This window comes from Sceloporus occidentalis, unplaced genomic scaffold, assembly GCF_023333645.1.
Source record: "Sceloporus occidentalis isolate IW3139 unplaced genomic scaffold, rSceOcc1.0.p SCAF_9, whole genome shotgun sequence".
In the NCBI taxonomy this organism is placed as follows: Eukaryota; Metazoa; Chordata; class Lepidosauria; order Squamata; family Phrynosomatidae; genus Sceloporus; species Sceloporus occidentalis.
The window spans coordinates 5497826-5569914 of record NW_028316989.1 but is presented as its reverse complement, the minus strand read 5'-3'; the positions used below and the strand labels follow the sequence as shown (position 1 = coordinate 5569914).

General features: G+C 40.2%; 1 protein-coding gene across 1 annotated transcript; it reads left to right on the top strand.

The window, feature by feature from the left end:
- The first annotated feature begins 38813 nt into the window (after nt 1–38813).
- ADRA1A (adrenoceptor alpha 1A) lies at nt 38814–61961 on the top strand. Its single transcript, XM_089537556.1, has 3 exons — nt 38814–38930; nt 42372–44101; nt 59674–61961. The coding sequence occupies exons 2-3, from the start codon at nt 43213–43215 to the stop codon at nt 60192–60194; spliced, it is 1410 nt and encodes a 469-aa protein (XP_089393682.1). The 5' UTR covers nt 38814–38930; nt 42372–43212; the 3' UTR covers nt 60195–61961.
- The last annotated feature ends 10128 nt before the right edge of the window (nt 61962–72089 follow it).

Genomic DNA, 72089 nt, shown 5'->3' with positions numbered 1-72089 from the left:
ATTAGTGTTTTATTGATCACATGTATTGTTGTATCATTTTTATTGATGTAATCCCACCTCGATCCTTGGGAGAGGCAGGAAATATAAATAAACTTTATTATTATTATTATTATTATTATTATTATTATTGCTAAATGTTCAGCTGTAAACCTGCCATTGAACTTTCTTCCTTGAATTTCTTCAATAACCATCCCAAGTCTTTGCTATTTCCACAGTGTTCACAGAACTCTTCACCATCGTTACATTTCAAGTAGTGAAATGAGCTGATTTTCGTTCTATCCGTTTTCTCTACTGTCCAGCTCTCACAACCATACATAGAAATGGGAAATACAATTGTATGGACCGTCCTAAGTTTAATATTCAGTTATATATATATTACACTTCAGGATCTTGCCTAGTTCCTTCATAGCTGCCCTTCCAAATCCAAGTCTTCTTCTTTGGAGAATGGTGGAGTCTCCTTCTTTGGAGGTTTTTAAACAGAGGCTGGATGGCCATCTGTCGAAGGTGCTTTGATTTTGAGTTCCTGCATGGCAAAATGGGGTTGGACTGGATGGTCCTTGAGGTCTCTTCCAACTCTATGGTTCTAATATTCTTCTGATTTCTTGACTGCAATCTCCGTTATGATGATGATGATGATGATGATTATTAACATTGATTTATAGATCACTTTAAAGTTTGCACAGCACTTTATATAGTAAGAGTCAAATAAAATAAGAATTAAAAAAAATCTAAAACAACAACATTACATGATTAAAATATATCTAAAATAATGCTAACTAATATACAATAAAGAAGCAGATTAATGTTCTGAGCAAATATCCATACAAGGGCTTTATGGAAACACAAGCATGTGCAGGCCCTTTAACACAACTCTGCATGCCACTTTAGTGCTGCTTACACACCAAAACAAAACAAAACAAAACAGAGAGCATCTGTTTCTGTTCTCAGATGTATGAGGATTCCTGATTAAGGAAACTGTTTAAAATGTTTTTAAAAAGCCAGAGTAGGATCCAATGGTGACTCAAACAAGGGCTGCAAAGGTCGGTGAAAGAAGGGAATGTCTGACGCTGCCTAACTGACAGCCTAAATTGTCTTCCTCGGCTTAATGAGGACTGTTTATCCATTCTGCGTATGCCGACATGCTCATCAAGCACAGTTGTCAAGCAACATATATTTAATTTGCTTTTCTAAATGCGGAGGGGCACCTTCCTCCCTTGCTCTCATGTCTATAGCTGAGCAAACAGACCTTGGTTGGATACTCTGATGATTTATAAAATGATGCTGGCGGAAAGCAGATTTAAGAAGTTTCACTAGAATGAAGTTTCAGCTGGTCTTTGGTTAACCCATTCTTACTCACCATAGTAGTAGAATTCATAGATATAGCAGTGTTAGTCTGTAAAATCAATATGCAGAGGGATCTTGTAGTAGCTTTGAGACTAACAGAAATAAATAAGTTGGCAGCATGAGATTTCATAGCTAATTATGCTGACAACTTCTTTCTTTCAGTTACTCTCAAAGGTGTTACAATATCTCCCTACATACTTGCTCACCAAAATCATTCTTCTCCCAACCTCCTACTTTCTATTGCCTTCATTTCCAGAATGGCAAAAGTATCCCATCACTCTGAATGACTTTTCACAGACTATTAACTCCTTTTCACAGGGACATTCCTATCACAGAATATTAACTGCTTCGAAAAATACACATAAATCTGGAGGTATGATGTAGAGCAACGGACAGGTGTGCGTTTTAAAAAGATTTCTAAAGGCTCATAATGCTGAAGGAAGGAAAAAATTCTCTGCTGTCTAAATAAATAAATATTATTATTATATTATTATTAATATTATGCACACTGACACTAAAGTATAACCTGTTCCCTACTAGAAAATAAACCTGTCATGTCGCAACTGGTTTCCTGATCTCTGTGGATCTTACATCTCAAAAGACATGTATAGGGTTGCATGCGTGCAACTACACTCCGCTTCACATTACTTTCATTATCTAAAACTTAATCTTTACTATTATGCCTTAAGGAGCTATAAAATAACTCTGAGTTGCTTTATGGCCCTTTACATCATAATAGTGAAGATCTTTAAGGTATAATTATTTAAGAAATCAGAAATGTTTCAAATACTTATGTAAGGGAAGCAACACAAGTACATGTGTCTTAGCATAATGTCTTTGAGAATCCCTTAAAAATAATGCATTGGGATGATATGTTGTATTCCTTTCCATAAAAATATTGGAAAAGCAACATAAGTTTCCTGCTTATCCAGTCTGTATTCCATTATAAAAGTCCTGTGTGAAAAAAACGCCTTAAACATATGCAAAGAATCCACCTTTCAAGATAGATAAATTGCCTTGATGGTGTTACTTTCCAGCAATGACTTCATAAGGACTTCAATTACAATCCTTCGCATTTTATTTTGTTAAGCAATTGGACTCTTATGCAGCGTGGTTCTGCCAGGAAAAACATAATGTGTTTCCTTGCTCACAAATCATGTTAATAGCATGCGCAAGTGGTTGTAAGAGACTTTGTAGTCATAGGTGGTGTCAGAAAGGAACAGGGAATAGTGGAGGATAGCCACATCATGTATCTTGCCCCCTGCCCTCTTTCTATTGCTGGCCTCCCATGTTCAAGTGAAAGAAAGGGGCTTTGAATTTTCATGATATCCATGATAATAATCAGTATATGAAAAGGGCCCCTCCCTCTTTCCTTTCACCAGTAAGCAAAAATTTTTCTTTTTGAACAGGTTTAATGACACAACCATTTTGGATAGGAAAAATCTGTTCAGCAAAAGGTAAGCTTTGACAAGTGTCTCCCTTTGGGAAGAGAATGGAAGTGTGACAAGAGCATGCAGAGCACCATGGAGAAAGCTGCTACTCTCTTGATCAGTTTCACTTTTCTTTTCTTGTGTGGCAGAATCCTATGTTAACTGATATAGGAAGATGAGCTTAAATGTATTAATTATTACCAAGCCCGATAAAGAGATGCAGGGACACCAACGTTCAATCCATATGAAAGTCCCTAGAAAAATGTTACATTCTGACAGTCACATCTTGAAAGGTAATGAAATGTAATGATATGAATGATGCCTTACATTAAGTGTATTGTTATATAAAGGAGCTAAGAAACAGTCTCAGGCCAGCAATGGCTCCTATGTTGCTTGCAGACATATGCAATAGGGACTGCTTCTAAGACACCATTCTTGCTTTCTTTTCATTATCACAATTGTGGTGATAACTGCATGTTCAAAAGTCACTACATCATGCAATTTGTTGCTTCATTTGACAAAATGCCCCATGGTGATGAACACAGCACTCAGGTTTCAGAATTATATGACAGAAATTACCCTCCCCACTTCTGTACTCAAGCTTTAGTGCACTATATGTGTCATAAAATGGTCATATAAGTAAAATGTAACCTCAACAACTCATACAATATCTTAAGGAATTAACCTGTCCATAATTTCATCAAATTCTGTTATCATTGATCAGAGGGAGGATACTACTACAATAGTGTAATCCTTGTGAATTTCATATAAGCCCCTGGCAGTTGATAGTAGGAACAGACATCTGCATCAGAATTGGCTTTATCCGGCATTTCTCTTCTTGCTTTCATTTTTCAGGAATGACTTACATTTATTCTCTATACTGAGAAAGAATAAGTCCTTGGGAAGAAAAGGCTTTCCAGTTTCCAAATGTGTCATTCTAGTAGTAAATAGACATATCTATGGAATATTTAAAGACAACACTTTCCTTTCTCCATTTGCAGGAAGAAATCCAAAATATAAAGCAAGAGTTATTCAGAGACTTTTATTTCAGGTTCCACACAGACATTGTCAGAGGGAACGGATTGCTGTTCAATCTGCATGATTTTTGGCTTTTTCTGCTCTCTATTGTCCAGGCTTCAGTAAGAAACTCAGTAGGTTGGAAGCCAAATCATGAGCTTTTCCAAGAGCCAGATCATTCTATGAGCAATTGGTACATAAATATAGCTTGCAACTTCCATAAAAAGTAAAAGACTTCTTGCTCAGCTGGAATCAACTGGGGACTATTATGCAGATTTCTGTGCAATAAAATAAAATAGGAATCATAATAACCAGCAACATCTGGAGCATCATTTTAGTCTGAGCCTACAAAACATGAAGCCAAATCACAGTGCAGTTTCTGAAATTTATTTGGAGGAGCACTTTCACCTGACATGGAGGAAAGATTTAAAGTAGTTTAAAGAAGTGGGCCATACTGCATTGGCAGACAAAAGCCGAAAAAATCCTATTGCTTACAGTAAACCAGCCAGAGCCCAAGCCAAAGGCCTTCCAAAGTGGTACAGATAAGGGAGCTAAGGAATTATGACTGCAGTGCTTTCCTGATCACAAGGTGTACTGAGAAGGGCACTTGAAGATACTCTTGAGGTTGTGTTAAAACTGCTTTCCTCAAGGTACCCTGTGACTGGGAGAGTATGCAGTCATCATTCTGCATTATCACAATCTGCAACATCTCTGTGTGTTGATGATGATACAACCCCTTGGAAAGCACAATTATGGAGATTGGGTATACTCCTGGATTGAACTCTGAACCTGGATTCCTAGGTTTCTATGCTGGCCGGGAATGTTACTGTACATTGAACAACTAGGTCAAGTAGCAAAGGGCTTTGTAAGCCCTTTCTTCCTTACAATGGTCCCAACTTAGGTTGTGGATCTGACAAGTAAGTTCCAGATAAGAGGACTCTTACAAGCCAGGAGATCCATAAATCCAGCCAAACATTAGTATGGTATCCCCCCCCCCCCCAGAAATGTATGACCCCTGCCTCCTGCTTTTAATTTGTAGACAGTTGAAGAGGCTATTGGACATCACATATGTCTAAAAAATGAGATGCTTAAGTGCCTCCATTACCATTTGAAGTATTCAGCCACCGCAACACAAAAAAATAATTTAAATATCTGACTGTGGCATTGTCTAGAGAGATATTCAAGAAAAAAGGCTCTGTCCAAACACTGCAACCGATATTCAAAGCAGGGAGTTTTTCTTCCACCATACTAATGTATGACAAGGGATTAAAAGGCTGCAGAGATAAAGTTGCACTCAGCACACGTTTCTTCCTGCACTGATAAGCTGTCCATCATTCAGCTCCTTTAGACAGATGGATGATCCTTGGCAACACCTCTGCATTCCATCTGCATGTACTCTGCCACTCCACTGTTGTACTGCCTAATGAATCAAAGGTAGTATGTGTCTTGTTTTGACTCTCTCTCTCTCATTAAGATTAATGACTCATGATATTTTTATCAACCCTCCCAAATGCCAACATTCTGGAAGACGAACAACATATTTTATATATAGCAGAGCTAGGAAGTTACTAGTTTATAATAATATGTTTCTTGTAAAAAGTTTATTGGTTTTCCCAATGGAAAATGTATTACTAAGGTGCACTAGAGGGTCCCAGATGCCTTATGCATGCATCACTGCAGGGAAAAGACCCAGCATTTGATGAACTTCAATGGTAAGAGGCCAGGGGCTTTTGCAGGTGGCGCACTGTGCTGTGACACAAAATGGGGAGATGCAGGCAACATAAGGCCGGCCTGGCCCCCCATGTGCTCTCTTGCAAGGGAAGGCTGGGGAATGACACCTGGCCCCAGCTGTGCCCCCATTAGGTAACTCCCCACCCTTGTGGTCTTTCAGGATTGTAGCAATATACACCAATTGAAACTGATCCAGTATAATCCTACTCATAGTTGCTGGATGTCCCATCCTCAGCTTCTGCTACAATGACAGCATCTAAGTTGGCTCTTATTCAAAAGATTTTATCTTTGAACTGATCATTAAAAAGCATCCCAGCAAACTGCTGAAGGTTCTAGAACTGGATTCATAATGATGATAGCAGACAACTGGCTATCATTTTGCCTTAGTGTCCTCTTCTGAAATATCAGGTCCTTCACATGGTTTGGCTTCCAAATCGTTCTTGTTTCCCTTCCTCTGGATATGTTCCAGCTTGGTGATATCCTTTTCAAACTCTGGTGCCTAGGACTGAACACAGTACTCTATGTGAGACTCAATCAAAAGCAGAATAAAGTGATACTATTACCTAGTTTTTTGTGGGTTTTTTGGGCTATGTGGCCATGTTCTAGAAGAGTTTATTCCTGATGTTTCACCAACATCTGTGGCTGGCACCTTCTCTGTTTCTCTGAAGATGCCAGCCACAGATGCTGGTGAAATATCAGGAATAAACTCTTCAAGAACATGGCCACATAGCCAAAAACCCACAAAAAACTGTGGACGTCGACCATGAAAGCCTTTGACTTCACATTGATACTATTACCTTTTCTTGATTTGGACACTATGGTCCTGCTGATGGGACCCAGAACTGTATTGGCCTTTTTTTTTTCTGCCACACACCTAATGCATGTTTAGCTTCTGGTTTGCTAGGATCCCAAACCCTGCTGTACTGCTGTCAAGTAGGATGTTATCTATCCTATACATGTGTGTCTGATTTTTCCAACTTAAAATTCTCCTTCTTGCATTTATCCTTATTGAAATTCATTTTGTTTGTATTTGCCCATTCTCTAGGCTTTTGAGGTCATCTTCAATCCTGATCCTTCCTTCTAGCATATTAACCACCTCTCTCTCAATTGGGTGTCATCTGCAAATTTGATAAGGACCCTGGGGCACCGCACTTGTCATTCCATGCAGGAATCATTCATGACTACTCTTTGGCTTTATTTCATCAAGCAGCTACAATAGCACCATTGCCTATCCCATATCTTGTCAGCTTTTCTAGACAAAAATCATGGGAGATCTTGTCTAGGGCCTTATTAAAATCAAGGTACTTTTGTCTTCTTTTTCTTTCCTTTCCTTTCTTTAAAGAGAGAGATAAAACTACTCTGAGATGACATGTTGTTGCAATTCTCATGTTGGCTCTTAAACATCCTAACATCCCTTTGTAAAATGCTCACTGACTGACATTTTAATGATCTGTTCTAGGATCATTCTTGGAATTGACATCAAGCTGGCTGTTCATAGTTGCTCAAGTCTTCTCCCCCAACTTTTTGTTAAAGATAAGGAGAACATTTGCCTTCCTTCAGTCAGCTGGGACCTCTCATGTTTTCCAAGGATGCTCAAAGATTATCAGCAGTGGCCCTGAGATTACAGCAGCAAGTTCCTTCAATACTCTTCAAGGTAGTTGTTCTGTCCTTGGACACTAGTGCGTGAACACACAACATACAAAGAACTGCAGATCCAATTTAAAACATTCAGGATAGAAGAGGGAATGACAAGCTAACAGACTAAAAGTATCAGGATTTTGGTTTTGGTTTTTAAACACCCTACAAATAGGACAGGAGAGAGGAAAGCCTTAAACATTCTGGAATTACCAATGCATCATTAAATAAATATAGGAATGAAAACCATAACCTTTTGATATATTTGTCCAGTCTGGATTTGCTTGGAGACATTTTTTGTAGGCAGAAGATTTGAGCCTTGAGTACTGGCAAGAGAAATGACAAACAAGATCTCCTCCATATAGTCATGCAATATTGGGAATTACTTTCTGTCTCGCTTTATTGCCTTGCTGTCAAAGGCACAGTTCTTCTGTCAACAAGAAAAAAGGCAATAATTCGGGATAAGCTTTCCACTTGCCAAGGGATTTACATAAGGTGCTCAGATGCATGCCTATCTCTCCACAGAAACCACAGAACCCTTTATGTTTGTCACAAGCTGATTGAAAATACAAAGGCATTTCATTGCAGATGAAGGTGTTCCTTATGTCCTGCTATTCATCTCAGAATAGGTGGCAATGAATAGCACATTGGTGGAATGCCTACAACCTGAGTGCTTCCTTCGCTGTGTGAATGATGAATGAGCTTTGAGTTTACAAACAGTGGCACTTAATATGAATTTGGGATGTACATGACTATTTCCAACAGTGGCCAAATGATTCCAGGAAGCCCACATGTAGTGTCTAGAATTTAGATGTTGTACATGGGAATGAAAAGGTACCCAAGCATTCAGAACAACAACAACAAATTGAGCTTTTCTGGTTTGTCCATTGGAAAAGCTCAAGACTCTTGCAAGTGCACAATTCAAGCATTCACAAACAATTCATGGGTACTCAGTGTCTACTCTTGCCATGCCCATTGCCTCCCTTCCCATAACTCAACCTAAAACAAGAAGTTAGGGCCAGGAAAGAATACAGTGATAGCAGATATTTTGGAAATTAGACTATCATAACAATGGTTCTGGGATTACGAATCCTATCATCTATGCCAGAAATGAAGCTATTTGAATAATTTCTGCTGAAAGAAACATCTCAGCAGAAATCACACAAATGTCTACATTCATAACCAGTATAATGGAACAGATAGTGCATAGAGAATATCTCATCTTCTGAGAAATGGTGCATATTTAATTATGTTACATTGCTGCAGGAACATTGGAGGTTGCAGGCACAGTCTTGTCCTTCACCACTTCTGTTACAAAGAAAAGAGTAAAGTTGGTTATAAAATGAGGAGGCGAAGTTATTTCTCATGCTATAATTACTAGTCAATGCATCAGGAGAAGGCAGATAGCAATTCCAGATTATAAGAAAACACACTGTTCTACTACCCAATTTAGCATCGAGTTTCAAAACATTGGGTCAAACTATGCTCCTCCATGAGTGTTTAAAATCAGACTTCTGAATACTTGTCAGACTTGTACAGGTGCATTACAACCATCAGAAATTTATTATTTTTCATTGTCTGCACAAGAATTATATGTGCATCTTTCCTATAAAAGGAATGGATACAACTCACCCCAATCCACAAGCTCCAAAGAGAAAAATATAAGAGCACACATTGAAGACACATGCATGAGAGGAGTTGACAAAAGCCTTCACGCTGAGTCTTGATGGGAAGAAAGAAGCTGTTCAGAGCAAAAATTAGCTCAAATATTTACATAGCATTGTTGGGACTGTAGATCAACATTTATTCCAGCTCTATAAATGTCACCCAGACTCTCTGTGTATATGTGCGAACGGGGGGGGGGGGGGGGTCATTTAGTAGATTAAAGAATGTAGGACATTTTTTTTTTTTTTGGGTGAGCGTTTGCTGTTGATTCTTTTTGTATGCAGATCTGTCATGTCATGTGTGGGTGAAAAAGAGAGATTTAGCAAGCTAAAGAACGTAGGCTTATCAGCCATTTATGCAAGATAAGCATAGTTCTTATGCTTACCTTGCATAAATGGCTGGTGATCTGGCATATTTCCTTTTGGATCCAAATAGGAACTCACCTATAAAAATAAACTTATGGATGTCCAAGGGTGCTCTCATTTAAAAAAAAAATCCTTATCTTTTTTACCTTTGGACCGCTACTTATTCACATGTCTTCTCTCAATTTCCACACCATAAAGACATACCTTTTCCCCAGCCCTATGCTATGGGTTGTCATGAAGACCATTTTCTTTGCTGCACCATCACTGCTTAATAAACAAGTATTAATGACCAACAGATACTCACGTTGATGTTTAGAAAATGGAAACCCATATTTGCATGAAAGCTTGGGAAAAACCCATGGGGACTATTGGGGAGAGAGATTTCTAATATTTCTGATACAGTGGGTCCTTGGTATCTGCTGGGGTTTGGTTCCAGGACCCTCCCATGGATACCAAAATCCATGGATGCTGAAGTCCCATTATATCCAGTGGCACAGTAAAATGGTGTGCCTTATATAAAATGGCAAAGTCTAGGTTTGTTTTGGGAGATTTAAAAAAATATTTTCAATCCATGGATCCAGAATCTATAGCTATGGAGGGCCGACTATTATTTAGAAAGATCCAAATTATTTTATTTGGGGAGAGTAATATACTAGTGGCGGTAAAATCTCTCTAATCCTTCCTTTTAAAAGGGAATAGCCATCGGGAGGTGGCTACTTAGTAACTTGGGGAAAAAATGTCTCTGGAACCGATTCCCGTCTTTCTTTTTTCAAACTGATAGTTGCTCGGAATAGAGGAGATTAATGGTTTACTCTGTGAGCAGAGAAAATGGAAGAGGAGAAAGCTTGCATCTGATTTGCATCTATTAGAAACAAAGAGGTAAACAAGACCACTTGCTTTTGTTTGGCTGAGGATAAAAAATTAAAGGGAAACCTGACAGATTGTGTACATTTGTGTTTTCACATTTGCTGACTCACAGAAAGCGAAACGTGTGCTTTGAATTTCTGATCCTTGACAAATTATAGCTCCTTTTACTCTGACTCGATGTGTCAACACAGAACAAGTACATGATTTCATGCAAACATTTGGAAACATTTGCTCTAGATAATTTTTCTTTGGTTTTATTTCTTCCCTCCCCCCCCCCATTCTCCCTCTAGGAAGATAGTCTTTTAAAATGTGTGCAGCATTGCTGTGTCTTTGCAAAGGGAATTAGAACATGCTGTACATAATCAAAATGTGGGCATCCTTTAAAGCAATGCAAACACCGTTTCATCCAAGCTGAATTTTAAAAGCCAGGGTTAATTTACTGGGCCCAGTATACAGACTCTGAGTGCTTGTGTCTGAGTGCTTGTATCACTATTATTTTACCTGTTTAAAGAGACAATTGCATGCACTTATTTGAGAATAAACCCAATTGGACTAATGAGCTTCAGTCAATATATCTAGGAACAGGATATTAAACCGACTTTTGTAACTTATATATTCTGTAGTTCACCATCACTTTCTGTACTGTGTTCAAGTTTGTGATCCATATATTTAAATCTCTCTCTTACACAGACACACACACACACACACACATACAATGCTACCCATGTGTAACAAAATTTAATTTTAGACCCAATTTTAGACCCATTGCTTTTAGATCTAATGAAATTGTTAGTCACCACTTGAGTCCAATTTATTTCATATTTAAGTGAAATGTTCAAGACTTGAATTCCATTCAACATATATTTGGGACACGTTTCAGTTTAATATTAAATGGAATAGAAAAACGGAACAGAAGATGAGATTTTCAAAAATCCATTTCAACTTAACATGGCAGAGGGATGGAAATGAACAGCTTGGCCATGCAAATACTTGCCAGAAACGGATGGATTGGAGTATATTAGTGAGATGGCAGAATAGGCTTCCTCTAATAAGGCATTTTGTAAAATGGTGTCACATGGCTCCTCCCATTGTTGGATAAAAATGTACTGGGACAGCATAGGAATATGATAATTATATCATCAGTGTAATAGACTGACACAACTACTGCCTTCTGTGCATCTAGAATGAATTTAAGAAGACTGGATGAACTTAGCCATATATGTACACAAAACTCCTCATCCAAAGTAGAAGAGACCATGACAGCCTGGACTGTTTTTCCATAGAGTTGCACTGGAAGATATAGACATTTCCAGAGAGGTGTTCTCTCGGGTTAAAAAAAACAGTGTTTCTTATTTGCAGTTTTTCCACTATCATGTGGATAGCATCCCTACCCCAGTGAATGTGGAGGGCCTACTGTACCCACCAGGGGTGCATTTACACTGTAGAAATAATGCACCCTGGGACCACATTAGCTGCCATTGCTCCATCCTACAAAATCCTGGGGTTTGTAATTTTGTGAGGCACCAGTTCTCTTTGGCATATAAGGCTAAAGACCTTATATAAGTTCAAATTCCAAGATTCCATGGTGGAAGTACAGCACTTTAAGCGGTGCCAAACTGCATTCATTTTGCAATGTAGATGCATCCTTGATCAGCAGCAGGAAAGCTGCAACTTGTGAGCTGCATGGGGCATGCTATGTCACTTTGTCTGCCCACCAGTGGCCCCAGTTGGCTTATCTCCAAATGCCCTCTGGGGGTGGGCATTTTTTGACTCCCCCCTCCCCAAGGCCATTTTAGACCCAGGAGAAGCCTTTTTATTAAAGAAAAAAAGATGTGATGGGTCTGAAAACATGGTAAAAATGTTCCATGTGACTCCTAGAAGACATTTCACATCACTTTAGTTTTTTTCAGGGGGATTCAGTATGTATGAAGGAGTGTAGCCCTCCAAGATCTTCTGGGGCACTAATGTGCCCTTTTAGCCTCCCATAGTTCCCTATCCCTGCATTAGAAACTAGTTTTGTGTGTTAATCTATAACATTTTAGGCTCAGCACACATCTGTGGTCACCACTTTTTCACTTGCTTCATTTTCCACTCCCACTCTTTTCCTGAATCACATTTTGAACTTTGGGTATCCCCACTCCCCTCACTTTCTTGTTCCTTCTCTCACACCTCCATAAGAGCATCTGTGACAATAGTTCTTTTTCCATGATGCATATGAGAAAAAAACTAAACTTCCACTGGTCTCCCCCATGGAGGAATATCAAGCCAAATCCTGGAGGAGGCATTTTATTTACTTACATTACCAAGTGCATCCTATTTTCCTCAAGGCGATGGACCTGTGCTGATTATTCACAACTATTTATGAGCAAAGCTACTTTTATATATCTTATAAAGAAGATTATTTATTTCTCAGCTAAACCCTGTGTGTGGGAGGAGTGAGACTGATAGCTTTTCATCTTCTGCCTTGCTTGTCAAATACTCTGCTTGGAGAGATCTATATTTCCCAACAGAGACAATGATTTTGAGTTTGGTAAAAGGTTAGGAGTGGCCCTATATCCCAGGACTGCTTTTCAACCCTCCTGACACATTGTTTGGCCTTTAGCATCCTTCTCGGAAGATAGGCAGTTGTTCACTTGACTAAATGCTTCAGGAGAAGAGCAAAGTATTAAAGTGCACCAGATTTGTGATAATCCCGGAGTTTATCTGTTAGGAATTGATTGCTAACGGTAATGCCGCATTCTCCTCTTGTTACCGGATTTTCACCTGCTTCATGAAGAAAGTAATCTCATAATCTTCCAGAACATTTGTACATCAATAATAGACCTCACATATGACCTCATTTTAACTCAGCAGGAAGATGTTAAACTCTGGGATTGTACATTCTTTCTGTGAGCTGGTCTACATGCGCGTGTTTTATGCAAATTGTTGCGCATTTTTGCACCTTCGAAACAGCTGCAATTGTCTTCACTTCTTTCCTGCTTATTCGCATGTATGTGTTTTCTGATGGCCACATGCAGCACAATTATTTGGGGGGGAACTGTCAACAAACCCTTCCATCATGTTAGCATTGCACTTTTCTCCAATCACCTACTATTTGGATCCCTTTTGTTGTTGTATGCTGCAATGTTTCCTGAAAACAGGAGCTTAATTCATCTTTCTGAATGGGATGTGCCGCCCCGCGTGCCCCGTGTGCTCCCACACGGCTTTACCGCATACGCTTAAATCCACGTATAACGTGGGTGCACTGTATCTCTGTTTCATTTGTTTGAGGCCCTCCTTTTATTTTTATTTTTTAAAGCATGTTTCCTATCTTGGCTTAACAAAAACCTGATTTCTTGCCATTTTCACCCTTTGGTTTTGGTTCTATCCTTCAAGTAACAGAGAACCAGTTTATTCCTTCTCCATGGAAACCCTTCACTTACTGAAGACAACATTCATGTCTCCTCTTCTCCAGGCTAAACATAGCCAGATCAATTAATCAGTCTTCTCAGGGCTTTGTTGCCAGGCACCTCACCATCCTGGATGCCAACACCTGAATGCCAACATATTAATATGTTCCAGAGTTGTGCCCTTTGCTTTGATGCTACTCAAATATCTACATCAGACTGATCCAAATCTGAGTTCTTGAACTCGGATTCATGGGTTTTGGCACCTTCAACAGATGCTTCTGCCTCTTGCAAGGTCCATATGTTTCCAGAGGTTCTGATAGGAATCCTTGATGAGTAGCACAGGAACAAGTGATAGGAAGAGTATTTCTAGTATGGCATAGCATAAAAACATAATGTCAGTGGGATTCTCTTGTTGTTTTTGTGTTCCTTCAAGTTGTTTCGGATTTATGGTGACCCTAAAGCGAACTTATAATGGAGGAGTTTTTTGGCAAGATTTTTTCAGAAGATGTTTGCCTTTGTGTGAAGTGCCCAATGTTACTCAATGGGTTTCCCACTGAGTGGGGTTTTCAATCTCTGGTCTCCAGATCTGTAATCCAATGCTGAAACCACTATGCTAGGCTGCCTCACCAATGGAACAGAAGACAGTAATGAACCTGGGACTGCAAAGAGGAAGTAGACACAAGTCTACAAAAGCTCATGCTACCAGCTTCTTTCTTTCAATTAATCTCAAAGGTGCTACAAGATCTCTTTACATAATGATTTTTCAGACTAACACAGCTATGTCTTTGAATTCCATATCATCTGTTTCCCAACCTTATTGCAATAGTAGCAATCCTGCAGATGTTTCCCTTTTGTTTGACTGTATATTGACACACCACTGTATCAATAGTGTCTGAGCACACTGGACCACCACCATCAATAACAACAACAACTGATATGCTCTGCTGGAGCTTTAGCTAATCTTATCTTCATGGTTAACAGTAAAGCTCTTGCAGTCAACTGTTTGCAGCCAGATATGAGTGTCATCAGTACTTGCAAGTTGGCAGCTGGACTTCAGTCCCAGTGTTGTCTATAGGAGCAGTTGTGAGTACCCTGCTGCTTATCACAAAAACCTCTTTCTGACTATCTAAAAAGGTGGGTGTTGACAGCACTGTAATATACAAGAATCTCTTTCCATCAAATACAAAGAGAGGTGGGACTCCAGGAAAAACCTCAAGGCAGGTGTTAGCAACAGTCTGCCAATAGGCCACATATGGTATGTGGGAGCATTTTATCTATTTTCAAGAGAAAACAATTGAGATACAGAATACAGAAGTGGGAGCTGGAGCCAAATGGACAGCATGTCATGTTCTTGTTCAGGATTCAAGCCAAGCATCCCATCATGCTTTCTTCCAGGACACTATTTTTCTTCATCATTGTCTGTGCTGTTGTCTTTAGTCCTTAAATATAATACTACAGGAGAAAAAGCAGATATGGTAATTCCTATCACTAGATGTATATATATGACAACTATAACCAATGCAGAGTATGAACAAATTAAGATTAAAGTCATTATACAATGCATACATTTCACTAGTCAAATCTTCTGCAGTGCTTACAGGTGAAATAGGCATGAAAATCAATTTAACTCCATAGGGAATAAAAGTACATTCTCAGAATCCAGCTCTTTAGCCTTGGGTAGAATATAAAATGTGGAAGGTTAGCAAGCAAACTAAATATGACATAGTGACAGTGCTAAGGCTGATGGAGAAGTTTGGTGTGATGAGTTATTTTCATATAACATATAGCTCTCTTGTTAAAACAGTTCCAGTGTTCCTTTTCCAGTTGCAATTTAATGTGCTAGGCAAGACCTATATGGCTTAGGCCATCAGTCTCTCTCATTTAGTTTCTCCTTGCAAGCAATGGCTGAATATGGAAACAGGAATATGTGGACAGTTTCAAGCTGCTGTTAAGGGAAGCTGTGGGAAAGAATGAAAACAAAGATGAGGAAAAAAAGAAGAAAGAGTGAGCAAAGAAGTACAGACCAGAAGAGAAACTGGGGCAATTAGCTGCTGTATTTCTAATATATGATGGGGTTTTGGTCAGAGCCCATCCATGGCAAGCCTTACTCCAATATGCAGACATTATATATGATGACTGTATTGGTTTTATGGGCTTAGCATGACTTCAGTATGATGGAGCCTTTAGGCAGAGAGTGGTGATTAACCACTCATTGAAATGGGATGAGCAGCAGTCACAGCTGTGGCTTCAGATCATGACACCTATGCAGCCTGCTCAAGACGATAGGTCAAATTGTTATAACTTGGCACATAGGGTGTCATCTGTTATCCCTTGCCATGTGGCAGGGCAGATGGTTCAACACCATCTGTTCTGTTGGGAGTTTGACGTTCAACCATGCTGCTCCAGAAATGAATGCTTTATTTGTGGAGCGCCCATGCATTTACGGTATGCACCAAAGGTAAGCAAGGCCACAACTGTGAATGTGAATAATGGAGGGAAAGCAAAGGCTGCTGCTCAAGGGCAGCTTCAGGACTGAGAGCCCAATTTCAAGTAGACTTCCTCAACTGACCTTCTGGCTGAGTGTCTACCTTGACAGGGATGCCTGCTAAACCCTTTCTTGGTGGATTTGCTTTTGGGTTTTGAATTCCTTTTCAGGGTGAGCAGTGCACATTGACGGCTGAGAATGTACAGTGTAAAAGAGTTAGGGTTTACAATTAGTTCTAAGATTGATAGAGAGTTAGCAAAGGGTAGGGTAGTTGGACAATATGGAACTACATTATAGATACTTTAAGAGATTTTGGACTTCAGCTCCCAGGAGCCTCAGCCATGTTGGCCGATAATCTGGGATTCTGTGAGCTAAAGTCCAAAATCCCTTAAAGAGCACAGTTTGGGGATCACTGCTTCAGACTGATTCATAATCTCTCCTACTCAAATGGGAAATCTGTGAATGGCCAATAATGGTTTGCATGGAGTCCTCTCAAAATCTCAGGAACAGTCAAAAGTAATCCCCCATATGTCTTGTTCCAGTGTGCCCTTTACTATGCACTCTAAAGAAAACAAGAGTAGCAAAGCATCTGATAAAATGTTCTGAAAAGTGATGGATCTATTTCATTTTTTCTTAAAAGTCAACCATACATTGTATCTTTCTGTTTGACCTTACAATCCTTCTTGATCACAACAGCAAAGCTGTTCTGTTTACTATTCAGATCACTAGAAGAAATGTCTAGGAAGAAGTATGCAAAATGTCATGTACATCGGAGCATGATAGTGGTTACTGATAAAATGCAACATGAGCGCATGTCAGTCAGTTCTCTGGTGCCATTCCTGTTAAAGTTAAGGCGAACTGATTGTTATGCAAGTGGCACCACAAGCAGCAAGAACACCAGTCCATGTCAGGCAGTGATGCAGTTTTATCACAGCTGTCTTTGGGCCAGTGGTTTTGAAAGACTTTTTTGCAGCAGGAAGAAAATTAATGAAATTCTCTCTCTGGCTTTGCTTCGTGAACAAAGATTCAGGAAGGACTCATCCCATGCATTGTACAAGCGCGATGGTGACTAAAAAGGCCAATCTGGGATAAACAGGTCCGGTTGCAGAAAGCACAGCGGAAGGTCTCCTTGGGTGATGTTTCCGGGTTGCGGTTCTTTCTGCGTTGTCATTTCTCTTCAAGATTCGTTCGCCGTGAGCTTTCAAAAAAGGCTGCAGCATCATGGATAGTGCATCTCCATGCCTATCATTATCATGAAATTACTGATAGCTAAATTCAAGAAGAAGCCTAGTGAAGAATTACAACCCTAAGAGGGATATACCAGTGCCATCATTGTGGGGGTCTACTATACATCTCCATGCCAGACTGAGGACTTGGATGATACCTTTCTAAAACAGATGACCATTTTTTCCCCCAAAAGGAGACAGATAGTAGTGATGAAAGATTTCGACCTCTCTAATATTTGTTGGCAGTCACACACTTGGAAGAATGTAAAAGCCAACCAATTCCTCACTTGCCTTGTAGACAGTTTCATTGTCCAGAACTGAATGACTCTCCTGGAGTCCTAGTCCAAAATTAAAACCACAAGATCACATTGGTTCTCCATATGTATCATTCTATTATTGCTCTCGTTCCCCCTTTTATTCATATTAACTGCATTTATACACATCATTTTCCTCAAAATTCTCTTAACTAATGGAATGATACAAACATCTTTATGAAATAATGTATCGTTCTATTATTTCATCCTGTGAGTCAACAGCAGTTTTGAGAAAGGATGTAAATACTTAATGTGAATATTAATATCTTTAATATGCATATTTATATCAGTAGTTAATATGAATAACAGGCAGGTGGAAGAACCTTGTAAGCCACCATGAACACTTTAGCAGAAAAATACAATAACAACATAATGAAAAGTGTGATTAATTATAATTAATAATGATTACTTATTAATAACTTAAAATCTAGCCATGTGGTAGCTGTAAAACAGCTGCTTCATGAGGCTGCCTTTTCATGTTGTGCAAGAGGGAAGGCTCATGATGTGTTACTTGTGTGTGTAGGCATGGAGCAATTCAACATAAAGACTCCTACCATGTCCAACAGTTCTGAGTTTTCCTAATCCACTCTCATTAGTGCGCATGGAATTTTTTGCTAGTTGTTTTAGGATCTATAGAAATACTCTCCTTCCATTCTGACCATTCTCATTGGGATGGTGTTTGCCTAGGATGTTCAAGTAAGGAATATGGGATAGTTGGTTTAAATGGTGTCATTAAAGATGCTCCCATTGTTTTAAAGATGGTCAAACTGTCAGGTTAATGATGTGAGGGTTCAACATAGGCTCCATCCACACTGCAGAAACAATGTGATTTGACACAGTTTAACTGCCATGGCTCAATGCTATAGGATTCCGGGATTTGGGATTTTGTGAAATATTTAGCCTTCTCTCTCAAAGAGCTCTAGTGTCGCAACCAACTACAAATCCCAGGATTCCAAAACATGGAACCATGACAGTTAAAGTGGTGTCAAACTGACTGAGACATAGATGGAAATGGTGAGCATGCAAGGGCACCTTTAAGGTGGAAAGGGTTTTACTCACCTACGCTTCAGGTTTGATCATAGGCCACCCAACCAGAAAGATAGATAGAAGCATCCCTATTTTCACAGTAAGGTAGCTGACCACTGACAAGCCATTAAGATCGCTTGCCATTGGTGCCATGGGTGGTTTTGATCTGAGAGGCGCAACCTTATCATTATCTTCCACTATTTGTAGCCACATTCTTTAATATTTTTAAATAGTTATTCAAGTATGCCCTAGTTTGTCCCACTCACTTATCTTGTCTCTGTCTTCCTTTCACATGAATATGCAATAAAAGGTTACCATGAAGAGGAGTCTATGTAGACTGGAGACTGGCATGTGATTATGAGCAGCGGCTTTAAATCTGAAAATAATTAAACAATCCAGCTCCTCAAAGGAAGCAAATTGTTTTCAGGTTGCAACACCAGATTGCCACGCCACCATTTTTCAGTATGCTGATGCCCCGAGGAACATTCATGAGGGTGCATTGCATTCAGAATGGAGGAATTGGTTCCTGCTGTCATCGCAGACATAGTGGCGTGACTCTTGTGGGTACTGTTTCCCCAAAATGAAACTTGCATTAGAATAACCTAAGGAATTACAAGTGCAGAGCACACAAACCCGTCACCGCCAATGTACTTTGCAATTATCCTAGAAGGGTAGTCTGTCAAGAGTGAGAAAGTAGATGATTAAGATCAATATAAGTCTATTTTCTTGTTACATTCCCTCCCCCTTTTGGGACATCAGAGTATTTATTGGCTGGAAAGCAGTTTAGATGAATTTCTGTAGGGAAATGTTATCCCCTTTTGCATTTCGTACAATGATATCCTATTACATATTATGCAATTCCTTAATAAAACAATTATGGGTTGGTGCTGTTTATTTTATGGTGCTTTTACAACTTGCTGATACAGAAGGCCAAGCTGACCTGATTCAGAAATGACTTTTTTACATACTCCCCCCATTGTTACTCAAGATCAGATAGGGAAGTTGGTTGGAGATGTCCACAATATGAATTCTTTCATTTGTAATCTCATTCTCTTTAGAAATAATCACAGGGAACACGTCTTTCACATTAACCTATTCCAAAATAGAGACACAGTTCATTCCAAATGTTAAATTTTGGAATTAAGTTGATTTGATAAACTCATCTGGCACAGTAGCAGTTGCAACTCACTCTGCACAACACATCTGATACATTCCTAACTATGCAAAGCACGGATTGCAGCAAACAGCAGAAGATTAGGTGGGTGTCCTGTTTGCAAGTGCGTCAAAATAGGAATGCTTAACATAATTGCAACACCAGACAGGCAAAAAGCAGGCTGCCATACACAGTCACCCTTGAAAATGCTGCAAGAATATTTGCTTTTAAAGCAAAGAGCAATCAATTTAATGCTGTTATGCAACCAAATATTCATTCTTTTCTATTAATGCTATTTATGTGTTTAAATTTTCATAATGATTACATAAGAAACATCAAATTGCTTTTTTCTCTCATTGATCTTCATCAGCAGGAAACGAACTAAGGCCTGTTACAGACTGCCAAAATAAAGCTGCTTCGGGTCCCTTTGGAGGTATGCTATTTAAATGATGCATGGGTCCTAAGAGTCCAGAGGTCACGCCAAAGCCACACTCCATTCCTAAGCACTGGAGTGCAGCTTTGGTGCAGCTTCCGGATTCTTAGGGTGCGTACATCATTTAAACAGCATACCTCCAAAGAGACTCAAAGCAGCTTTATTTTGGCAGTCTGTAACTGGCCTAAATTTCTGAGCAGAGGTATAACTGGGATTCAGCCTCTGTGGTGTTATCTTAAAACTATGGGTTTGCAGGTTGAGTGTACTTGTGGATCCAACCCTGATCTGCATGTCCCTGGAGTATTCTGGCCCCCAAATTCCCCAATGCCCTCTTTTGCTGCAGGTTTTTGGCTCTCCCAGTGAATGACGGGTGGGCGCCTTTCCCCATGGTCCCATTCATTCACCGACATGGCTGTCAAAGTCAGAACAAGATGCCCAACTATGTTATCAATGTTGAGCACTTTGTTCTGACATCAGAATGACTTGTGCCCACAATGGCAACACCAGAAAGTTCACAGGGACCACTACTGAAGGCAGCCACCACTTTCAATGCAAATAGTGCCAAAAAACCCACACCAAAAGGTGAGCTACTTAAATGCAAGTTAGGGGGAGGAAGCCCAAAATTGAATGCAGGCATCGTAAAGACAGTTGAGACCTGGTTTGGGGTTTGGCCCTCCCTCGTGTCAGCGTGATGCCATGTGTCCAGGGGGGATTTGGCTTAAATCTTCCATGCAAACCAGGCCCAGGAGTGCTTTTTCATAGATAAGGCTTGGCACCAGTTGTGCCCATTCCTAGAGACATCAGAACCGCCATGGTGACAGACACCCGAGTTACATCCCATTTGAATTATTGTAACAACCTCTCTTTGTGGCTGCCTTTGAAGTGTATTTGGGAACCTTAGCTGATTCAAAGGGCTTCAGCTAGATTGTTAGCCAGGGCTGGATACAGGGAGAACCCAACACCCTTGTTGCAGCATCTCCACCATATATCCAATTAGGATGCAAATCCAAGCAAAAATCCCTTTGAGTTCTAGCCAGAGTCTGAGCTCTCAATGAGCTTTGAAGATAAAATATATGTTTCTGGTCCTTTTTTTCTTGCAGCCCCTCAAATTCTTTTTTTTTCATTGTGTTTGATTTTGTTGCTGTTGTTATTGTGTGCTGTCAGGTATTTCTGACTTATAGCAACCCTGAGGTAGGTTGCTATAAATAAAAAATGGCTTGAAGGCATGCAACAACAAAAACCATGGGGCTTTCTTGCCAAATTTCTTCAGAGGTGGTTTGCTAGTACTATCCTTTGAGGCTGTGAGAGTATACTTGCTGCACCCAGAGAGTTCCCATTACTGAGTGGGGATTTGAACCCTGGACTCCAGAGACATAGTCCAATGCTCAAACCTGTGCACTGTGCTGGCTTTCATATTTGTACAAATATTTTTTTAGCTGTATCCTATTTTTAATTGCTTGTAAGTGGCTTTGGATCCTACACAAGGGGAAAGGTGGGATATAAATTATAGATAGATAGATAGATAGATAGATAGATAGATAGATAGATAGATAGATGATAGATAGATAGATAGATAGATAGATGTTTTCGACCCTTGAAATTAAGCACAATACAATGTTCCCTAACCTCTCTACTGTTGAGTAACTGCTCAGTTTCTGCTTTAGAGGGGAAAAAAGAATTACATAAAAGCAGAACTTCAGTCCACTCTAAAAATAAATAAGCAGAGAATTAGAGAGAGAGAGAATTAGAGAGATGTTGAATCCAGCCAGATTCTAAAATCTTATGAGAATGTCATTTCTCGTGGTCTATCTTCTATTCCCTTTTCTGATGTGTTTCTGAGATCCTTATTTGTTCTGGATGCTTCAGAGTCTCAGGAAGAAACAAGGTGAATCAGAGAATCCTCAGATACCAGGAAGCACATTTTTGACAGATGACAGACGAAGGCGGCACTAAATGAACCCAAGATTCAGGCTTAGCATTCAGTGTACCAATCTGATGTTATCATTCACAGAACAGCCCCCATATTCTTGGGAAAAAAATATATGGTGTTTTCAATTGGAACCAGGCAGAACAAGTTGAAAAAATGAGGTTAAAGAAAGCTGTGACAAAGACATGTATGCTAAATGGATGCATTCTCTTAGTACTCTTTGTGGATGAAAAGAAAGCTACCCAATGAATTACATTAAACAAACATTTTGGCCGGCTGGTGGAGGCTGGCGCCAAGCTGGCCACTGGATTTTGGTCAGAATTTGGCAGATGCAACTTTTGCAGCCCTGATAGCTGCTCAGTGGAGAAAAGTGGATGGAGGCTGCATTGGGAGAAGCTGGGATTCATAAGCTTTACAGGCTGCAGGTTGTGCACCTCTCCAATAACTTGTGGAGATGCCTTTAAGCCATCATAGCTAGTAATAGACTGAACCTCTCCACAGTTTTCAGAGAGGCTCCCATGTCAAGAATGTTTCAGTATTGAAAGAAGGAAGATGGCGAAACAAAAGGAATCCTGATTGATTTTCACATAAGCTTTCAGGGTTTATTTATTTCCTTGTTTATTTTCTTTCTCTCCAAATGGGACAATCCACTTAGGTGCAGATGTACCTAAAGGACTACAATATTCACTCTATCAATGGCCTGTTACAGACTGCCAAAATAAAGCTGCTTTGAGTCTCTTTGGAGGTATGCTGTTTAAATGATGCATGCATCCTAAGAATCCGGAAGCCGCACCAAAGCAGCACTCCAGTGCTTAGGAATGGAGTGTGGCTTTGGTGCGACCTCCGGACTCTTAGGACCCATGCATCATTTAAATAGCATACCTCCAAAGAGACCCGAAGCAGCTTTATTTTGGCAGTCTGTAAGAGGCCAATGTGTTTTTAATCCTCCTACTCCCTTTATTAACTGAACCTCTATACTTTCTTTTAGTCTTTGAACCTTTTTTCTCTCTCTTTGACTTTCCCTATTGAGTTCTGTTGCACCTTTGACCACAATCTCTATTTGTAGTTGCCCTCTGTAAACTACAAGCCCCAAAATTCCATAGCAGTTAAAGTGGATGGGAAAGAGGGAACTGCGTACTGTTTGCTTTTCACATGGATTACAGACAGGTACTAATGATCTGGATGTTTGTCCACTCACTCATGCTGCATGAATACATTTAGAAATGAACAGTTTTAAAGAAAAGAAAATAGTCATGGCATCTTGCAAGGGGATGGGGAATGAACTATTTTCAAGGAGGTGGCAACCCAACCTTCTCTTCTAGCAGTGCCCATCAAGCACTTGTGAGAGCTGAGTCTCAGGCATAGCAAGGTTTCTATTTAAGCTGCATGGCGAGCCAGATGAGAATACTTCAGATTGCCTTGTATAGAAGTTTTTTAAAAAGAAATTTCAGAAAGGGGGACAATTTCCAATACGTCTCAAGTGGCTAATGGAATGAAGCATGGAGAAGCTGGCAGAAACAAAGGGAACTGGAAATCAAGAGCATCTGTTTGGAATTAATTCCCAAATTGATGCAGTCTACTGGAGTGCTCTTGCCTATACATAATACAAACAACGAGAAACAGAAAAACAGAGCTGTGGGATACTGTGGGAATCAGATGGTCAGTAGGATTTATCTTAACCAAAAAGATAGGACTAGGGCTTGAGCAATCCAAATTCTTTGCCAAGAAACCTATGATGCTCATAGAGCAAACTGGCACCAGTTTGTGTATTCTGCATAATTGATTCCACACAACTGATTCTGCCTAATTCAGTCTGCTATGCTTTTCTTTTTGTATATATTATTCCTAGTCTAGGCAATGGAAAGAACAGTGAGGAAATTGACTTTTTGCTATGGAATTTTGGGGTTTGTAGTTTGGTGAGCTATTTAGCCTTTGCTGTCTGAGGGCTCTAGTGACACAATAAACTACAGATCCCAGGATTCCATAACATGGAGCCATGACAGTTAAAACAGTGTCAAAGTGCATTATTTCTGCAGTGCAGATGCAGCCAGACACACACACTTCTGCCTAGTTCTAGGGTCTTGCAATTCATAGAGAACCTCCCTTCAACTGGCTTTCCAGTTCCTCTGTGTGGGTTATATGTATTCTTTTGATTACTGAAAGAAACTATTGGGTTCACAGTCTGCAGAAGCATTACAAACCTCAAAGTTCCTGCGGTTATCTCTTCCTTCCACTGAGAAGGACAAGACTACACTTCACCTCTGTAGACTTCGTCCCGCTGGATACAATTTATTTTGCAATACGTTTGCAGACTGTAAACAAGCAATTGAGAAGCAGGAAGAAGGAGAAAATCAGGATTCTGTAAAGCCAGCTGAGAATAGAGGGATGCAGAGGGCTTGCCTGGCAGCCTTGGCTAAGATCTGGTATTGTGGACTATGGGATAATGCCCCTTCTTTGGAAAGATTCATCTACTAGTTCATTTTCAAAAAACACAGAATGGAGGCGATAGCAATTTTGGTTTTTGCCTCCCATAGAAAAATGGGTTGGACCAGTCCTCAAGGTAAAATCTCAGAAAATGGTTAAGAGAAGCACTAGGATTAAATTGAAAAGTGTAATTGATTGTGCAGAACATTAAGGAACATTTCTACTTAAGTCTCTGGTGGGAAATTCTCTGAAGCACAACTGATGAACACCAGACACTGTCACAGCCAAGCTCTACACATTTCAAAGTATACGTCCTTTTTATTATTAGTTAATGAGATTTTCCTATTCCTGCTGGTGTTTTAAGAGACGCAATCAAATATTGCTCATTTAGGAAAGCTTATTTCTTTGTTTTGTTCTGTTTTACAGGGAAACATAATGTGTATTAAATGGGGAACACTGGGTGACCAGTTTCTCTGCCTCAGAGGAAGGCAATGGCAAACCCCCCTCTGAAAAATATCTTGCCAAGAAAAGCCCATGATAGATTTGCCTTAGGGTTTCCACAAGTTGGAAATGACTCGAAGGCACACAACAACAACTCTTCACAGTTTTGCATAGAGATGCTTCAATGGCTGGTAGGAATGGACAAATCCATCAGCTCTAGCTTTGGTCAATTTCATATTCTCCAGTGTTACATTCATTGAATTCTGCTTCTACATCTTTCTTTATATATATATTTAGAATTATTAGCAAAGATTGGGATAGATGAGAGGCAGAGATGGAGGAAAGGGAAGACAAAATGAACTGTTATATTATATCCTCATGGTAAAAACAAAATGATAATGGGAAAACTTTAAATAAAAATTATTTTAAAAGCTTTTGGTGCTTTTTTAACAATTTCATACAAAGCTTTTATGCATATTTTCATACACAGTTTGCTTGATATATATCTCATTGCATGCAGTTTTGCCTAACCGATGCATTTTTGAAACCAATTTCTGGCGATATATTTTATTTTTCATTATGTTTTGTTTTGTTTTGTTATGTTTTGGAGGCAACACCACAAAATTCAGAGATGTGTAGATACAAATGTTTAATGGTCCCTTGGTTTGTTTATTCACTCGGGGATTGGAAAATTTGCATTGAAATGCAAAGCACACAACCTTAGAGAGTGGTGTCAATGCAATTCCAGGGGCTCTTGGAGAAGATTGATGATCTGGCTCCATTCCGATCAGACGTGAGGTATGACACAGACAAAACCTTGTTTGCCTTGATGTCTTGGGAGTAGAACTGAAAGAATATTTTTAAAAGCCACTTGTAAGTGTCATGCCATGTTTTTAACACACACACACAAAATGATATTGGAATAAATGGTTTAAGACACGGAACCAACTAAGTGCACAGAAGTTCTGTACCAAAACTGTGTAAGCAGTTTATTTAAAGTTGGAGCTCAGACAGCTGTTTCCATGGGACTTCTCTGCTTAAAGGGGCTTAAGCAAGATATATAGTCCGCAACTAATAGAAAACCATATTTCTCAACAAATGGTAGTAAATTGGCCAGGCTGCGCAACTTTGTCATGCCCCGCTTTGAAATGCAATACATTATGATGCTGCTGACATAGAGTTGTTACCCTGAAGGCAGAAGTGAACAGAATGAGTTTTGTGCTTACCTTTAAATAAAAAAATGATATATAGTACCTTCTCACTTCTCTCACACACACACACATACACACACAATAATGTAGAATATCTATATCTGTTAGAAAGAAGCTGGTAGGATGAGCTTTCATAGACTTCTGATGCATCTGAAGAAGTAAGCTGGTGTCTACAAAAACTCATGTTACCAACTTCTTCCTTTCTGTTGGTCTCAAAGGTGCTACAAGATCCTGTTGTATACTGATTTTTCCAGACTAACACAGCTGTATATTTGAATTCTGTATCTACAAAAGAGAGAGTTAAAAGTATGTAAATGTGAAGTTAAAGTTATTCATGGTAGTTTCATCTTGATCTTTGGCACGTGGGTAACTTTTTTCTCTCTCTTGTGTCCATATCCCATTATATCCCAACCAGGGATCTCAGGTTCCAAAGCAGTTCCAAAAAGATCCCACATGTCCTGCGATATATTTGCCACAGATATATATCCCAATGTGATGCTGAATGACTATTTTTCTGTCATTCAAAGAGCAGTTTCAAACTCAGAATAAAATACTTCATCTTTCATCCTGGGGCAGTAGCTTTATTGGGCCAAGCAAAAGGCATAAAACAGCTGACGTTACAGAGCTTTTTCCCCAAGGCTAAAAGCACTCTTCTGTCATATGGCCTATGGCTTCAAACTCAGTAGATGCAAATACTATTCTCAGAGGGGAGCGCTTTGTAACTTCAGATGCAAAAGCCATCTTGCCTTTCTTTCCACTCAGTTTAGAACCATTTGCATTTGGGGAAGGGGGCTCACTTTTCAGGTACACACACTTCCTACAACATCCAAAACAAAATGTAGACACTTGGACAACCCTATTGCTTTATTTCCCCTATATGTTATTTTATAGAGGTCAGCATAGTATGGTGCAGTGGTTCCCTTACATTGGTCCTCCAGATGGTTTGGACTTCAGCTTCCTGACTCTTGAGCAAGCTGGCTGGGGATTCTGGGAGTTGAAGTTCACAACACTTGGAGGATCAAGGTTTGGGAACTAGTTGTGTAGCAGTTTGACTGTTGGACTAGGACTCTGCGAGTCCAGGGTTCGGATCCCCACCTGCCATAGGAACCCAATGGTAGACCTTGGGCAGGTCATGCTCTCAGTCTCAGATGAAGGTAATGGCAAACCTCCTCTGAACAAATCTTACCAAGAAAACCCCATGCTAGGTTCACCTTAGGGTTGTCATAATTGGGAAATGACTTTAAGGCACACAAGAAGAAAAAGGAAGGTCGTTTTACCATTTGTTTAATGAGGAAGACCGCAATGCTTCAAAAGTTGTTGTAAAGTATTTTATGCCTTTTGGTTAGTTCAACAAAGGTACAGAAATTTGGATTATTGAGTATTGTTGTTGTGTGTGTTTGGTGTTTTGCTTTTTTCTTACCAACTTGGCTGCCACTGAACTATTCAAATTTCATATAATTCACTCTGTTTGACACATCATTTGGGTGTCAAGTACGAGAAGAGCATCTTACGTCTACTGTCAAACCCATCCTGTTGGTTTAAGCAGTGAAATAGCATGGATCAACTCACAGAAGGGTTTCTCTAGAGAAACACTAAAGCTCAGTTGCTTCAAAAGACACAATAAGGACCAGGTGGGCATCCATTCTGGTCCCAGCACTCCATCCTCTCTGGCTGGATTTGGTTGTATAGATGCATGGGGGTATACTATAAGGAAACACCATTAGTGATATCGCACACCATTGTGTCTAATCATAGGGCTTTGGAGTCTATTAAGACTTAGCTTCCAGTCTCCTGGGTTTTTGAAGTTTGAGTCAACAAAGCCTTAACTTTGGCCTGAAAGTGTCAAAGGTTGTTGTGGGTTTTTCTGATAATTGAATCTCTGTCAAAATCTATATCTATAGTCCAAAGCCACTACTCAGACACAACAGAGGGATGGAAGCTTTAATGAATTGTCAGGACAATAGCTGCACATTGTCAGGAGAGAGAAATACAGGCTGGCAAAACCATGAAGATGCAGCTCAAGAATGATGAACTTCACAGCTGCAGGCACACCGAGAGATAATTGCGAACCGCAGAATGAAAGCACAGCCTTTTCTATCAAAGATCTGCAGCAAAAGTCAAGAGAGTATAGTATAGTATAGTATAGACATTTTTTCTTGTACACTTCTAATGAAACCGGAGAGCTAGTTTTGTTGTCAAGCGCGGGAAGGGGGGAAAAAGGCCCCTAGTTTCAGCCCAGTATTAAGCAGGAGAGAGTTGAATCACATTCTGCAATTATAATCAGAAACTAGCAGAAAGGAAAATTGGTGCTATTGCTTATATGTAGAGAACGGCTCGGTAGATTGTTTCGAAAGTAAGCGGCGTAGGAGTGGCAGCTCTAAAGCTAGTCCACGCTGATTTTGAGACAGAAAGGCCAAGAAATTGTTTGTTTTGATAGCTGTTCAAATTTGAGAAGGGACTCCAACAGTTTGACATGTTTTTGTCAATTCCTCTTGCCCCAGATCGTGTTCCCATTTGTACTGGATTTTCTGAGAAATTGTTTTTCTGCATGGATATATGTATTGTTTTGCACTTAGTTCAACGAATTTATGTGAATTCGAATTGCATTCAAACTGACTGCCCATTGCCTGAAAATAGCTTGCCATTGCCCGAAATTGCGTCTCGTAGTCTATCACGCAATAACATGAAACCCCATGATTGCGTTCAGATTGCCATTGGATTATACTTCCAATTTCCCTTGTCTGATAACAACCAGAGGTAATCTTCATGTTAAGGTGCTCCCAGAATCCTTCGCCTCTATTTCTTTCTTCAAAAAGTCTTCGCATAATACAACTTAAAACTTAAATACTTTTTTTTTAGCTCCAAGAAACTCTGACAAGAAGAATCCTGGACTGAAAATGATTTTCTTTGGTTGTTTATTGTTGTTGTTCAGAACTTATTCTGCACAAAATTCACACATGGTTTATTTTGCACAGTACTGTGAGACATGTTCAGGAGATCAGAAGAAATAGTAGCCTCAGTTCATAAGGACCCAGAAAAGGGCAAGTTAGTATGGTGACAACCAGGTGTTCAAAAGAATTACAGTTGTCTTGTTCCTGCTGAACAAAACATGCTACTAGATATAGTAAGGAAATCTTCAAATATTTAATACCAGTCACTGAGGAGTGTTATTTTAATCGGGACTTCAGTACATAGAGAGGGAAGTCTTTACTCAGCTGAATCCCAATAACTGCCCTGGTGGCGCAGTGGTTAAATGCCTGTACTGCAGCCATTCTCTCAAGACCACAAGGTTGCGAGTTCAAGACCAGCAAAAGGGCCCAAGCTCGACTCAGGCTTGCATCCTTCCGAGGAGGGAGCTAAAATGAGTACCCAGACCGTGGGGGGCAAATTAGCTTACTTGCTAATTAGCTTACTTGCTGTTCACCGCTATGATCTTTGGAATAGCGGTATATAAATAAAACAAATTCTTATTATTATTATTATTATCCTGCAGTTAGCTTTAGGGATGTGAAAATGTTCCCATCTGACTATTTTTAAATGGTTTTCAATGTATTTTATTATAGTTGTTGTATTGTGATTATGTGGATTGTTTTAAGGAAGGAGGGGATAGTGGGCCTTATTTTATTGTGTTGTATGGTTTTATATTGATGTAAGTTGCCTCGATCTTTATTGAAGAGGCGGGACAGAAATATATTATTATTATTATTATTATTATTATTATTATTATTATTATTATTATTAAGCCTTCTCAGAAAGCTCTGGTGCCACCACAAACTACAATTCCTGGAATCCCATAGCATGGAGCCATAGCATGGAGTCATAGCAGTTGAAACAATGTCAAACTGGGTTATATCTGCAGTGTGGATGCAGCCTATGCCTCTAAACTGGAGTTGTGGAATGGACATCACTTGAGTTCTCGCTTTTGCCATCCCTTCTTGGCTCTCTTTTTCATTTCAGTTCTAATTTGCCTCCTCAGAACCACTTGTGTCTACACAAAATGTCTATTCCTATTCCCCTACCACCAGCCGGTCTTTTAATTAAGATTGCACATTGAATACATTTGTCTAGTATTAGTGACCAGAGCATGTCATTTCCAAGCAGGCCTTCTAACTCCGTCACCTCTCTTTTGGAACGATAACTAATGTGTAAGCAGGTTTCCTCTCCAGTGTGCTAAAGTAGAGAAAGGGATTAGGACCCCCGCAGTGGGAGCTCTGTGGGAGGAAGCCGCCTGTGTCTGCTTGCACAGCAGGGTTTCATAATTATAGAGGGGAGCATCGGAAGTTGAGGGCTGGTTAAGCCTTAGGTTTTTCTCTCCTTGTGCATTATCTAGCTGAAAGGATATGCAAAGTACCCTCAGTTAGGTAATTACTTATTTCACCAAGATTAATTATACTTATAATGTTCCCCTGACAAGCAAAGGTATGGAAAAGCAGCTCCAGCAACTGTGGTCATCAATGCAAGGGAGGAACTTAAGGATAGTGGCTTCGAAAATCAAGAACCAGCATGTGAGCAAAATCTTCACCCATGTGTAATAATTTAGGGTCGCTGAACGAGATATGAGCTTTGTTCCTGTCGTACTCTCTTGTGAAAGTCAATGGGCAGCTCAGAACAGTAACGTGGGTAGCAAGGTTTACAGCGTTGTACAGCAAGTACAAAGCAAAAATGAATGTTAGAGAATTAGGAGCCCATGAACAAATAAGCCAGTTTACCTCTTCTGGCTTGAATTCAGGATCCAGGATGCCCCCGGATGTTATCATACCTAAAATGCCACCTATCTATCTGAGATGCTGCCGGATGCATCCTGGGTTGAAGCCTCACTCAGCCAGCCAATTTTTGAAGTCAGAAACGCTCCGCATCCGGGCAGTGGCATCCCATGTAGATAGGTGGCAATTTAGGTATGATAACATCTGGGGGCATCCCTGATCCTGAATTCAAGATGGAAGAGGTAAATCATCTTATTTGTTCATGGGATAAGCTCCTTAGACAGGGAGGGAAATGGCCCTTTTGTGGCATGGTGGCAGTGTAGCTAGGGTTAGGGACTGCACGGACTATACACGGGTGCCGCCATTATGATTTAACGGATGCATAGCGTCCGCACATCATGCTGCACTACTTATATCACAAGTGCACCATTGGCGCCATAGTTTGGTAGCTGCGGCTTCCCTCTGGAGGAAAAATAGGCACTGGCAGGGTGCCGTTTTTCAGCAGTCTGCACTGTGCCTATATATTGTATCCGTTTTAACTCTCTGTAGTTTTAATACTAGCTGAAGTTTTGTATAGTTGTTAAGGGTTATATTTCTCACAATGATGGAAACCTCTGCTTAAGGAACCCAAAGGTTTGGGAAGTGTGCATTGTAGTTCACAGCCAGAAGTCATCAATTATGACCCATCAACTATTTAAAAAAAAGGTTGAGTGCTTGCCTTGCAGCTTAGAGATGGCATTTGCTACAGTATTGAGGCTGTAAGCATAAAACCTAAAGATTGCTTCCCTGTCACTTGTTGCACTTCAAACCTTTGGAAAGAAAAAGGAGAAACAAAAAGACAAGACTGACTGGGCTTTTGGAACCTCATGGGAAATTACTGTGCAAAATGTTTTTGGAGAAGAAAATTCATCCTTCAACTGCTCCTTGTCTGGATTTTGTTACAGCATACTCAGTATTCAGGATGGGATTTGCTTGAATGGTTCAAATAACTCTTCCTTTTTATTTTTATTTTCCATGAAACAAACCATAAAGGCTTTATTAGAGGGAGTCCACTTTAAGATAGTAAAGTTACTTAGGGTGCTAATCTAATTTAGCTGCATTCTGAGGAAGAGCTGAAAGTGGACTGAATGGAAGAGAAGAAATGGAGATGCATTCCTAAGAAGTACCCATTTACACTACAGAGGTGTCATAAGTAGACAAGGAAAGAGGATACTTTATGTTCCTCAAACTTTCTAAACCTCTTATTACTGCATTCTTTGAAGCACTCTTGACTCTTCTGTGCCAAGTGTTATTGCACTTCTAAAATCTTTTCTCATAAAACACATGCACAAGTCGACAAGATTCGTCTTCTCTTATAGAGCTTCCTAAAGGTCCTTGGGCAATTACTTGGTAAGCACATCTGCAATTATGTCTTCTGTTGGGCAATATTCCATCTTAATAACCCCTTGTTCATGAAATGTTTATGAAATGTGACTTTTTTAATATTACAAGAGACTGCATGGTTGGTGTAAGAGTAGGTTACTAAACACCAAAAACAAGGCATCTTGTACAGAAGTTGCAATGCAGAAATTGCAATTACTGTCTTCCACAGATGTATGACAGGCAGACAAGACGCTAGAATAAAAAACATTTCTCTCATTCCAGATGGGGAAGTTGCAGTAGCAAATCTGAACAGTCCAAAGTCAGCACACAGAAAGTCTGTCGCAGCAAGCAAACGGAAAAGAGCTTGGTCAGCTTGTGGAAAGTGAGCCAAGGTCATAACAAATAAACACCTACCAGAGATTCAGGAGAGTCATATGTGGAGGATTCAAAGCCAGTACCTAATAATAGCCCAAGATCAAAATCAGGAAACATCGTGGTAGAAGAGTCTAAGATCTTCAAGAATGCCGACAGCTAATAATATACACATATGAACACACTGAGAATGTGGTTTGTGCAGTGGACTACAATTCTGAGAGACCAAGGTTCGAATCCTGGCTCAGCCATGGAAACCCATTGGGTGACTTTGGGCAAGTTGCACTCTCTCGGCCTCAGAGGAATAGCTAACATCCGAAATCTCCCAATAGCTGACATTTGAAATCTTTCCACAAAGATCCCATGATAGATTCACCTTAGGGTTGTCTTAAGTTGAAAATGACTTCAAGGCACACAACAATGAACATACAACTACAGCTTCTTAGAGATTTCTGCCCTTCCACGTGAAAAGCCATTGACTCCAAAGAAATCATATAATATTGCCTAGCATTTCTAGGTATTAAAGCTCTTTTTTGACATCTTGAGTTGCTGCTGTTCCTTTTGATAAGGTTGACATTTTATTTGGTTGGCTGGGTTTTGCCTGGATTCTTGAGTAGCTGTTGTTTATTTCCAAATAAACAATGATGACAATGAAAAAGTTCACATTTTTCTATACTTGGGCTCAGTCTTCAGAGAGGAGATTGCAGTCAGGAAATCAGAAGACTTGGACTTGAAGGGCAGCTATGAATGAACTAGACAAGATCCTTAAGTTGCACACACACACACACACACACACACACACATATATATATATTCCACTAAAATAAAATGAATATAATTTATTCATTATATTCCAAAAATATGATAAAAATGAAGTGTGAAAATTGAATATTAAAGTTAGAATGGTCCACACCATATTATTCCCCATCTCTATGTATGGATGTGAAAGCTAGGCAAGGAAAAGATCTGTTAGCAATAAAATAAACTCATTTGAGACATGGTGCTAGAGAAGAGTTTTGCAAATACCATGGATCCTAAAAAGACAAATGGATGAATCCTAGAGAAGATTAGGCCCAAACTTTCTCTAGAAGCCAAGATGACTAAACTGAGGTTGTCATACTTTGGTCATCTTATGAGAAGAAAGGTCTCACTAGAAAGGACAATAATGCTTAGTAAAGTGGAGGGCAATAGGAAAAGAGGAAGATGACATTCCAGATAGATAGATAGATAGATAGATAGATAGATAGATAGATAGATAGATAGATTCAATCAGAGAAGCCACTGCCATGAATCTGCAAGACCTGAACAGGGCAGTTGAGAATAAGGTGATTTGAAGGTCTCTCATTTATGGAGTCGCCATAGCTCAAAGTTAACTTTAAAGCAGTGAACAAAATTTAAAGTGTGTGACCATCGTCAATGGAATACTTATCTCCGTTTCTCCACTCTTTTCTTTCATTCTCTGCATCTGCCTGGACAATAATTCAGAATGTCATTTGAACTGTGAGGTGTTTTTACACAAGGAGAGGAACGTGCAGATGAGAGGCTAATAATAATTTCTTCCAACGTCTTTCTTATGCCATTTGTCATTATCCATCATGGTTAGGTTAGCTTCATTCTGCACATGGGTGAACAAGGACAGTGGAAGGAGAGACACTCAAGGTCATCCAGCAATGTGCCAACCGAACAAAAGTTTCGAAAATGCACGATCTGGCTTTTGTTAGATGGAAAGCAAAAGTCACACTCTTCTGAAGTGAGGCTGAGTGTATCAGCCTAAAGTTTGGAAAGGGCGGGGATGTTGTTCTATTACAACTCCCAAAACGCTCCTCCCAACCAATGGCCATGCTGGTCGGGGATCCTGGGAAGTGGAGTACAAGAAGGTAATGTTTCTAAGTCATATTGCACACAACCATAACAAACCTATGGATCTCTTTCACTTGAGATATAGGCAAGGAACCAATGGCATACTTCCACTACACCTGACCTTTTGCCAGTAACAGTGACCTTCCAACATTCTGTACCTCCTTGTTGTCAAAGAAACTTTCTGGAGCAGGTTGCAGTGAGTATGCTGGCTATGTGCCATAATAAATCATTCATTCATTCATTCATTCATTCAGGTTGCAGTAAGAGTGGAAGGAGATGAAAGCCCAGTTCTGCTGACACTGGATACAGAAAAATGTCTTGTATTGATGGGATGGAAAACAGAAGAAGCAGAAGATAGAGCTAGCTGCCAGTCTCTCCAGTGATTTTATAGAGTGTGTCCACTTCAAATCTGACCCAATTGTGAAACATTAAGCTTGAGAAATAATTCAGTAACATCCATCATAAGAACCTGTGATAAGTACTAATAACCAAACTAATTTAATTAATTGTATTGTTGTTAATCAACTTGTTCATTGAGCAAGCAGTGCTGGACCAAGCCTTGAGATTTACAGAAAATGAAATTAAGGCTATCACAGTTGTCCTTGGCAGAGTATACCTGGCCCCTTCAATCTTATTTTATGTTATTGTGTTATTTATATCCTGGCTTTTTCCTTATAGATGTCCCAAGGTAGCTTTTATCCTTTTGAAGATGTCTTCTTCCAACCGAGAATTTTTCCCATCCAGAACACAAAGCACATAATCTGATTGTTATTTGGAAATGGTGGGAACCCAAAGCATCTTGGAACTGTTAAGTTGCACAAGAATGTGTCTCATTGCATCTCTATTTTCTTTCTACTTCCATCAGTACATACATTTCACTGACTCTTCAAAGTGTCTTGCTTGTTTCAGCTTAATAAGGAGTGATTTATTTCAATTAGAGGGCAGTGATCCACTGTAAGTAGAGCAATAAGTATAGAGCTACAAAATATCAGCCAGTGAATCAATTCTTATTGTGAACGTTGTGAGAGTCTCTGATTATATGCAAAATGTTTTTCTTCACCACTGAATCATTTGTGCCTCCCCACTCCCAGTCAAGAAGTAAAGATCATTGGAAGAACACAAATTTTGTATGCAAGACAGACATAGAAGTCCCAAATGTATTCTGTCACATCTGCATTTTAATAATGACTGATGCAACAAGTCCACTCTTCTCTGCACCCATCTTATCTTAACTCTAAAAGGGAGTGGGTAAGGAGAAGGAGAAAGTGGGTAAAAATGGGAATGAGAATGAGAAGAGGGAGAGAGAGAAAGAGAAGCCAACAAAATATAAGGAGGGAGGGAGGGAGAAAAAGAAAGAAGGAAGACTTGGAGTGGTGACAGAAAATAATGTCATTAGTTATCAAAGAGGATGATAGCACTGTGTGAGTAATATACAATATAATTGCAAATGGGTTCATTGAAATTCACTCAAATGATATTACTGTCGGCCCTCAGCATCCACAGATTCCTTATCTACGGATTCAATCATCCATGGCTTGAAAAGATAGATAGATAGATAGATAGATAGATAGATAGATAGATAGATAGAAGATAGATAGAGATATAGATTTCAAAAAAAACCAAACCTTGATTTTGCCATTTTATATAAAGGACACCATTTTACTACACCATTTTATTTAATAGGATTTGAGCATCAGTGCATCTTGGTATCCATGGGAGGTCCTGGAACCAAATCCCAGTGGATACCAAGGGCCCACTGTATGATGCATTGTTGCTATTGTTAACTGCTGTCAAGTGGACTTCAACTGATGGTGACGTTATGGATGAGAGACCTCCAAGTCACCTTGTTTTCAACAGTCAAAAGTTCAGGTATTTCAAACCCAGAATCTACCTTCCTGATTGAGTCTATCCACCTGTAGTGTGGTCTTCCTCTTTTCCTATTGCCTTCTGCTAAGGCCAAGCATTATTGTCTTTTTAGTGCCTTCTCATGATATGTGCAAAGTAATCTCAGCTTTCAGGGAGAGATCAGGGTTGATTTGCCCTAGGACCTATTTATTTTTCTTTTGGGCAGTCCATGGTTTCTGTAGAACTTGGCTCCAGCACCACATTTCATGTAAAATCATTCTTCTCTTATCAGGTTTTTTTCTTCACTGTCCAGCTTTCACAACCATACATAGATTCTATGCAAGGTTGCGAAAGGTGGACAATGAAGAAAGCTGCCAGGAAGAAAAGCAACTCCTTTGAAACGTGGGACTGGAGGAAAGTTCTTCAGATACCATGGAGTGCCAATCAATGAGTCTTACCAAAAAACAAGCCGAAATGCCAAATGACTAAACTGAGCCTTTTATGCTTTTGTACGACACGAATAATTTGAAAAGATGGCAATGCTTAGCAAAATGGAAAGCAGAAGAAAAAGAGGATGACCACTTTAAAGATATGTTGATTCATGAAGATGAAATTAGAGCTTTCAATAAATTGGGTTCTTGCAGGTCTCTCACTCCTATGCGTCACCATGAAGCCAATTTGATGGCAAATAACACCTTGAATAGGGAGTGATGGAATACTTCTATGCACACAACCCATAGTATACTCATCACTCACAATGTACTCCAGGAGCGACTCAGGTTGTCTTCAGAGAATGAGCTTTTAGGATGGGCCTGTTACAGATCTGCCAGTTCAATAAAAGCCCACATCCCGAATGGAAGAAGGTACCATCTTATCCTTTGCCTTTGGCCAGATTAATAGCAACCTGCCTGCCGCCATCCAACTCTTTCTCACCTTTAAAACCCATTTCTGGGATCATGGTCTACCTGTAAATTGCTCATGCGTTTGACCTTCACGCAGCCAGGTTATGTGAGCAGTTTTAAAGGTTGGTTTTAGATGTTGATTTTACATGTTTTATAATCCTCACTTTGAGCCTCCCTGAGAAAACTTTGTCCTGAGAGGCAGCATATAAATTCTTAAACAAATAACCAGATGACCGCACCAGAGAAGATCACCCAATTCCGCTCTTGTGTTTAGTTTCCATTTACAGTATCTCTTCCGCTTGGAGAGAGAGAGACGAGAAAGATTCAGTTTTGTCTCCAAAAGAAGAAGAAGCTTTTTAGCAAGCGCTTGGAAGAATTTTGACCCCTAGGTGCTTTTCTTCCCAAATAAACAGATCATGAATGTTAATATTAATAGTGAAATTAGAGCCAGAATTGTGTAGTGGTTTCAGCATTGGACTACAGCTGTGGAGATCAGGGTTCAATTCTTCACTTGTCTATGGAAATTCAATGAGTGACCTTAGGCAAGTCACACTCTCTCAGCCCTAGAAAATAGGTTCACTTTAGGGTGAACTCTCAGCCATAAACTGGAAATGGCTTGAAGGTACACAACAACACCAATATTTATTTGGCTCCGTAAATGCCTTAAATAAATATAAGGAAATAAATTATAAGTTTAATTTGTCCCCTGAAAGCGATTAAAAGGATGGTTTCTTTACCATAGAAGGTCAATGAGGAGGAAATGCCAATTAACAAGGCATCCTGAGAAACTTATTAGCACAGGCAAGAAATGATCTTTCACGTCCTCTGATATTTCACAGATGAAAATGAGGACAGGTGCGGACAAACAATATCATCATCATCATCATCATCATCATCATCATCATCTGTCAGAGAGCTCTGGTGTCTCAGTAAACTACAAATCCCAGGTGCCCATAGCATGGAGCCATGGCAGTTCAAGAAGAGTCAAACTGGGTTATTTCTACAGTGTGGATACAGCTATCATCATCATCATCATCATCTGTCAGAGAGCCCTAGTGCCACAACAAACTACAAATGTGGATGCAGCCATCATCATCATCATCATCATCTGCAAAAGCCATCATAATAATCTGCAAAGGCATCTGAGGAAGCAGACTGAAGTCTAGGAAAGCTCATGCTGCCAACTTCTTTCTCTCAGTTAGCTTCAAAGGTGCTACAAGATCTCTTTGCATCATCATCATCATCATCATCAACATCTGTCAGAAGGTGCCACTGCAAACTACAAATCCCAGGAGCCCCTAGCATGGAGCCAGGGCAGTTCAAACCTGATCAAAAACTGCATTCAATCTGCAGTGGGGATGCAAAGAAAGAGAGAAGAGAGGAGCCAAGGGCAAGAAATGTGGACCACTTATGGGGCAGTGCCCCTCTGTTTCCCGTCAATACGGTACCAAGGTGGAGCATTACGGTAACTCCCAAGCGCAGCTGCATCAACTCAAGAAGGGAAAGTTGCAGCTTTGCTTCGCTGACGGCGCGAAAGGGGATCTCCTTCATCTGGGATCGCAAAGGAGGGGAAGGAGGGGGATCGTGTCACCAAGCTGGCATTCAGCCCTTCTCAGCCATTGGGACATCCAAGAGGGGTGTCATGCTGAGCCATCCAATGCTGCTCAAAAGGAGTGGGTGGCAAAGGATGGCAGGATTAATGTGATTCTAGCAAGCTGCAAGGGCTATGCAGAGAGATGCCTGCTTGCAATGCCTTTTCATCCTCTCTCTGCAACAGGAGGTCTGCAGCCTTCCACCTTCAGGGTAAGATCTGGGAAGAGGGCTTCTCTGCCTTCTTGTTTTCATCTTCTGCCTTCCTTCCTTCCTCCTTTCCTTTATTCTTTCCTCCTTCTCTTCTCTCTTTCTTTCCATCATCCTCTCCTGCTGGTAACAGTGACAGGTTTCGTTGGGGTTTGTGATTTTTCATGCTTTGTTGGACAGTTTCTCCCTTTCCATTCTCTGGTTATAGAGCTAAGGAAGGAGCAATGATCAGAAGGGGGGGAAATAGGAGTTTGGGGAATGTTTTAAAAGAGATTTTATAATAGTGGGAGATTTTATAACATTGGGAGTTATTTTCTTCCCTGGTGATTACAACCCATCCTTTCCTAGGGATTATTCTGGAGTCTATCCCCTATTTTGGGGAGATTAAATCTCCAATTTCTCACTTCTTGCTAAATCTGTCTCTCTCTTATCCAGTCAAAGGGATGTTTAGGGTGGTTGTGTTTTGTTTTTGTACTGACATTTGTCTACGCTCACTCTCCTGATTCGGAACCTGAAATATCATCATTCTCTTTAAATAATAATAACAATAAAGAAAATAATAATAATAAATATCCTAGACTAAGAGGTTAGTTGGCGTTCAACATTGCAATCTTACGTCCTGCTAACTAAGCCCCACTGAGTTCAATGGGACTGCTTTCCAGCTATACATAAACAATGAAGCATTGCTGCCTGAATCTATATAATTTTGAATTTAAATCCATTTTCCGGGAGGAAAAAGTGGAGGGATTTCTCTCTGCTGGGGAGGGAAGAGGGAAATGAGAGTCTTACAGCACCTCAAAGGATTAGAAAATCTAATTTGTTTAATCCAGAGCTCACTTCATTAGATGCGTACACACACACTTGTGGAATAAAATTGTCAATGCTGGGATTTAGAAAGGGCAGGCAATACAATAGAGGTGGAGGGGATTTTTTGCATTTCGAGGCTGGGCTCAAATACGTATATATATATATATATATATATATATGAGAAGTGCAGTGATCCAGCAACTGTGGAATCATAGAGTCGGAAAGGACTGCAACGATGATCCAAAGATCCATGATAACTGGCCAGGGAAGAGTGTCCTGAGCTTTTCTATGCGCATTTTGCTCTCCTGTTGTGAGAAAGAAACCTCTGATCTTGAATAAATACTAAACAAATAGATTCGGGCAATCTTGAAACATGATTGTCATGAATTAGACAAATGGATCGTGGCTAGTTAGAGCAGACACTGTTACTTGACCTCTGTCAGGTTGGTAACTGATTTCGACATAAATCCTATGGGAACTGGTTTCAGCTCATCTATTCTGTTCATATAGTTGTGAGAGCAGCTTTTTGGAAAGCTATGGGTCACCCGTAGCACAATATACAGTCGGAACTTCGTATCCTTTGTATGGTTTTTCCACTTTATATAAAGGGACACTGTTTTACTATGCCATTGTTTTTAATGGGACTGGAACCCAACCTTGTCAGATACCAAGGGCCCACTGTACCTTGCATCAGAAGGAGCCCAGATTCAGCCCCTGAAATCTCCAGCTAAAAGGCCTCCAGTGTAAACCCTGCCATTCCATACAGATAATGTGAGCTTGACTGACTCACTATAAAATCATTTCCGATGTTCTAGTGCTCCCTCGCCGCAGTTTCATTATGGAAGGACAACAGCCTAGTGAAATAGCCTTGTATGTACGTTGGACTTATTTCAGTCTCTGACATCTTAACATGTAGGAAATCAATGGACTGCCAGATGTTGTTGGACTACAGCTCCCATCCTCACTGTCCTGATGAATTGTTGGCTGTACAGATGAGAGCTGGAGTCCAACAACACCTGGAATCCACTAGCACCTTCCCAGTTGAGGAAGCACTGATTTAGATTCAAGAGTGCAAGGATTATAAAGAAACAGAACCTAGAGAAACTGAATCATGTCTGGCTCTAAATGCGGGGAAGAGTGGATTCTACAGTATAGCCTGCTTGCTTGGAACATCTAAAGTTGTGTCTTTGGATACATCAGTCCTCTTTCTTTGAACAGATGTGTGCATCAGGAAGTGTAGACAAATCCGATACTGGCTCAGCTTTGTGTATTCTCTTCAAGGATGGGAGGACAGAATGCAAATTATTTATTTCAGGCTTTTTTCTATGAACCATTCCTTATATCAATTGCTTTAATTTCATGAAAGAATGGCAGTGGGGTACAAGCACTATCACAAGGAATGAATGCAACCACTGGAGATCCAATTCTATAATCATACAAGTGTCCAGCCAAACCAGTATTTTCTCCACTGATTCACAGCTGGGTTGTTAAGACAGGGAATGCCATTACCAGTTTGTTGTTACGTGCCTTCAAGTTATTTCCGAAAGTGAAACTATCATAAGGCTTTCTCAACAAGATTTCTTCAGAGGGGTTTGGCCCTTGCCTTGCTCTGAGGCTGAGAGAGTGTGGCTTGTCCAAGGTCACCCAGTGGGTTTCGATGGCCAAGCAGGGATTTGAACCCTGGTCTTAGTCCAACACTCAACCTATTATGCAATGCTGGATCTCCATTACCTGAACTGAATCTGGGTCCTTCGGCAGGTACTTTTGCTCTGCCGTTTGCAATGTTTAGGAGCTGGTTGTGGTGTCTCAGTATTATATACGCCAAAGGCATTCTTGGCGTGAGTCTGAGCAAATCCTGGAAATGGGATGATTCTGGGTAAAAAGTTACACTCTCTTGCCTTGAGAAATGCAAAACAGCCACTGCAAAAGGAAGCGTGGAAAACCTTGAAGTGTGCTTATGTGTGAGACTTCCATCACAGCTGAATCTCCTTGACATACTTATTGGTTTGAACCCTTGTGACTGGATGATAGGAAGTGGAATCATTGTTACCAAGAGACAGAAAGTGGGATAGAAAATAGAGGAGACAAAAATTGTGTTTCCGGGTGCAAAGTGTGTAGCAAACCATACTGAGCTTTTACTGATGTGATGTCCTTCATATGTTTTGAACAGCAATTCATATCAGTTTCAGACAACATGGCAATGGTTAGGAATGCTAGATGATGTAGTCCAAAACATTGGGCGGGCACCATATTGGAGAAGACAGCTGTAGTGTGGAAAACCTCCAGATTTCTTTTTTCTCGGTGTTGTACAGTCACAGACTCTTCTGCCTTCAACAGATGGAATAGGAACACACTCACACATTTATTCCGAATACTGCTTATGTTGATGCTGCAAGGTAATGATTGGTGAACCCATTAGGCAGCAGTGTTCTTATTCTGGTGCGTTGTGAGCCAGAAAACATTAAGTAACAGTGGTTTCTGTAAGGTTGAGAAATAATGTTGTTTGAGCAAAACATGCTCCGATAAACAGCAGTTAGATAAGTTTTTGTCCCTGGGTTTTAAACGACTTTTGCAAGTCTGTGATAGCAAAGAGCCTTGGGTTTTGAAATGTGTTTCTTCTTTTTTTGTCTTCTTTAGGAAGCAGCCCATTTCTCCAAGGAAGAATGCAGAGATAGAAGCACTATTCTGTTTTGAAGTGATGCCTAAATTTTGGTCCTGAAGAAAAGTGGTGTGGCACTGAGGTTTTTTTACAATTTCAGCAGTTTTGCTTTGCATCTCAAGATCAAACATGGGAAAGAGCCATCCAAAAAAGTAACATTGTTCTGGTCTTCTCTTGTTCTGCTTCTGAATACATTTTTTTCCAAAGCTCAGTATGGAAAGGACATCAAGAAAATGGGAGCAAAGAATACGTCATTATCTTTTATACTCCATTTTTCCAGTCACAGAAGGGTAAATAAATACTATATTTCATATGACGACAGATTTTCTATGATCCCAAATGTTTTTCTTAATAGCAGAGAGGCTTCAGAGGCTTGATGGTTATGCTTTTCTTAAAAAAGAAATAAATGTACATGTAAATGCATATACAAACACACCTCAGAATTAGGAACCAGATTTGGTCTCATTATTTAATATCATTATCATCAAAGATCCAGCAAGATATGGAGGATATCAAAGAGAGTGTCCCAATGAGAGTTTTTAAAAATGCACCGCTATTGTTTATTTGATCAAAATCACATTTATAGCGAATCGGAGCAGATGTTAAGGAAGAAAAGTAGTTTTTAAAAATATGCCTCCCAATCAAAGGTTTCATTTCTGGTTCGGTCTACATAAAGCCAGAATCTTATTTCCAGTTAGTGTTTATCAACATCGTGGAAATAAAGTTCTTCGCGACTACCAAATATTTGCTCTGGGCTCTTTCAAAGAAAGAGCAGAGTAAATCACAGATACGTTGGATGAACATTAACCAGCTTTGATAATGAGCTTGAATGTTGAGAACATCTCTACTGCCAACTGTTTCAACTGCACCCAGACTGTGGGGGAAGTCAATATTTTAAAGGCCATATTACTGGGAGTGATCTTTGGGGGTCTGATCATCTTTGGGGTCCTGGGCAACATTCTGGTGATCCTTTCCGTTGCCTGCCACAAACACTTGCAAAGTGTAACCCACTACTACATCATCAATTTGGCGGTGGCCGACCTTCTCTTGACATCTACTGTTCTCCCTTTTTCTGCTATTTTTGAGATATTTGGATACTGGATTTTTGGGAGGATCTTCTGCAACATCTGGGCAGCGGTGGATGTTCTTTGTTGCACAGCTTCCATCATGAGCCTTTGTGTCATCTCTATAGACCGATACATTGGAGTGAGTTACCCGCTAAGGTATCCATCCATAGTGACTGAGAAGAGGGGTCTCCTAGCTTTGCTGTGTGTCTGGTTGCTGTCTCTTGTGATATCCGTAGGGCCCCTCTTTGGCTGGAAACAACCAGCTCCGGAAGATGAAAAAATCTGTCAAATCAACACCGATCCTGGTTACGTACTATTCTCTGCCCTTGGATCTTTCTACCTCCCCTTGATCATTATACTGGTGATGTACTGTCGGGTGTATGTAGTGGCCAAAAGGGAAAGCAAAGGACTTTCTTGTGGCCTGAAGACAGAGAAGTCCCATTCAGAAGAGGTCACCCTCCGTATCCACTGCAAAAACGCCACCGAATCCACTGGATCTACCCTGAACACCAAGCACAAATCCAATTTCTCTGTGAGGCTGCTGAAGTTTTCCAGGGAAAAGAAAGCAGCTAAAAGCCTGGGAATAGTTGTGGGATGCTTCATCCTGTGCTGGCTTCCTTTCTTTTTAATCATGCCCATAGGTAAGTAAAAGAAATGCAGTGGCTATGAGGAGAGCAGGCTTAGGTGGCCTGAGCTCTTACATGACTATCTGAGATGCAGAATCAGATCCTCTGTTGATGTAAATCAGAGCATTGGTACTTCTATTGCAATATATTGCTTTAGTAAATGATGGGAAACATTTGATCCGTTTATCTACCTACCTACCTAACTACCTAACTACCTACCTATATCCTGCATTTTCCCCAGTCCAGAGCTCAAGGAAGTTAACACTAGTTAAAACAAACATAGCTGGAAATATACATCATGCAAAAACTAAAAATAGAATTGAGCTATCCACCATATTACAACTAGTTAAAACAGCTAGACCATTGTGCAAGGTCCATTCCCGTTGAGAGGTCAGTCTTCAAAGGTCTGCTGAAATGTAAAAATCTTTACCTGCCTGAGGAAATACAGCAAGGTCAGCATCAGTCTAATCTTTCTAGAAAGTGAATTTCCAGATGCCCAGGGGCAACCACTGAGGAGGCCCTCTTCCATGTTCCCACCAGATGTTCCTGTGAAAGTTGTGTGATGGAGAGATGGGCCACTCCAGAAAGTCTCAAAACCTGGGCAGACTTATATATAAGGAGTATATGGTCCTCTTTCGGTAACTTGGGCATAAGCCATACACACAGAAAAGTTAGTTAGTATCGAAACCAGACGTGGCAACAGCACTGATGTTTGTTCAGTCTGTTATCTGCACCGTTCACAAGTAGTTCGAGACATTCTTATTTAAAAGGAGCATGCAGCAAAAAAAGAGGAGAGTCTTTCCAAATCCTATATCCCTTTCCTAGGAATTTATTGCATGCAAAAATAAAGGTACTTACCCCTGCTGGGATACAGTCGCTTATGGGAATTATCGCATGAAAAATGCCACCTATGCCATTGAGTGACTACATCCCAGATGCATCCGGACTCCCAGCCACATTTTGCCGGCCGATTTGCAAACACAGGAAGCTCCCATTTTTGAATAGCAGCTGGCTAAGCACAGCTGGGAGCCTGGATGCAGCCAGGATGCAATTACCCTGTGGCATGGGTGGCATTTTTAATGTCATAATTCCCAATTGCATCCCGCAAACAACTGTATCCCAGCAGGGGTAGGTTGCTATATTTTTGCATGTGATAAACTCCCTAATGTCCCCTCCTTGGCCTGTGTCTAAGCACTTTTTACTGTATGGTTGGTGACATCTAGTACTAGAGCTGGTTGAAGGACTGTGTCTCGAGTGATTGAATAATAGTGCATGTATGTGTCTATTTCATTCACATTTTGCACTACTCAGATGTTTGTTTATCTAGCTATCACACTCTCCCATGGTCCCCAACATGATACACAGCAGATGGAAACATTTCATTTTTTAAAATAAATGTTAAAATGAGATCTTACACCGGATTTCACACACAATTTAAAAAAAAACACCATATACTTCTATCAACATGCCTAGCATGTGATTCTCTATATGCTTATATGGGCTTAAATGACATCAAACAATCTGGGGCTTGTTTTGGAGCAAACATACATAGGTGAATTTTAATTAAATGTCCGGTTATATAAAACATAATGTAACAGAACCTCCCTGGGTCCAACTCCAAAAAAAGTACAATTGCAGCAACATTTCCAAATCGGTCGTTTTTCTGAACAGATTATTGACAAGGTTTGTTCTGGTTGCAAGAGTGCGTATTGTATATTGGATCAAGAGCTACTAGTGTTCAGCCAATGTACAGCGTAGAATTAATCTGCCCTGCCTTTAGAACTCAACAATACAGTAGTAATTCTTTGTACTTGTTTCAGAGCATGCATATGCAGGAGGGTTTTTTTTTAACCGCCATAAAAGTGAGACTCAATAACGCTAAGACTGGAGTCACATTCCCATTTACTTGGAGGTTAGTTAGGTTTGTATCAGTGTACTGTGTGTGTGTGTGTGTGTGTTTGTGTATGTGTGTTGCAGGTTACAAGACTACTGCAATTTATCTTCGGATGCAAAACGAAATCCACCATGATTTCATCGCTTGAATTAGATGCACAAGTTGGCGATATCGTATTACTGTTGATTATTTCAAGTAAATCCTTAATAGGGGGTCTCTTTGAAGGGTGAAATACTCTTGAGTGGTTTAAATTTCAAATATTAGCACATTAGCTATATTCCAACTGTATGAAGTGCTTACATTTTGTAAACCACTTAGTAGATCGGTAAGCAGTATGGAAATGTACTTGCTATTGCTATTGAAGTGCAGATTTCCACTGTATTAATTGTTGTCCAAGGATATGTATAGTCTTTTTTCCTATTTAGGGAATATTTTGGATGGATGCTCATTTACAAATCCTGGATATTAGATTAGTTCCACTTGAAGGCCATTAGAGTACTAAAATTGCCAGCAAGTTAAATCTTTAGATAGTTGTAGCCAAGTCAGCCAAGTAGGGATATTGGGGCGATGGGAAGGAAGGAAATTAAATTAAACAGCCTTGAAATACTGAAGTATTTTGTGGGGAAGTACAAAAGCCAAGACTGGTTTAACAAGGCTCACATAGGGCCAAATGTAATTAATTTAGAGGAGCAGTCAATTTTCTCTCTTCTATGCCACTCTTCTTATTTCTTAATGTTGTTAACTGGGCCTTTTGAGATTTTGGTATTGTACGAATGAGATACAGGGAGTTTGGAAGGATAAGGAAGGATTGGGGAACAGAAGGGTTATACATATTGTGAGTAGAATGATTTTGGAATACAGTTTGCTTTACTGCAATGTTACATTTCAAATAAGAAACTACATACCTCCCAACTGTCCTGACTTGGTACTGGCAATCTCAATTAATCCTCTGTTGTTGTTGTTGTTGTTGTTGTTATTGTGTGTCTTCAAGTCATTTCAAATGTATGGCAAACCTAAGGCGAACCTATCATGGGGTTTTCTTGGCAAGATTTGTTCCAAGGAGATTTGCCATTGCTTTCCCCTGAGGCTAAGAGAATGTGACTTTCCCATGGTCACCCAATGGGTTTCATGGCCAAGCTGGGAATTGAACTTTGGTCTCCAGAGTTGTAGTCCAACACTCAAACCACTATGCCATGCTGGCTCTCTTGAATTCAGTAGCAAGGTTCAATGGAAAATTTTGCATATTGCTTGGGAGAAATGTATAGGATTGTGCTGTCTTTTGTTAACAGCATATTTTGTTTCTGAAGGTAAACCAGCTTTTAGTTATGGTCCTTTTTCCTTGAAACAATATAAAACTCTTATAATGAGAATCTTTTTGGCTAATGAAATGGACAACCATAATGACATTTCCTTCTCCCTTGAGAGCGATCAGTGGTTTCTGACAAATGGCTCAAGGATGAGGTTTACTCAACTCCGCAGAAGACTAACTCTTTTTGCCCTGGGTATCATGACGTTGGAATGCTAGTTACCAAGACATCACAAACATACCCAAAAAGGATAAGAGGGAGACATAACATTCCTCCCTACCACCACTATTTGGAGTTGGCATTAAAGCTGTTGCCGTAAAGTCCGTGGACTGACGTTTATGAAATCTCCCTCATTTTTGAGACTGGCGTCACTTTTCTTGTTGGGATGGTTGCTCACACTTTGAGTCCATATCTTCTGTGTTGCTTTGAAATCACATTAGTCTTTCCACCCTGTTTGTCCCTTTCATAATGTGGAAAATTAGAGAACGAAGGCACAATGGAGACCAGAGGGTTCCTCCTCTAATGCCAACCTATTTGCATGTTCAGATCTTAGTTAGATCTCATTCCAGTTAGGTTCAAAGGGTACACAAAAGAGAATACAGAAAATATAGCTTCTTCCTGCCATATTATTAGTTGTTACTGTTGCATTTTGTTTATCTTAACTGAGTTAATGCAGGTAATTGCAGGTAATGCTTGAACAGTTTAATTCTGCTGCCGGCACTATTGCTGTTAGAGAGGTAAATCCTAGCTCATTTCATTTTTGCACTCAAGAATCAGAAACCATAAAACTTCTTCGAAGGATGGAAATAATATTTGAAAATATTCAAATAATGCCCCCAACAAATGTTTTTCAAGTGTTGCATATCTCTGATGAGAGGAAGCCTGGATTGACAAGAAACATGAACAGGACTCACACACAAACACACAATAAATGCAAATTTTGCCCAGAATGCATCCACAGTTTTGAATAGTCTTTGAAAATTGTGTGATCTTCTAAGACTTTCTCTCAGTGTGAAGAAAATAGCTAAAATTACTTGTTGCTTCCCTCAATTAGAAAATTAGAGAAGAATTACATCCCTAACATTTTCTCCTTGCCAACGTGACGATGAAATATTTCCTAGGCTTTGGAGCAAGAGTTCTCCCATTTGCAGGAATGAATTTTGCAGAAATTACCATAGCTGCTACCTTGTTTCACTTTTAAATCAGGACAATTAAATGGGCTGTTTGCATTTATTTTTTTTAAATCAGTCAGCAAGTCCTTCTGTGATGACTGAAAGGGCAATACAGTTGGTCCTATGTATTTTCAATTTTGACATTTGAAGATTTGATTATTCACAGATTTTGTTAAAAGTGCAACTCTGTGGCCAATGTCCACCAGAAACTGTGCTGGAGGACTTAGAGATTCCTGGAGGGAACACTTATTTAGGCATTTGGAGACCTCCAGTGCAATTCACAGCAGATACTGGAGCTTATCTCACAGGGCTCCAGGAACGCAAATGGCACGGAATGAAAGGGGGCATCATGGGAACACAACAGGGAAAGGATGCATTTTATTGAATGCTGGAATGCTGCCGCCGCCACGAAAAATCCCCGTTCCGTTCCAAATCCATGCCAGAGAGGCCGATTTTCAGGAACTGTTCAGAATATCGGCCCCAAAAGATTCCAGTGGACTTAAATTTATCCCTTTGCTATTGCATTTGCCCATCCATGACATAAGTGTTCCATGTGACTGGAACATCCTTATAGTAGGTACCCCTTTTAAGATGTTTAGTTTGTGAACATGACATTGAGACAGCAAGGACAATGACAGGACTATATAACATATCCCCAATTCCTAGTGTTGTATGGGGTCTTTCGAAGGGAGCTCCACATAATAATGATTCCAGATATTGACAGTGATGACTGGTGTTTGCTATTGCATCATTGTTCTTGTGATTTATTGGTATAAGTCACACCCTTGAATGATGTATATCTAGCAATATATATCCCAGCTTGCTTTGTCTGTGCACAGTACATATTTTCAATATGCAATGTAAAGCTATGAAGAAGATTAGTTTTACACAAAGTTAGATCAAAGCATGTGCTTTAGATAACAGGCAATCTGTTAGCTTTACAAAAGTGTCTACAACTTCAGGTAAAATCAAACTTATGTGGTGATAACACGGTTTCCACTGCTATTGATCCAGATACATTGTCTGATTCTCAGATTTGAAGCAGACACAGTGTCAGTGCCAGGGATGGTTAATAATCTGTTGATGGCATGCATTGGAACTGTATGCGCCTGCATGGACTTGGCCTGACCATTAGACTTTGGGACATTTGTCCAACCTTAGCAACATATTTACTTGTTAGGCCATCAATATAATCAACAACCCCAAATGTACCACCATCATCATATTTAAAATTGGAGATGGATGTAGCTTGGGAAAGGTCTTCATTTTAGTCTCACAACTTCACTTAATTTCAGAAAGCCCCCAACAATATTGTTGGTCAAAAAGCAAGATTTTGCATTGACTGTAGTTCTTTTGCAGACGAGAACTATCCTTTGGCTATATATGTAAACGCCTATGATAATCATCCTCCAATCTCACAATAGGGACGGGTGCATCCCACTTCTTTTCCATAACTTTTGCCCACGTGATAATCTCCACCGTGAAATCTTTAGTTGCTACAAGGCTGAGTAGGATTTTCCCCCCTTTCCTTGGATTTTTGCCTATCCCACACTGTCACAGACAATTGGCCAAGATGGTGTTTTAAATAGGTGGTCACTTGGCAGATAGTGGGGGGGAGATTTTGGAGTTTGATGAACTCCTATGGTATTCCTTTTCACGTGGATTTCTGAAATAATACAAATATTAGCACGGACATTCTCAATTAATCCTATTTCATCCAACTTCTGCTGTTTTTAAAAGGTCCCAGTTTCTTTTTCTACTTCCACCTTTCCCTCTTTGTCCTTGTCTTATACATCAGCTGCTGCAGACCGTAGGTTCAAAGCATATACCTTCAAACTGTCCAACTTTCAGTGCAGAGCATGAACAATTTGATTTCCCAACTGAAAAATGTTTTCCCATTTGTTAGGTTTCATGGTTTTTTATTTGAATGATATGCTTCAGGCCACTGGCATTGATGCTTAGTGAATCATGGTGAGTAATATCACCTGTGTCTGTCCTAGGTTTCAGTTTTGGGCCCTGAAATTTCAAGGACTGGGATGTTTCTGACTTGGCAAACTGAGTGGGCACAGATTTCTGACTCACTCTTTGGAGAGAGATGTAAAACAGTGGAGGGAATGAAGTGAACTGAAGAAAGAATAGGTGCCTAACTGGAATCGTGAAGAAAACTCTTTGCTGTGACGTTTTGTTTCAGGTCTCACTTATATTTTTGAAATCAAGATGGGTCAGGAGTACAGCCCATACATAAAACATGTTTTGCAACTGGAAGGGGTACTTTGAGGCCCTTTCTTTGTTAATATTGATTTTGGCTCATACATAGCACTTATGTAAGAAACAATAAACAAAACTCCAGATTTAATTATTGGGTTGTTGGATATGAGTGTTGTTTGATTCTCCATTCAGCCATAGAAAACCATTGGGTGACCTTGGGCGAGTCACAGACTCTCAGCCCCAGAAAACCCCACAGTAAGTCATCTTAGCATTGCCATGAAAGGACTTGAAAGCACACACCAATAACAGGCAACAACAAATGATAGTACTACCTCTGATGGTTATTATGAGGCAGTATTTAAGAAAAACTGTACAAAGGCTAAATCAGAGGTGGGCAAATTGTGAGATATGTTTTTGAGCATTTCTGGAAATATCCAAACTTTACCGGAATGGTAACTTCAGAACAAGCCAGGATATCTTAAACCACAGTTTGAACTTGATTTAACAACCTGGTTTGGTCTGGAGCTGGTATATCCTGGCTGCAACAAAATTAGAAACTATGGTTAATTGGACACATCTATGGCAAGCGTAGGAGTGAAAGGGCTACATGTTTGGGCTGAAGGCTTATGTATTCCTCTTCCTATTAAGATGAAATGTGATAATGAAAACCAGGCTTATGTGAAGTCAAAGACCTTCATGGATGGAATCCATAGTTTTTTGTGGGGTTTGGGGGCTGTGGTTTGTTTTATATATTTTGTGGGGTTTGGGGGCCATTTCATGGATGAGTTTATTCCTGACATTTCGCCAGCATCTGTGCCTGGTATCTTCATCCTCTCTGAAGATGCCAGCCACAGATGCTGGTGAAACATCAGGAATAAACTCTTCCAGAACACAGCCATATAGCCAGAAAACCCCACAAAACACTATGAAAACCAGGATTGTTTCCCTCTCCTAACAGTGGTGACATGCTGTTTGGGGATCAGTGTTGAAGGTTGCAGTCCTATGAACACCTGGAAATGGGCACCATCACACTATTTAGTATTGCCCTATTAGGCAAGTTGTCCTTTCATGGTAAAATTTATGGTTTATATATCTTTTTCATTTAAAAATATTCCAAATATATAAAACAAACCACAGCATCTTTGTGTTCACTCACTTACCCTTTCATGTCTGATTTTCAATACATCCAGGCAGTGAATTAGAAAGTTTTATGGGCTCCTGAGGGAATAAAATGATGAATTAAGACTGTGTGACAAGTAAGTGAAGCACATCTCCGTGACTACTTTCATGTCTTCTGTCTGACAGGTGACTCATAGCGTGGTAGAGAATATGGGGCTCTTGTTTATGAAAACCAAAAATGAACATCGCCCTCTCAGTCTGGTGGACTATTTCATGACAAGCAAATCTGAACTGTGGCACAAAACGCAATTCTTTGAGCAGATGACCAACTAGGATTGAAGTAAAGATTTAAAGATACTGACAATGTGAAAAGTTAGTAGGTTTGCATTTCAAAGCAATGAAAATAATGCAAAAAAGTAGGATTCAACTGTCAGTCTAGGCAGCTTCTCCATGTGAAAATGGAAAAAGATGGAGTCACCAAATATTTTGCCTTAGATATCAACATGTCAGATGTAGAATAACTCTGCTTATAGTTATCTATAGATGAAAAAGGAGATTGTATTAGTGTTCACGAAAGCTGCAAAGGATGACTTTGCTCACCTCCTGTGAATACGAGCTTTGGACAACATTAAGATGGATCTTTAGGTGATTGTTGTTCTTGTGTGCCTTCAAGTAATTTTTTACTTATGGCACCACTAACTCTACCCTATCATGGGGTTTTCTTAGCAAGATTTGTTCAGAGGAACTTTGCCATTGCCTTCTCCTGAGGCTGAGAGCATATGACTTGCCCTTATTTAGTCAGTTTAAAATGACATAAAAACCTACCAGGATGATGTTGTGTGCCTTCTAGTCATTTCCAGCTTATAGAGACCTTACGTCGGAGCTATCATGGGGTTTTCTGCAGTTGCAAGTGTGTGACTTGCCCAATGTCACCCAGTGGGTTTCTGTGGCCGAGTGGGGAATCAGACCCTGGTCTCCAGGGTCATAACTCAATGCTAGAACCACTATGACACTTTGGATGCTAGCCCAAATTTCCACATTGAAGAATTATGTTGTCTGATGTACCTGAAGGAACAGGATTTGGGGAGGGGGAGACAGGTGAGGCCATATGGCATGCACAATTCTGCTCTGCAATGATGGGAAATGGTGGGGAGATGGTGTCATAAGGACGAGCCAAGGATATGACTGTTCCTCCAACAAGCCTCTGCTGCCTGCAGTGATTGGGTCACACTGCCTAGGACTGCTTGAAGAGAAGGGCATTTTGTCAGATTGAGGCATGATTTTTTAGCTGGTTTGCCTTGCAGGCCCTTTAAGACCAGAACAAAATCTTAAATTCTTTCCTTAAACTTGGATCGGATTCTGCAGCAATCAGCAACTGATTATGCATATTTCCAGGCCAGGGAAAGCTTCATCTGTTTGTTTCTGCCATTTAGACCTCTGACAACTGGCCAGGAGGAAGCCAGGCTTTATTTTATTATTTTGTTTTGCCTTTGCCCTGGAAAATCCACTTCCAAATCATGTTAATGAAGTTCGGAATAGCATAGCTCTGGTGGGAACGTCATAGTTACAGAAAATAAATCCATGCTGATGCATTTGGCTCAAGCCGGAGTGGACATCCAAACACAGCCTTTTGAGGGACTGTTCATTGCCTTCAAAATGGTGATGTGCCCTTCAGCATTTCACAGATGAAATCTGGAACTTGTATGGATATGCAACATCAGTGTGTGGTCAAAAGGCTGTGGCCAGGCAAGAAGAGGTCAAAAGTTACAAGGAAGGACACATGAGTTGTTGTTAACTGCCCTGACGTTGACCTCAACTCATGGCAACCCTTGAGATTTCTCCAAGATTGCTTCTCAGATCCTGCAAATTCAGGCCCATGAACTCCTTGGTTGTGTCCATCCATCTGGCATATGGTTCCTCTCTTTTTCTGCTGCCTTTTACCTTTCCTAACATTTATTGTCTTTTTTTTTAATGATTCATGTCTTATTCATTTAACACTGTAGCAAACATTGGTTATAAGAAGATGTGGGAGTTTTCGTCCAACCAGTGAAAGTTTTCCAAGCCCTTCTATCAGAAGAAAAATAAACTTTCCTTGGCTCTACTTTTACACCTTTGCAAAGACTACTTTCCATGTATGGCAGTTGCAGTCTGACTGAAGATTTTCCAAGCAAAAAAGAAAGCTTTTTAAAAATCATATATTAAAGGTGTTGCTCCCGTGAACAATTGCTGGCTGCATATTCTTTTTACAGCCAGATTGTGGATTTCATTCTCATCCCCCAAATGGCCATCTGTTGTGGGTGCTTTGATTGTGTATTCCTGCATGGCAGGGGATAGACTGGATGGCCCTTGGAGTCTCTTCCAACTCTATGATTATATGAAAACCATCAGCATCAACACCAAATATCATTGGCATCATGACTATTCATCACCAAATATTTTGAGAAAGGAAAGATGATGATGATGATGATGATGATGATGATGATGATGATGATGATGATGATGATGATGATGGTGTAACAACAACAAAGCCAGTTATGAGGATAATAGTAAGAATAGGTCAAAAGGGCAATTCTGTCTGTACATATGCATTGAATTTAATGGGACTTGCAACTTTACCATGCTGAGAATCTAACATATTCCCATCACACAGTATCAAGGTTTTCTTTGTTGGGTGTGATGAAAGGAGAATGTGTTGAAGAGATAGAGAGGAAAGAAGGGGGAAAACATAGTGAATGTAGCTGTGAGAAGTAAAAGTAAAAGGAGATAGAGAAGGAGAGAGAACAAGAGGAATGGGGAAGGAAGAAGAAGATAAATACAGGGAAGATCATTTGGGAGGCAAAGAAAAGATGTTTTGAGGAGTTTTGAGGAGAAAGGATACAAGAAAGTGAGATAGAGACAAACTAGGGGACAAAGTAGATGCTTATTGGCAGAGGAAGATGTGGGGGAGAGAGAAGTTAAAGTAAGGAAAAGACATAAAATCATAGAATCGTAGAGTTGGAAGAGACCACAAGGACCATCCAGTCCAACCCAATTCTGCCATACAGGAACTCTCAATCAAAGCATCCCCATTGACAGATGGCCATCCAGCCTCTGTTTAAGGCTGCCTTGTGCCGTATTTGTGACACAGTCAAGGGATGCCTTTGCCACCAAATGATACATTATTAGCAGGAGGAAAATAGAAATGTTACAGCTGTCAGCTCTGAGAAACAAAGTCCACATGCACAAAAACAAAATCTTGAACTGGGAAGAGACAGAGGGGCCCAAATGCCCAACCAATGTGTAATCCCTGAAATAAATTGGGAGGCTGATATCTATGTAGTAACAGAGAGAGAGAGAGAGAGAGAGAGAAAGTGGACTAATTTCATTTTTGAATCACAGCCATGAACTTAGCAACTTAGCAAAGCTCAGCTGTCAGGTCCCAAAGCAGGACATTACTGAAGAATTGTGTGTGCAAGAGTCATTTGCAAATCCAAAAAAAAGGGAGGATGAGTTCATTACCCTGTGTTTACTTTTCAATGTCAGGGCCATTCAACCTTCATTTTATGGACTGAGACGTAATTCCTTTAGTCTTTCTCCTCTGTATTAAAATAGATGCCCATTTATCAGTCGGGAACACCTATCTCTCAAGTGTTGGTTGGCCAAGACTTGAATCATAAAATATTCCTGCTTCACCATTTGGTCAGGTCACTTCCTTGTGGCTTTAAGCATCATATTTAGTGCTGCAAAAGAAGTGGTTACCACTCTACAAATTACCATGTTACACATTAATTATTGGGCAACAAAAGCAATCACAAGTGATTAATTATACTTAATTTCCAAACTCTGGTTAACATATATTTATACCATGTAATTAAAGTCATCAGATCATTTCAAGGAAAAAGTAAAAAATGAGTGATGACACCGTTGGTTTATTTCCAAAAAAATGATTTATCAAGAGTATTCTTCTTCAAAACAGGAAATTTCAACATTGGCTGAAAAAGCCAAAAGCTCATAGCGATTCATTACCATCTGATTTTTCTCTCTCTCCCTGTGCCCTACAAGTGGGAGATGTGCCATTGCTATTTTTAACAAACTTTGGCAGTGCATCAGGATTCCACTTAAAGTTCACCAGGAGTCAGAACACTGTTGAATTACTGGGGGATTCTTTTTTCCCACCCACAACTATGTGTAGCTTAATAAATCGTTTCCTTGATGGGTTTTTTTTAATTAATACCTCTGGTATAATCAGAGTGAGAGGGGAATTCAAGACAAATTCACACACATTCGCAGGTTTGACTTTTGCGCATTTGATCATTCACAGATTATTTGTTGCCGCCTCCGCTGCTGCCCTATGCCATTTTAAGAGGGACTGCAAGCCTTAAAAACTGAGATCCAACCTGCATTGCAGAAATAATGCAGCATGACACTGCTTTAACTGCCATTGCTCAATGCCATGGAATCCTGGAGTTTGTTGTTACACCAGAGCTCTCTGACAAGGAAAGCTAAATATCTCACAAAGCTACAAATCCCAGAATTTCATAGCATTGAGCCATGGCAGTTAAAGGATTGTCAAACTGCATTATTTCTGCAGTGCAGATTAGACTGAAAGACTGCAAACGTGTGACGAGGATTGTAAATCCCCATTAAAATGGTGCAGGACAGCAGTGGAGGTGGTGGCAAACCTTGCCAATTGTTCACTTTTGCCTTGTGAAGGAACCCCACAACCTCGAAGGCATCCATGGTGGGTTGGATCTGAAAATCTTAGGGGCAGGACAGACCGGCACTTTGTGCCGGCCTGACTGCAGAGTATGGCTAAACTAGGGCTGAGTGTCCATACACACCCAGCCCTAGTTCCGCCACTTGGCCGCCATCGTGGCACACGCTCATCCATATGGCACGCGCCATGATGGTGTCTGTGATGCACAGTGCCCAAATGGCATTGGCCAGAAGGGGGATCATCATGGCGTGTGGGTGCACTTGTGACTCCCCTTCAAAGAAGCTGCCCAGAGCATGGGTGCATGGACCCTTTAGTCGCCCTTCTGTATAGCCCCATACTTTCTTTGCATACTAAATATGGTTTTAGAGGCCTAGTGTTATTGAGTTTCCCTCTTTCATGGGGTTCCTGTGCTCCTTATCCCAGTAAATATGGAGATCTGACTGGTCATATTGCTCAAAGGTCATATTGCTCAAATCATAGCACTGTCACAGTTGTACTGTTCTGGCTGCTATGGAAGTGAGATGTTGGAGCAGGTGCTCAAATCTTTCAAGTGGTTGCTCCTACTTGAAATGGCAGTTGCTCAGGGTTAACAACAAATGGGGTATCTGGGGGACAAAGAAGATAAATCCATGGGGTAGAGAGAGGGAATGTGCATCAAATTTTGCATTGGGAGGGGTGGCTAACACATTGGAAGATAGGAACAGAATTTGAAAGGACCTTGATAAATCAGAAAACTGGGCTGAAATTAATGCAATGAAAACCAACAGAGATAAATGCACAATTCTTCATTTACGCACAAAAACCAAAGGCAGGGCTATAAACAGTCCCCAAAGCATTCCTTCTTCATCAAAATGTTAACAAATAGGCATGATTTATAAATCAGCCTGGTATCATGCATGACTATTCATTCATTCTGTTATTATACACCAATTGAATCCCACTGTTATTTATTCTGTGTGCTAATTCGTGAGCACTCTGAACAAATATTTCTTATCGAGGTTCTTTTACCTCTATTATTCTTCTTTGCCTGGAACTATCTGCACAAAATGAAAGCCCGTTTGAGCTCTGAGCAGCTTTTGCTCTCCACATTTTAATTACTTTGGTGGGAGAATGCCATATGCTTCAATCACAGCTCGAGTTATATGCCCTGAATGCAGCATCAGGCAGAGATTGTGACCATGCTCCAGGATTTGAGGGAGAGCGGGGTAGGAACACTAGGAGAGGATAAGTGCATGGTTTGGACCCAGAAGAAAAGTGCATGTTTTGCATGAATAAGGGGCAAGGTTCAATCTCTGGGATCCAGGACTAAAAGGAGTTGAGGTAGCAGAACTGTGGGGAAAAAAATCTGCTTATTATCTTGGAGTTAATCACGATGTGTCAGTAAAAGCAGATGACTTAATGGGACTAAGTTAGGGTTGTCATACGCCACCTTCTCAAATCTGGGAGCTTAATTTGCATATTGTGCCAAATATATATTATGCAAATTGCTCTAATTTTCATTTTAATTATGCATATTCAGCACATTAATTGTTGCATTTTGCTTCCAGTAATGTTACAGCCTCCACACCACTTTTTTCATTAACATTAACATTAAGTGACCAAAGAGAGCTATTGTACAGTACATAATAATATTAAGAGTGCTGAACTTGGAAGAGGGAGACCCAAATCTCTGCTTGGTCATGGAATTTACCATTTGACTTTGCTTGACTATCACTACCCCTTGTATTGTGTCCTTTGTGCCAGCCATGCACCATTTTGTACACTACACAGCACTTTATTTGTGTACACTACTCCTTCTACTACTTCACCTTACTCCTGCCTTGGTTCCTGTAGTCACAGAAGAGTGCCTCCGCATTTTATCTCATATCTCAGCTTCTACAAAAGCTTTGTGCTTTTTTCTCTCCATCTTTCTGAAACTCTCTGTTAGCTTTTGTAGAAAAGCTGTGCAGCTAACCTGGAAACTATGATGCTTTTGGGCAAGCTCTGTCACTTGCTTCCAAAATGTGGCACAGTTTCCCATCATTTCAGGAGTAAAAATTCCCAAGCGATTTGACACTATGGGAAGAAAAATTGATGGCTATTTCTTGACATCTCCCAGAAATAGTAAAATTTGAAATTCTCATTCCTACTGTGTCGTTTATATTTGGCATTCTGGGTTGCTGTTTTTTAATTGTCTGCAGTTTTTAAATAACTTGTTTTTAACTGTTTTAAATTTAATTTTATTGTGTGTGTGGTGAGTGTGCATGCGTGTATTTGTTGTTGTCTGCCTTCAAGTTGTTTCTGACTTACGGCAACCCTCCGGCCATAAGTCATGGGGTTTTTTTGGCAGGTTTCTTCAGAGGGGTTTTGCCATTGCCATCCTCTGTGGCTGAGAGAGTGTGACTTGGCCAAAGTCACCCAGTGGTTTTCCATGGCTGAACCAAGATTTGAACCCAGGTCTCCAGAGTCACAGTACGAAATTCAAACCACTACACCACATTGGCTCCATATATATACTCCATATATGCCAACCTCAATCCCAGATTGGGACTGTTGGCAAGAGGGAGGGAAGGCTAGGGCACTGCTCTGCAATGGTGGCATCCTTTTCCTTTTCCATGCCTTTCCTTCTCCGCTGGTTGGCGTCGACTACCAAAATTTACAGTTCAGTGCCATAGCTTTCAAGAAGCCATGACACCACAATAAGGCAGCATATTTAGGACTCTGTGAAAGCATGTATGTTTTATTAGAAAAACATTCCACTGTATTTAAAGAGCTTACTTCCAAATAAGTATGCTTAGGACTGCAGCCTAAATCCTTAGGTATTATGTACCTATTTCATACTCTAGTCTCTGGATTAGAGTGACTGTGATCTTTGTGGCATGTTTATTAGTCATATTTGCAGAGTTCAATGGGCCCACTCCATGCATAGTTAAGAGCTTCAATATCTGATTGATTTTAGAGCTTCAGTCTCTCCCAGTGAAATAAACTGGACTTAAAAGTGGATAACTGTTAGCTGGGCTTTACTAATAAATCGTTAAATAAGCTTCTGTTGTGAAGTTAAGAAATTCTGGCTCATTCAAAGCCTTTGGAATATATTTTTCTCACACCTCTTTCTTACTGTTTGATCACCTAACATTGTGCTTTCTTTCTTTTGCTTGTTCTTTTCTTCCCCTTTTTGGATCTGGTAACATTTCATATGTTTTATATTTCAGGTTCTTTCTTTCCTAATAGCAAGCCCTCGGACACCGTTTTTAAAATTGCATTTTGGCTTGGCTATCTAAACAGCTGCATCAACCCTATCATCTACCCTTGTTCAAGTCAAGAGTTTAAAAAGGCATTCCAAAATGTTCTCAGAGGCCAGTGTCTCCCACGGAAGTACTCGGCCAACAAATACTCGCCTGGCTTAAACGTCCATCATTCAGGCAACCACACTACGGAAGCTCCAAAAGACATTGTCTGCATTCCCGTCAGCTCTGGAAAGAACTTCTATAAGATTTCCAAATCGGATGGTATCTGCGAGTGGAAGTTGTTTTCGGCCATGCAAAGCATGTCAACAAAGAGCCCAAGCTCTAAAGACAAGTCCAGCTGTTCTACAGCCAAAGTGAAGAGCAAAGGTTTCCTGAGAGTATGCTGCTGTGCTGCCACACCAGACGACAACCATTCAAAGGGCCAGAAAGTGCCCACCATTAAAATACACACCATTTCCATCAGCGATAACGGAGAGGATGTCTGAAGCCGCGTGTCTTTCCAGTGGATTTGGCTGAGACTGATCGGCTACAAGGGAGAGGACAAAGAAGAAAGGCCAAACACAGGAGAAGGCCGAAGAAGTCCAAAGTACAGACTTTGGGTCAAATCCTGTGGGGGGGCTAGAAATTATTGGGAAGGATTTCATCCCAGGTGATAGAAATCCCACTGGGATCGGTGAGATTTGGAAATGGGCCCATTTGAGACTGGGCTCTTTAAAATGATGCTGATATTATTTCTTTACTATTTTAAAGGTTCTGTGATTCATTATTTTTTTTATTTCAGATTGCTTAGCAATCTTCAATGAATGATTGAGTTTGGGGGGGAAACAGTGTTGTAATATATCCTGCAACCAAGAATATGCATTCTTGGTTTCATCCAGTTGCATCATTGGGGGAGTTCGGGGAGTGCGGACCACACCGGGTGACACCCCAGAGGAGGGGTCTTTTTCTCCTTCAAGGCAGGAGGGGTGAATGTGTGCCCTTCCCAGATGCTCCATCACCCAGCAATAGAGAAGGAGACCCAGCAACAGAGGAAGAGAAAGGGCAAACTTGCACCCTTTCCAGCTGCTTCTGAGGCAACCACAAGCATAGTGGAAGGAGCTTTCAACAAGAACAGTCTTTACCATTTGGAAATTTCCATAAAAGAATGGGCTTTTTCCTAAATGATGTTTTAATGGTAATGACATAAAACATAGATGTGGCCCCAAAAAAGCCAAAATTTCAGATGCATAATTTTCAAGTCCACAGGTGGCAGGCCACCACCGACCACCACTGGCAGTTCTTTGCACCAGGTGTCACCACAGTTAGTGACACCACTGGTTTCATCATAGGTACTTTTAATTTTAAGACTCTTCTCTTTCTTTCTTTCTTTCTTTCTTTCTTTCTTTCTTTCTTTCCTCCCCCCATTTTTTTCTTTTTTTGGTCACAGAGGAAATCTGTATTTGTAAAGGGTGCATCTGAGTAGACAGTATGTAAAGGAGAAACTTTGGGGAAAATTTGGAAGTGAAAGCCTCTTGACTTACTTTTTTGTTAATAGAATTGTTTTATGAAATTAAATGGAAGCAGCTTGCTACATCGGGGAGCATTACCAGCCACCATCCTCAATTCTAAGCTTGGAAGCCCCCTTTAGAATGTGGCACTGATAGTTCAGGAGCTGTTTCTCCATTTTGTCACCCCATCCCATGTGGCCAAGATGTGAACCCTGTGATCACAGAGGTCCGAGTCCTATTGTTAATTCCAATTGAAGTACAGACTGTTTTAGGGAATCATCTTGGTTTATTCATTTGCTGGGACTCTACTGTATTCTAGTTGAGAGTAACTGATATGATTCGGGCTGTATCAATCAGCTAGGAGTGATCCGTGTGGCTGTTTCTGTCCATGTGGTTGGAATATTCACATACACATATATGACATCAAAGGGAAACAGTTCCCACATATGAAGAGGACCTCGCTATCCTTTCTCCCTTTGCCTCTTTTCTCTCCCATTTTCTTGTCCCAAAGGTGTGTGAAATATCTTTGTGCATAGATTTCAGACTGCACCTATTCTGTGGTCATTTTTGTCAACTGTCTTAAAAATGCTGTCTGTCTAGTACATTCATTCCTGAAGTGCAATGTATATGGTGGAAAAATATTCAACAGCAAAATCATTGTGTTTGGAATAATAACAATTCCATGAATCTCCTCTCTGAATCTCTGAAATATTTCATTGCTTTTTGATCTATGCCTGTTACCAAATTTGTGATGACTTCATATTCAGGGGGCCATACCCAAGCCATGAACACATTATTCCCATGACCTTCTCTGCCTTCCTTTATGAATTTGGATTTTTTGGGTTACAGTATTATTATTATTTTGAATATGCCACCATGCGGTAATATCTGAACATGTACCATCCTGAAATCATATACATCCATACGATTGCATTTCCTGTAAGGTAACCTTCTGAGTTTGGAACTTTAGATTTCAAGATGAACATATTAACACTGATGGTTGGGAAGGAGGATATTAATTTGCTGTCAGCACTGGGAAGGTAGACATTCATTTCATTTGCATTGTTAGCAAATTTGTTATTATTTATTTATTTATTTTTAGATTTTAACAAAACTATTGAATTCAAAGAGTGGCATCATTGCCCTCTAGTCACCCATTTTATTATTAGTGTCTTCAAAAAATGCTCTGGAGGTCTTTAAACAGAGGCTGGATGGCCATCTGTTGGGGATGCTTTGATTTGGATTTCCTGCATGGCAGGGGGTTGGACTGGATCAGGGCCCTTGCAGTCTCTTCCAACTCTATTATTCTATGATTCTATGATTTTACACAGCCAGGCAGTTTCCAAGCACTGAGTAGACCAGCCAGTTTAGAACAAGTTCAAGTATATTCAACTTACATTTTTCACTCTTTCTCTCTCTCTTTCACACACACCCACATATACATACACATACTGGATTCTCTGTCCCCATCTGTTTGCATTCTTCCTCCCTGGAGAAGGAAAGAGCACAACAAGCAATCACTGGACCATGTGATCCTGCGCATGATTTCCATTGTAGGAGATTAAACTGAATTAAACTGAACTGATCATTTTCCAGCTCTGATAAAAACAGAATAGAAAGGGTGAAATTTGGCGATATCCAGAAGCAGTTGCTTTCAGATGGCACAAAATCAGCCTACATCAACTGGCAGGTAGACAACTTGGGTCAGTTTTGTAGGCATCAGATCAATTAAGCCTTTCCCCACAGAATGCATCTACCACTTCTATTGGTCTGATGCCAATTTAATTTGCCGTTTCCTGCAAAGAAATCTTGGAAACATAATCTGCCATGTACTCTTTGGTGCGTCCCTTCTCCATTCTGGATTTTATAGAGTACCCTAGGGGAAGTGCATTGCTGTTAAACTAGTTGTGGTGAAGCTATGTCGATAGAGATTTATTTCAATTGGTTTGGGCTAAATTAAATTGCTTTACTTGAGATTACCCAAACATAAATCCATCCCCTACAGCAAAGATGAAACGAATCATCTCTCAGTTATTGACGTCAGTGAGAGTGCTTTCCATTAATGCGAAATATATTTTTGAAACAATCCAGCACAGTCCTGTCTCATTAAAAGAGATTGCCTGGATTTGGATAAGCAGAAATCTACAGAAGCAGGTCAATCTACAGATGCAGTCTGAATGGCTTCAAATGTGTGCACTGAGTGCAAGAAGGATCACACACTGATTTCCTTTAACATTCAGGAAAGTTCTTCAAACATAATAGGCGGCTGTGTGCAGAAAATTTGCAAACCCTGAAATCCGCTGCTTGTATTGACTACTAGGTTGATTCACACAAGCATGATCTGGGAATATGATGAATATGCAGAAAATGCCTTATTCTTTGCGACACAGGCTAAAAAATCCTCAGTATTTGTTGTGGTTCCGATAGAACAACACTTTTATTTTTCATCCAGGATTTCACAATTTATGCAAAATATCTTTGCAAAGAAACAATCCCTTTTACCCTTTTGGAAGTAAAGCATGTACACACAACAAACACAGAAGAACAGGCTTATTGATTTAAAACAACAACAAAGACAACAATGCACCCCTCTCCTTATATTTATAATAGTCTATGCAACAAGGCAGCAGCAATTGAAGTTGGCAGGAAAATCATTTGCAGAACTTGTGGGATAAATGTTCTGACTCTGCAACACTCAAACCACTATGCTGCACTGGCTCTACTGGAGAGTGCTTTTCACTATATGGCTTCTTGGGTTTTGCTGGTTCTTGCCTCTTACATACCTGTCCATACATTCCATTATTTGGAGGGGACGTGTTTAGCAATTTCATGGATCAGCCCAAAGGGACTGGAAAAGACTATTGCTAGTCCCAGACAACAAAAACATCATTGGGATATATTTTTTTAAAAAACAGAAAACAACAGCAAAAAACACCACTACCTCACAACACATTTGCTCACTCTGGAGAAGTTCCAGATTACCAAAAACCCTAGGCATAGGTGAGCCATTTTCCTTCCTAAGGCTATAGCTTTAGAGGTGTTATATTGAGTGTGTATTTAAAAGCTGCAAGACTAAAATGAGTTCACAGCCAAGGCGAAACTTGAAACATAACTGTTGAACTTTGAAACAGCATGGAAATGATTTTATTTGGTTATTTTATCTGTCATCTTACAAGCTATGAATTCTATGGTCTCTAAAGGTTTCAGTGTTACTGAGATACCATAACACAAGGGTTGGCAAACTGATCTCCTAAGGCTTCTAGTAGCCCTTAGCCCATTTTTAAAGGCACTTTGTAAGCTCCTGGTCCAGACTTCTGAGAAGAGTGATCTGCCTCTACTAACAGTCTACTACATAGGAAGGATGGAAGAAAGAATGTGAGAGAGAAGGGGTAGTAAAGAAGGTTTGGTTCAGGTCCTGCCTATGACTGTCATGTAGCTTTCAAAAGATTATCTCTGAGCCAATGTGGACCTTTTCCACCACCACTTGAATCAAGCTTGAACTCTTAAAAATGTGTGCATATGTGTAGATGGATGGATAGATAGAAATATATTTTTAGTTTTAGAATATGTCAGAAATGACTGATGAATAGACAGGTGTATTGTTTCTGTTTCTCCTATCTGTTCTGTTTTGGATTTTATCTGCTGAAAAAGTCCCATAGCAGGGTTTTAACTGAGCTGCAGTGAAGCTTGTTCATACAGTACAGCACATTTGGGTAGTAATCCTAAACTAAATACTCTGTCCTCAAAGTGAAATGTTATCAGGAAGATGTCAGTATGTTTGGACAGTCTAAAATTAGAAAAGCTACACTCCTATAACCATCGTTCTATAAGGTGTGAAAGTCAAAGTCCGTTTGAGTTGGGGTCCTTTTCATGTTCATAGCAGGACATATTTGCTAAACAGATGTCACAAGGAAACATGCAGCCAAGGATATTAAAGGGTTGAAAGATGTTCCCTAAGCCAATTAACCCCAAACATTGTGGTACTGAGTCAACTTTTTCTAATCTCCCATATGGTGAAGTGATGTATATATATACATGCTGCTCATACACATGGTGCTGTTATCCATATCAGTGGTGGGAATCATGCAACCCAAAATCCACATATGTACCTTGCGAGAGACCACTATGACTCTTGGTACCTACCACTGAACCCCTCACCCTCCTTGTTTCCCAGCTTAAAAAAAAATATCACAACACCTCTAATAAGCATTAAGTGCTTGCACATCCCCTAAATTTTGCGATTGTAATTAACTGCCTTCAAGTCATCCTCAGTTCATGGTGACCCTGTGAATGAGATACTTCCAAGATAACCCATCTTCAACAGTTCTGCTTAGATGTTGCAGACGCAGGACTGTGTCATCCTTGGTTAAGTCTATCCATCTGGAATGTGGGCACCTTCCTCTCTACCTACTGCCTTCCACCTTTCCATGTCATTGTATTTCCCATCACTATGTATGGATGTGAATGTTCGACAGTGAAGAAAGCTGATAGAAAGAAAATAAACTCATTTGAGATATGATGGTGGAGAAAGTTCTGAAGGCGTTGTAGACTGCTAAAAAGACAAATGAATGGGTTCAAGAGCAAATCAGGCCTGAACTATCCTACTAGAGAGGCAGGCTAGCTCCAACAGGCCTCCCTGGTAGAAGATTAACCATCCACTAGAAGCCAAGTCCTCCCTCCCTGATCCAGGCCTTGGAGGTAGAGAAGAACTGCTGGCCCTCATTCCCTTCCCTACCACCACTCCCTTCTCCTTTTGTGTTATGTCTTTTTAGATTGTAAGCCTGAGGGCAGGGAACCGTCTAATTAAAAGATTGTATGTACAGCGCTGTGTAAATTTACAGCGCTTTATAAATAAAGGTTAATAATAATAATAATAATAATAATAATAACAACAACAACAACAACAACAACAACAACAACTCTCCCTAGAAGCCAAAGACTATGGACGTTATCACACAGGCAGAACGGAAGGGGAGGGAAGGGAGCAGAACAGGGCTAGTATTCATTTTATTGCATTCTGGAGTGCCGCCAATGCCACCAGAAGTCCCCATTCCATTCCTCATCAGTGTCCAGAGAGGCCGAGTTTCAGGAACTGTTCAGAACAGCTAAATCCATCAGCTATTCCATACCCTTTTGCCAATTCCCATCATAAAGCCACCAAGACCTTTGTCATACCAAATATCACACCGAACCCCCCTCATGGGTATGAAATGGGATATAATTATCCCCCAGCCCTAGCAATGTTGTTCCACTCTCTCAGTGTAACCTTCAGATGCTGTTTACCATGGACCTCTCTTCAGGATTGATCATTATTTCCCTCTTTCACTCCCAGTTCCTCTCTATTCAAACGTTCACACATTTCTTTCTGATATCCTTGCATGGTTCTTAAGGATGCATTGGTAGTCCTGGTTTACATAGATGAAAAGATCCCCCAAGTTACCCTCCTTTCGCAGGCCTCCTTTGGAATTATAATTTCCCCAAAATCTTAGTAAGATGCTGGCACTGCTGGTGGGGACTTCCAACACCCCCAAACATACCTTTTAGGCTAACAAAGGTGGGAACATTAGTCTTCACCTCTTGAGAAACAGTGGAACAGACCCTCACCGATTCCAGATACTGACTAGTAAGCAGTAATGGGGAGGAAGGGACAACATAGTGTATATAGGATTTCTGCCTACATTCCAATATGCATATTCGTTTTGGAAATGTGAAATCGTTGGACTGCTTAAAAATATGAACCAGCAAATGAATTTCTCCAGGATCCCTGACTGGCTGACTGAAGAAACAATCTGACCTTGTAGAGAATATTTCCTACCTCTGGCAAAAACTGAAATCTTTCCCCCTTTTCAATCACTTGCACAGCTGGCCAATCAGACAACAAAGAGCTTCCCTGCCAGCCCAAATACTTGTTGTTGCCAACAAAAATACACTTGTTGTCTCTGTAGGGAAGCTCTGAAGGCAAGTGGTTCTATTTCCTTAACTGTATGTCGCAGACAAAAGGTGCTCATCAAATTGATAGACATCTGGATCGATGTTTATTAAAGCTATTTCAGGAACTGTGTGAGAAGAGGGGGATTCGGAAGAGATGTCCAGTGCTGGAGAGCAGGAGAGAGATGTTGGGTGAGAGAACTCCATTGGCCATTCTATCATGCTTAGGCCCAAAGGCAGATGAAAGGCCCTCCTTCCATCCCAATTGCCACTATCCTGTCCTTGGAGGGAGAAAAGAAGGGGCAGGGACATCTCCATCACCTTGGAAAACACACAAGACTATGACTTCCACAATCCTTCACAATGACCATTTTAGCTTGAATGTATGGGTTTCATAGTCCAAAGTATCTGTAGGGTAAAATGTCAGTTGAAGTAAATTGGATTAAGACTTGAGGACATCTAAATTCAGTTCTCCATTCAGATCACCATGATACTTTGTCTGATCACTATAATTTATCGCAAAGGATGTCAGCGGGTTAAAAAGAGGGCTTTTTTGCTGCTATGAGCTCCATGGAAGACAAATGTGAAAATAAATCATGGCTACCAGGACTGGTGAGTTGTGTGCTCTCACCCTTGAAATTTGCCCTTGCCAACCAAAGTATATAAATCTTTCCTCAGTTTCATGTCCGGAGCCAAGGGTCAGAAAGGAGTGTCTGGATGATATTTTTAAAACTGAACATCAGTGAAAAGTAACACCTCAAAAGTAAGGTATAAATATCTCAAATGCCAGCATTCATGCATCCCAACTGAAACTTGGGATTTCTGGCACTCTTTTAGTCCTCTTACATAATATTTAAACAACTTTTTATAAATAAATAAATAAATAAATAAATAAATAAATAAAGGGATACATACCATTCCCCAAAGAAGCTATGTAAAGAATCCATGACTCTAACTCATCCGCTACAGCCAAAAAGAACATCATTTATCATCTCTTAGCCAAACTTTTGAAAAGTACAGTCAAGCAGTTCAAGTATTTGAACAATCCAACTTAGCTTCCTCTTGCAATGTCTGATAATCTTCCCTAAATGGTGTGCGTTGGGGGTGCTCCAGGCCTTTTCATCCGTCCTGTAAACTTGGTTTTGTAAGATGATGAATGCTGGAATGGACTGCGTTCCAAATGAGACTGGCATAGCTTCTAGGAAGTCAGTTCTTTTCTGTATTGATCATGAACCTGTACACTTAGCAGGAATTTTAAGGGCATGTCTTCATAAGGTTTTCTTTTGAGTGATTTAATTCCCAATAATTCCTCACCATAATTCCTCTAAATCCAATTGCTAGTCTTAACTAGAATAACACGCTGAATACTGTTGATTCCAGTGTCAGTGCGGGCAAGAATCAGTTCTTGCTTTTGGTCTGAATTTATAAAAGCGCTGAACTCTTATCTTCTTCTCCAGCACCTTGGAGAATTCCTGCAAAATTAATGCAAACACTGAGTGTTGACCAGCCTCCTCTGCAGCAGAGCCATTGAATTAAATGCTGGATACTAAGCAAATTCCATTAATTCAATGAATTAACTTTGGCTGGAATTAGCAACTGGATTTAGGCCAATACACAGGGACCTCGCAAGTAAAAAAAAAATATGGGTAGGCATTTTATTGCAATCCATTTTTAATAAGAAAGTACCATTATTTGCAAGTTTCTTCATTATCCACATAGGAATAATTTAAAATTAAAAACATTCAAATGTGGAAGAAACCAGAATTATCAGATTCATGCTGGGTTTTTGAACAGTCTACTGATAAATAATAGGACTTTGGACCAACATTTTGGATTTGCTACCTCTTCATATTTAATATGGTGAGCCCTTGGTATCCACAGTGAATACCACAATCCATGGATGCTCAAGTCCCATTAAATAAAATGGTGTAGGAAAAGGTGTTACAGTACTTATATAAATGCTTTGGAAGTTTGAAGCCATGGGGGGGGGGGGGGGATATGTTGATACAGAGGGCTGGCTTACCTACTTGCGCAAGCATGTACAACATAGCTTTGTCCATGTATGTTTGTGTATGCTTGTAATGTATGTGTGTTTAGCTAAACTAGTGGAGGAAGAAATTGTAGCATACACTTCCATAGTTGTCTGTGACATAGTCTATGAAAGCATGCGCTACAACTTCTTCCACACAGTTAGTCTCAAAGGTGCTACAACTTCGCTTTGCATAGTGATATTCCAGATTTACACAGCTTTATCTCTTGTGGAGGAAGTGATATATTTGTCCACAAGTACCCTTTTACACTCACCCTTCCTTTCTCAGTCTGCTGAAGTCAATTTAAACAAATGAATTTTCTCCTTCATTGCTTTTCAAGGATATCGGCAAACATATTAATTATGTTATTAGCAAACATTGCTAAGAAAAGTCACAGATATGGGGTGACTCCACTGTGTCCTTAGATTTCTGGATGTAATTGAATCACAGCATCCTTCTGAGGAGGCCAAAGATTTGCATGAAAAGTTCAAGAGAAATTATGCACAAGAGGAATTGCATGGAAGAGGGCATTGCCAGTACTCCATTACGGAGGAACACAGAGACAATCCGAGAATTTCAGGCAGGGTCAAAAGTCCTGTGCTTTATATATTAGCATCTGAGATGCCTGACAGACCTGAAGATTATATTTATGTTGTTTATTTTCTCTTTAGAACATGGCAGTAAAATATAACAGTGTCTATATGCTGCATAATCCTGATTTAGACAGGCAGAACAATGCCAGTGTCATGCCTGAGGGAGGCATTGGGCATATTCTTTTTCCCCAGAGCAACTGTCTGACAGCCAAATGCTCACTGCAACACAGAGAAAAGACACCAGCAAAAAGCTCTTTTTTTACTCTCATAGTGTTATGTTTCAGTGTTATACGGAGTCAGAACATTGGTGCATTTAGCTCAGTGTTATCAGGAGTGAACAATTTGCCCACTCAACTCCCAGGGCTGTTCTTGTGGCCCTTGATTTTTCCACATTCCCCAGACTTCATTTTTTGCATACACACACACCAAGCAAATGTTTGCTTTTTTCTGTAAGTCTCCAATAGTAGCAATTCACCTCTAAAATGGGGGACCCTGTATTGCTTAACATCCTTTAAAACAAAAAAGCCTTCTAGCAACTTCTCAGTTTTGATCTTGCATTTTAGCATTTTGGGCTGTCCATGTGGCTCAGAGACAGTTCCAAAAGGAAAAAGAGTGGGCCACAGACCCACTGTAGTTGGTCACTGCTGGTCTGTAGTGACTTGTAGTGGATCCCCATTTATAAGAGAGGAGTCTTTTTCCAGCCCTACCTGGAGATACCAGGGCCTCCTGCAATGGGTTGCTACATTCCACTTCTTCAAACCTGGACACCTAGTCTGCATATTATGCAAATAAAACAATATACCATTACTCTAATTTGCAGCATTGATGGTCTGGTTTAACTTTATTTGACCTGGATGACTTTTCACCGCAATGCACATGTGCATCAGTTCATCTGTGCTAGGATGCCTGTGCATTCACCAAATTACTGTTTATTAATACCAACTGAGGAAATGATAAATGTTTGTACTTTTTACATTTCCATTCCCTCTCACCTCACTAATTGAATCCCCCCCTTCCCCATCCGATGTGAAAAATTGTCCGCCAACTGATTCAACACTCCGTACACCTGATGAAGTGGGCTTCAGCCTGGAAAAGGTTGTGCCAGATAAAAGCTATTAGTCTCCAAGGGCACAAAATAGATACTAGATAATAGATCTGTTGTTCTACTGCAACCTTTCAAAAAATATTCCTTTGTGTGAGAAAGAAAAGATATTTCAAAGCAAGTACCACTGCAAAGGCAAATGTTATTCCCAATAAGTACAAATATTTAAATCTCTTATGCACATTTCACTTTGTAGGATGTATGTGCGACAAGCAGTTCAGATGCCCATACCATACTCCCCAAACAAATAAATGTGGAATTCAAAGGTATAGCCACGTTAGCCTGTAGAATCAGTGTGTAGAGAGATCTTGTAGCACCTTTGAGACTAACTGAAAGAAAGCAGTTAGAAATACAGTAAATAAATGTGGAGTTAGTTCATCAAAAAATACTTTAGTTTTTCTTTATCATGATGGGGTGCTAAACGTCCTGCTATTTATCCAAAGATACCATTGCATACAGCTGCAGCCTACGCTGAGCATTTATCTGAGTTTATACTCACAAACCCAGCCAACATATCTACATTTCTTCCAATTTGCTCAACTGCACCAAGCCAAAAACAAATTAGCCTTCAGGGTACTTTTGGCTCCCTTCGACAAACATATTGCAGTGTGCAGTGTGACTGCAACATACACCATTTCCATGTTTTGCCCTCCTGCAGAAATGTGCTCTTTTTCCTGGGCTGAGAATCAATACACAAATTCTGTATTCACAGCACAAACATTAGAGACAACAGCCGGCATCCTGCATTGCAATTAAGGTTTCATAATCTAGAGCTACCAGTGTGTAACTGTTCCATGTTCAGTTATGCTACGTAGTCATAACGATTATACTATTACCACAATCATAAATGCCACCCAAAGCTCACCTTAAACTGCAAAGAGCTATGCTGAGTGATGGACATCTCCAGTACTTTGAGATGATGTGGCTGGTTGTGTCCCACCTCAGAGCCATAGAGGGATGAGAAGTGTTTCTTCTCTACAGGACAATGACCATTCATCCTGAAGTGCCCCACTCAACTGTGCTGTGGACCTCCATTGCTCAGGGAAGCTTCCTGGATTTAAGATGTTTTGGAGAGGGACTTAATGCCTTGGGTTGTCCATAGCTACATTTACATGCCTATGAAGGTAATGCAGGATCTTGGCCAACTTTTTATTGAACAGGCAATGATATGGACATTTGTCACCACCCATCTCAGACTTCCGTGGCCACAAATAACACCATCATTGTTCTGCCTGTCTCA

Excerpts from the sequence above, each read along its gene's own strand:
- ADRA1A (XM_089537556.1), top strand. The coding sequence starts at position 43,213 with ATGAGCTTGAATGTTGAGAACATCTCTACTGCCAACTGTTTCAACTGC. Across the intron at positions 44,102-59,673 it reads CTTTTTAATCATGCCCATAG|GTTCTTTCTTTCCTAATAGC; the intron begins GTAAGTAAAAGA and ends TTTATATTTCAG.